Genomic DNA, 72,089 nt, shown 5'->3' on the forward strand with positions numbered 1-72,089 from the left:
TTTGACCGATTTGTATCCCTTTAATATGTTGAGGCTGTGTTCGGCCAGCTCGCGTGGGATTCTTGGCATGTCAGAGGGGTGCCAGGTGAATATATCCCAATTTTCGCGAAGAAAATCCCGTAGCGCAGCGTCGATCGTTGGGTCTAGCTATGCCCCAATAGATGTTGTCTTATTGGGGTCCATTGGATGGACCTAGAATTTGACTATTTCTTCCACTGTCTTGAAGGAGGTGGATTTGGGGCGTTTGTCTAAGATTACATCGTCTCTGTCCGCCATGGAGCGCAGTGCGGTTAATTCTTCGGCCGCGAGGGCTTCAGATAATGCCTCAAGGGCCAGGGATGCGGTTTTATCTTCGGTGTGGAGTGCTATGTCCGGATCACTGGAGACAATGATTATGCCGTTGGGCCCGGGCATCTTAAGATTCATGTACCTATAATGAGGTACGACTTGGAAGCATGTAAATGCCTCTCGCCCCAAGAGGGCGTGATATCCGCTTTGAAGGGGGCCACTTGGAAGGTTATTTCTTCTGACCGGTAATTCTCCGGCGTGCTGAATACCACGTCGAGTGTTATTTTTCCTGCACATCGTGCCTCCTGACTGGGAATGATTCCTCGGAAGGTCGTGCTGCTTTGCTCAATGCGGCTCCTGTCTATTTCCAATTTGCGGACTGTATCTTCGTAGATGAGGTTTAGTCCGCTGCCGCCGTCCATGAGAACCTTGGTGAGCTGAAAGCCGTCCATTATTGGACTGAGGACCAAGGCGGATGCTACCTCTTGAGCATGCGTTGGTTTTTCCTTGAAGAGGAAAGGGTGATGCAGCAAAGCAGCTTAAGTATTTCCCTCAGTTTTTGAGAACCAAGGTATCAAACCAGTAGGAGACCACGCACGAGTCACCTAGTACCTACACAAACAAATAAGAACCTCGCATCCAATGCGATAAAGGGGTTGTCAATCCCTTCACGGCCACTTGCAAGAGTGAGAACTGATAGAGATAATAATAATAATAAGATAAATATTTTTGGTATTTTTATGATATAAATTGAAAGTAAAGATTGCAAAATAAAATAGATTGGAAACTTGTATGATGAAAAATAGACCTGGGGGCATAGGTTTCACTAGTGGATTCTCTCAAGATAGCATAAGTATTACGGTGGGTAAACAAATTACTGTCAAGCAATTGATAGAATTGAGCATAGTTATGAGAATATCTAGGTATGATCATGTATATAGGCATCACGTGCGTGACAAGTAGACCGAATCCTGCCTACATCTACTACTATTACTCCACACATCGACCGCTATCCAGCATGCATCTAGAGTATTAAGTTCATAAGAACGGAGTAACGCTTTAAGCAAGATGACATGATGGAGAGGGATAAACTCATGCAATATGGTATAAACCCCATCTTTTTATCCTCGATGGCAACAATACAATACGTGTCGTTTCCCCTACTGTAACTGGGATCGAGCACCGCAAGATTGAACCCAAAGCTAAGCACTTTTCCCATTGCAAGAAAGATCAATCTAGTAGGCCAAACCAAACTGATAATTCAAAGAGACTTGCAAACATAACCAATCATACATAAAAGAATTCAGAGAAGATTCAAATATTGTTCATGGAGAATCTTGATCATAAACCCACAATTCATCGAATCTCGACAAACACACCGCAAAAAGAGTTACATTTAGTAGATCTTCAAGAGAATCGAGGAGAACTTTGTATTGAGATCCAAAGAGAGAGAAGAACCCATCTAGCTAATAACTATGGACCCGAAGGTCTGAGGTAAACTACTCACACATCATCGGAGAGGCTATGGTGTTGATGTAGAAGCCCTCCATGATCCATGCCCCCTCCGACGGAGCGCCAGAAAAGGCCCCCAGATGGGATCTCAAGGGTATAGAAGGTTGCGGCGGTGGAATTAGGTTTTCGTGGTGCCCTCTGATGTTTTCAGGGTATGTAGGTATATATAGGAGGAAGAAGTAGGTCGGTGGAGCCACAAGAGGCCCACGAGGGTGGAGGGCACGCCCCCTGCCTCGTGGCTTCCTCATTGGTTGCTTGACGTCCACTCCAAGTCCTCTGGATCACGTTTGTTCTTAAAATCACACTCCCGAAGGTTTCGTTCCGTTTGGACTCCGTTTGATATTATTTTTCTGCGAAACACTGAAATAGGCAAAAAACAACAATTTGGGCTGGGCCTCCGGTTAATAGGTTTGTCCCAAAAATAATATAAAAGTGTATAAATAAGCTCATTAAACATCCAAAACAGAATATATAATAGCATGGAACAATCAAAAATTATAGATATGTTGGAGACGTATCAGCGGCTGGTGCTCGGACTGTCCTGTATTTTGGTTCGTCACCGACATTGAAAGTTATAGACGTGTCATTACAAGGGTTTATTGCTGCTATTTGACAGACTTCGGCGAGTTTGCGGAGTGCCCTTTTGCGCCTATTGTTTGAGGAAAATGTCTCGAAGACCGTCAATACTTTGGGGTCGTCGTCTTCTTGGGTGTGTTGTTCTAGGGTATTCTTGGTGAGGATATCCTCGCCGCTCTTGGCCACTTGCCGGAGTATCCAACATGCTCTAAGGCTATGTGTTGGTATGTTATTTGGTGTTGCATGTATTTTGCATGGCCCATCAAGCCATCCTTCCAGAACGGTTCCACGCCTCATACTGCACTTATATTTCTTTACTATTGGACCGGACGTGTTACAAGGGCGCGCCCTCTTCGCCTGAATGAGGGACTGAGTGTGGACCGATGGTTCCCAACGGGCTGCCTGAGTTTTCCAGACGCTTTCCATTGCGCTATACTTCTGTACGATAGTTGCCAAGTCAGCGAACTGTAGTATGCAACGACGGTTGATGGCGTTGAGGATTCCTTTGTCCATGCAATTTGTTGCGGAATGCTGAGATCGCTTCCTCGTCACCACAATCTTTAATCTTGTCTTTGATAAGAAGGAATCTGGCCCAGAAGTGGTGGACCGTTTCCTGAGACTGTTGTTGTATGCTCATGAGAGCGCTTATATTTGGGTGGGTGGGTGGTTTTAAATCTGAACCCTGGCCCAATTTTGGATCCGGAGTCTAAAGGACTTCCGGACTTAACAGATCGGGCTCCGGGATATCCACTGATTTCTTAGGCCCGTCGTCCGATTCTATGTTCGGAGGGCAGGATGCATCTTCTCGCAGGTGGGTGTCCGGCTCTTCGAAGCCGGAGATCCGGACATAGTCTGTCCTTAGTATGGATGAAGAGTTGTCGTCTCGCTCCTCGACTATCGCTATCTGGTGGGTGATCGGTGGAGATTTGATTTCTCTCTCATCGGGTTTAAGCCCAATTCGATCGTAATCTGTGGCGACCCCTAGGGTGGAGATGTGATCTAGGAGCTCGTTTAAAGATGAAAGCTCCGCTGGATCCATCTGCTTGGAGTGTTCGGAGTCGATACGAAGGGGATTTTCGATGACCCGAGAGGTCATCGTCGGCTCAACAACCGAATGGGCGGTCATGGTGAAGCCGCCCAGCCGGAGGGTTTGGCCCGGGGCCAGTGCTCCTCTGGCGGTGATATTATCCTTGTGAACAAGGAGAGCCATCGATCCTGTCATCAACGTCACAGTGGAAATCTCAATGAAAGCACCAATGTCTGTGTCAAAACCAGCCGATCTCGGGTAGGGGGTCCCCAACTGTGCGTCTAGGATCGATGGTAACAGGAGACAGGGGACACAATGATTTACCCAGGTTCGGGCCCTCTCTATGGAGGTAATACCCTACGTCCTGCTTGATTGATCTTGATGAATATGAGTATTACAAGAGTTGATCTACCGCGAGATCGTAATGACTAAACCCTAAAAGTCTAGTCTGGCTATGATTATTCGGGGGTATCTACGGACCTAGCCCTTCGGTTTATATAAGCACAGGAGGGATCTAGGGTTACACAAGGCCAGTTACAAAGAAAGGAATATTCATATTTATTCACCAAGCTTGCCTCCCATGCCAAGGAGAGTCCCATCCGGACACGGGTAGAGTCTTTGGTCTTCATATCTTCAGAGCCCATCAGTCTGGCCCATATCCAACAGGTCAGACGCCCGAGGACCCCTTAGTCCAGGACTCCCTCAACAGGCTCTACGGCGTAGACTTCCCTTAGTGCGCGCTTGTGCTCCCTCTTTGGGATGTGTGTAACATATTTCATGTTCACTGTTTTCACCTCGGGGGGAACTTCTTCTGTCCCCCTGTGTTCGGAGGGCGGGGCTCATCATCGTCCTCGCTTTGAGGACCTTTCCCTTTGTGTTTGGTATTTATTTACCGGCCTATTTAAAAACCCATCAGTTTCTGTTGGAGTGGTTGGCAGGCTTGTCAGGGGTGCCATGAATCCAATAAGGCCTATCTAGTATTTTGTCCAAGTCGGATGGACCATATCTATTTCCTTTGAATAGCTTCTTCCGCTGACTGGGTTTCGAGCCACGAATCCGGCGTTTACCGCCGTATCCTTGATTTCTTCGTTATTGTTTTGATGCTTGTTTTTGTTACGTCGTGGCCTTCCGTTGCCATCCCTGGCCTCAGAGGTGCCGGGGTCGCTGGTGCTATTGCTTCTACAAGCCAATCAGTTGTCTTCTCCCATGCAAAAGCGGGTCATAAGTACAGTAAGAGATACTATAGTTTTTGGCTTTTCTTGACCGAGGTGTCGGGCGAGCCATTCGCCACAGATGATGTGCTTAAAGGCCTCTAAGGCTTCGGTGCCCGGACAGTAAACAATTTGGTTCTTTTTAATTAAAGCTGAGTCCAGAGTTTGCGGGCTGACTCTCTAGGTTGCTGGACTATGTGACTGAGGTCGTCAGCGTCCAGTGGCCGGACATATGTGCCTTGAAAGTTATCTTGCAAAGCATCATCCAAGTCCTCTCAACTACCAATGGAGTTCTCCGGGAGGCTATTCAGCCAGTGCTGTGCTAGTCCTTTTAGCTTTAGGGGAAGGTATTTGATGGCGTGGAGATCATCGCCACGGGCCATGTGAATGTGGAGAAGAAAATCTTCAATCCATACAGCAGGATCTGTAGTTCCATCGTATGCCTCAATGTTTAAGGGTTTAAACCCTTCTGGAAATTTTTGCTGCATTACATCATCAGTAAAGCACATGGGGTGTGCGACGCCTCTATATCGGGCCACATCACGACGGAGTTCGGATGATGTTCGTATTTGGTTTTTGGCCCGAACTTGGTTATGATTGTCTTGTGTCGGAGAAAGTCCCCTTGATCCGTAGATTCATCTGGTATGGTCGGCTCTATTGTCCAGGTCCTGATGTAAGTTATATGCGTAACCCGGTTCTGATGCCTCTTTGCCTCTACGGCGGGGTGACGCGGGCTGGTATTCAGCATAATTAGTCGTTTTGTCCCATCCACGTGGTGGTCCGTCTGGTTCATCTACATGGTGGTATCTCGATGGATTTGGCTCAAGGGCCTCATCGTCGAATTGTGGTCGTAGCTTGCATTTTGGGTAGCTCTTTGTTGGGCGCTCAAGGTCGTATTCTTCGGCCAGAACCTTGGTCTATCTGGCGTTGAGCGTATCTTGTTCGACTTGAAGTTGTTGTTGTTTCTTTTTCAGGCTCCTTGCAATGGCGATAAGCTATCGCTTGAAGCGTTCTTGTTCGAGGGGTTCCTCTCGCACGATGAAATCTTTGTTGCTGAGGCTAACGTCCTCCTTGGAGGCCAGTAGATAATTACTATCTTCTGAATCCTCATGATCAGCGAGTTCGTCGGGGTTGACTTGTCCCTCTTCCCACTCATCCTGCTCGGACGCAGGCTCGACGGGGTGGTCGGGGTCTTCAATGTCATCCGGGGTGTTGTTACCTTCGGTGCCAGTATTTCTATCCTTTTCACGATAAGATCGTGAGTGGCGCCGCTGACGTCGGTGTTTAGGTGGCGCCTCGACGGGCTTGTCCTTAATCGGATCTTGAGTGCCATCGTCGTCCTTCTTCTCGGGCGTATCCACCATGTACATGTTGTAGGTAGAAGTGGCCGTCCAACGCCTAGTGATGGGCGGGTCTTGGCCTTGTTCGGCTCTGGCATCGTCGTCCATACCATCTATGTCTTCGGAGGCGTCGTCTAGCATGTCGGTTAGGTCCTTGACAGTGGCTATTAAGTGGGTGGTGGGTGGGACACAAAATTCCCCGCTCTCAGCCCCTAGTTCGGGTTGGGCGTAGTTTGTAAGTGGCACTTCCATGATGGCGAGTGTTGGTTCTATATCTGGCATATCTCGTAGTAGGGGTCCTAAGCTAGGCGTCTTGCAGTGGTGGTAACATGGACATGGGATTTTACCCAGGTTCGGGCCCTCTTGATGGAGGTAAAACCCCACGTCTTGATTTTGATTGTATTCATATGGGATGTAGTACAGAGCACATGTATCTACCACGAGATTGATCTAATGAATATGAGATGTTCTATTGAGTAGCCTGGCCTCGGTTTATATAACACACCAGAGGCCTAGGGTTTAGAGGAGTCCTTCTCTTGGGCGCCAAGTCTTGTGGAATCCTCCTTGTATGCGGCATGGGCTGCCCAAAGTGGCCCATAAGTGAACCGCCATGGGGGTCCTCGGCCCGATCTAGCTGGTCGGGAGACGACATGGTGAGTACCCCCCCTAGTCCAGGACACCGTCAGTAGCCCCCTGGACCGGTCTTCAAGTTGGGGATTCTCCTAGATTCTTCCGAACTGTTCTTCATCTTCGGTCGTCGGTCTTGAAAACTGGTTCAACAGATCTTCACATCTTTGATCTTGAGGATCACCGAAGCGAATCCGAAGAGTCTACATGTCGGGTATCCAAGGAGCCCCTTTAAGTTTTCGGCCTTTAGCAATGCCTTGTTTTTTTACACCACACCTCGGGTTTGAAGTTGTTCCCATGTGCCGGTGTCCTCCTGCGTCCAAGCTCCAACGTTGGACTGCATCCGAGATATCTTTTTCAGCCGAGCACCAACGCCGGACCGCTTCCGAGCTCCAACGCCGGAATGTATCCGAGCTCCAATGTCGGACTGTATCCGAAGTGTCATAGATTACCTCGGTCTTGAAAAAGTTAAAAGGGTAGAACCAAGCTTAATGTCGGATATGCCCTCTATGGAGCCAGCCACTTACAACCAAACTTTATGCTGGACTACTTCCGAGGTATCTTTTGCAGTTGAGCACCAACATTGTACTGTATCCGGGCTCCAACGAGGGACTGTATCCGACGTGGTGCACCACCTCGGCCATAGGTTGATTTATATGAATTTAATTCTGATTTTTGCAATGTATTCTCTGACGAGATGTATAGCCAGTAGCCCTCAAGGTGCGTATTGGCCTAATATCCGGGTGCACCTGAAGGATAAAATCAAACCGCTGACCCCAGTAGCCCCTGAGACTCAAGTCGATTCATGAAATCGGCCTGAGGATCAATTCCAAGCTCGGCAGCATACTTCGGAATAGAAATGCGGTGTAATATATTAGAGGAAATAGTGATTGGCGAACGGTCCCTTGAGAGAGGATTTTGAGAAGTCGCTGTAATATATTAGCTTGATGCCAGATAAGTCCCAGAGGGTACCTGTAGTTGTCCGAAGACGCGTTTGCCCATAGTTTGGTCAAGTCGAACACTTAGCACTTTGAATTTTCTGTATTAAATAGGCAATGCAGTAGCCCCCAAGACATTGGTCGGGTGGCAACACCAGATCAGGGGATCAATGTTCCCCTTTAATATTAGTAAATGATAAGCCTGAAGCCCAATAGCCCCCGAGCCTTAATGTGGGCATGGGTGGCCAAATTAAGGATCGATATCCGGAGTAAAATCATAAATTATGTGTAATTATTCTACGTATCCACGTACTCTACATTATTAATGCTCGAATCTGCATTGTACAAAAATTTGTTGACTGACCATCGGCTTCAACCTCCTCGGCCAGTAGTCGAGGAGTGTTTGTCGCACTTTATAAAGCCTTTATGAGGGCAAAGATTTACAACAAACAAGGTAATCCGACCATATGGTTTTATAAATAAATTTATGCGGAGAGAATGTTATATTACTATGTAGTGTAAAAAATATCTTCCAAAGAAAATAGTCCCGCAATCGTTCCTTTCTTTTGGGTTGTCCTGCCGACCATGATCATGAAACCTCACCTCCGATCAATGCGGGAGAAAAATATTGAGGATTTAGTTTGGGGAAATTTCCTGAACTATGTGGTCTTTAGTGAACCTAAATTTTCACTTCCGCCGTTGCCGACCAATTCCTTTAAGATTGCTAGCTTTCGGCTTGACCCAGTTTGAGGTACTAACTCGGATGACCCGATAGTAACAATCACAGAGGTGCTCCCTTTACCGCCTAGCCGAACAATCAGGAATGTAGGGGTAAGCCCGGGAGCCACGCAACCTAGCTTGGCCAAAATCTTAAGTCAAATTGATGCATATTTATGGCTTTATAATGATAATTATAGAAGGCAACGCTTGTATACTGAATACAAACACTGATGATATATGTTTATTTTGACTCCGTTGCGATTGTTTATCAGTTGAAAGTGGCCCATCGTCGGCTTCTACCCCTTTGTAGATACTGCATGCTACCTCTTGAGCATGCGTTGGTTTTCCCTTGAAGAAGAAAGGGTGATGCAGCAAAGTAGCGTAAGTATTTCCCTCAGTTTTGAGAACCAAGGTATCAATCTAGTAGGAGACAACGCACAAGTCATCTAGTACCTGCACAAAAAATCAAGAACCTTGCGACCAACGCCATAAAGGGGTTGTCAATCCCTTCACGGTCACTCACAAAAGTGAGATCTGATAAAGATAGTAAAATAAATATTTTTGATATTTTTGTTGTATAGATTGGAAAGTAAAGATTGCAAAATAGTAAACGAGATGCGATGTAAATAAAAGAGATGCAATATAATAAGAAAGAGACCCGGGGGCCATAGGTTTCACTAGTGGCTTCTCTCAAGATAGCATGTATTACGGTGGGTGAAGAAATTACGGCCGAGCAATTGATAGAAAAGCGCATAGTTATGACAATATCTAAGGCAATGATCATGAATATAGGCATCACGTCCGTGTCAAGTAGATCGAAACGATTCTGCATCTACTACTATTACTCCACACATCAACCGCTATCCAGTATGCATCTAGAGTATTAAGTTCATAAGAACAGAGTAACACATTAAGCAAGATGACATGATACAGAGGGATAAACTCCAACAATATGATATAAACCCCATCTTTTTATCCTCGATGGAAACAATACAATATGTGTCTTGTTGCCCATATTGTCAGTGGGAAAGGACACCACAAGATTGAACCAAAAGCTAAGCACTTCTCCCATTGCAAGAAAGATCAATCTAGTAGGACAAACTAAACTGATAATTCGAAGAGACTTGCAAAGATATCAAAGCATGCATATAAGAATTCAGAGAAGAACCAAATAATATTCATAGATAATCTTGTTCATAATCCCACAATTCATCGGACCTCGGCAAACACACCGCAAAAGAGTATTACATCGAATAGATCTCCAAGAACATCGAGGAGAACTTTGTATTGAGAATCAAACAGAGACAAGAAGCCATCTAGCTAATAACTATGGACTCGATAGTTTGTGGTAAACTACTCACGCTTCATCGGAGAGGCTATGGTGTTGATGTAGAAGCCCTCCATGATCGATTCCCCCTCCGGCAGATCGCCGGAAGAGGCCCCAAGATGGGATCTCACGGGTACAGAAGGTTGCGGCAGTGAAAAGTGGTTTCGTGGCTCTCTGCAATCAATCTAGGGTATAAGAGTATATATAGGCGAAAGAAGTACGTCAGTGAAGCTACAAGGGTCCCACGAGGATGGGGGCACGCCTACCCCCCTGGGCACGCCCTCCTGCCTCGTGGTCGCCTTGTGGCATTCCAGACTTCAACTCCAAGTCTCCTGGTTTGCTTTCGGTCCAAGAAAGATCATCGTGAAGGTTTATTCCGTTTGGATTTTTTTTGGTATTCATTTTCTGCGAAACTCTAAAATAGGCAAAAAAACAGAAACTGGCACTGGGCCTCCAGTTAATAGGTTAGTCCCAAAAATAATATAAAAGAGGATATTAAAGCCCATTGAACATCCAAAACAGATAATATAATAGCATGGAACAATCAAAAATTATAGATATGTTGGAGACGTATCACTACGCAGGGTGTTTCTGCAGTAACAAAATAACACTTAGCCGACGTCTTGGTGCCCGGAGGTGGTTGTGTTAGCGGAAACAAGGTAATCAGATATGCGGGCTTTATAACTTTCACTTGGTCATAGGAGCTTTAAACCGGGGAAGCTAGCTACGAGCCCCCGGTTAGTGTTCGGCACCGACTGAAGTCTAGCCATTAACACTTCGGCCAATGTTATGAAAGGCCCATCGTTTAACACGGAGTAATCGGTATCGATCTATAGTTTGACATCGTCATCCGATTGCTGACCAGTTTACGCCCATTGTGATAGTCAGTTTTCGGCTTTCCCCACTGAGGTGCTTAACCATTCAAGCTGCAAGCACAGTCGCAGTGGTTCTCCCTTTGCACAGCTAGCCGAACAAAGCGAAACATAGAAGGCAAGCACAGGAGCCGGGCAACCCAACTATTGACCGAAGACACAATTTGAAACAGATGAATATATAGCAATATACGAGAGAGTTTTTGCCGAATCTCTAAAGGTGTCCGATGTTGCACTACGAGACTTATGCTGGAAACACACAAATAGTTTGAAAGTGACATAGGCTTGGAAAACCAAAAACTTTAGTAAAAACTTTACGCCCGAACTAAATCAAGTCATTTGGTGCCAATTCGAAAATTGGTCTTATTTTTGTGCTTCTGTCGTGCATTAATAAGACACATCCAATCTCAAGACATCAAGCGGGTCAGCCTACGGCTGCAACCTCCTCCCCCGAAGGTGGAGTACTGCTCATTCGGCCGGTTTAGCGAACTAAAATCGAGCGATATTAGAGAGAAAACAGGCTATCCGTCTATTGACCACACACTCGAGCCGAGAAAGGAGTGGTAGAAAAAGACTTTGCAACTACTAGGAAGAAAACAATTATTATAGAATGGCTCATACAAATTTAAGAGCCCCTAGTTAACTTGGGTAAAGGAAGTGTTTTTAACAAATAACATTTTTAACAAACTAATTTTTTTGTCTAACATAAATATAAAGTTTGGTCGAACCGAACGAGAATTAAAAAAACTAAGCATGAAAGCGACTTAGCTGGTTAATGAGCTCGGTGTTGATGCGCAGCCCGAGCTTACGGTGGGACGAGGTCCCAGCCTCGAAGTTGGTCCCGATGTGGCGGAGCAAAGAGCTCGGCATTCCGAAGTGGTGACATAGCACTGCCAATGTGGCAAGGTGGAACGCCCAATCCGACCGAGGCGACGGAGTAGGCCGGCAGTATGACGCCAAAGTCCCCTGCGTGGTTTAATGAAGTGATGACAAAGCCACCGGTCCAGCCGAGGTGGCGTGGTACGTTGGTATGCCGAGGTCACAGCGCTGCCCAACCCGAATCATTTACTTGTGCACAGAAAATAGTGCAATCCAAAGATAATAGTAATAATAATAAATTAAAAAAATCGTTGCATAATTAATAATTTATGCAAAGTGAGTAATAAAAGAAATATGGCCCGTGTGCCGAACACTCGATGAGGTACAACTCTCTCAGCGATGCCAAAGTCTCTGAGGCAACCAAACATGCCGGTATGGCAATTCGACCAACAAGGTGATCACGCGAGCCGATTTATGCCGATTGGGATAACGACGTCGGCTTGCTGACGTGACCGCGTGACGCAGTCGAAGTTGATTACCTACACATGTAAAATAGTGTAGTCCAAACAATAATAATATAAATATATCAAAAATCCTCGCATAATTAAAATTTACGCAAATTAATTTTTAAAGGGATGTGGCCTGGCGTCGAAGCAAATGTCGATGCGGGGCGTCGGCATGGCAAAGGCTGAATTCGTAGGGCGGTCCTAGTTCCCGATGCGGTGTTCGCCGAATTAGCGACGGGAAACTGACTGAACCATCAGGCAACCATCATTAATGCGACCAGCATTTGACAGTCCTATGTACGGAGGATGGAACAAACCAGAGTAATATTCCTCGGGAAAAATAAGCCCATGAAAGCAAAAAAAATTGGAATAATAGCACCTGGTTTATTTGTTGTAGCAATCCAAAGAGACACACGCGGGTGTTCATGGATTTGCATCGAGTAATAGTACTAGTGTCAGCACTAGCTTGATGTCGTGTGCGCATGCTTGGCTGGGACACGGCAAGGCGAAGCCCCCGGTCCAACTAACATGACGAAGCTGGTCGGCTAGTGACACTGAAGTCTTTAGAGTAGGTTGATGAAGAGATGGCGAACCTCCTGGTCCAGCCGAGGTGACAGAGCAGGTCGGTAAGGTGATGTTGCAGCCGCCGTGCTAGCCGAGGTGTTGAAGTGGTTCGGCGTGGCAGACATCGGTTTGAAGAAGCCATGGCTCGGCCATGCCGACACTGGTCATAACATGTGACGCGATCAATACCGGATTGATGAAGTGACCGAGCGGCGATGTCGGCGCGCCTGACCCATGCGATCCGTGGGGCGATGGTGTTGGTGATGATTTAGCCTTCGCGATGCCGAACTCTTGTTCGGCTTGCTGAGTTGATGATCCGATAAGGTTGGGCTCGGCTTGATGAAGCGACAATTTGTCTAGCACAGGCCGGCAGACGTGGAGCAAGGGTTGGTTTGACACCGGCGCGACGGTGAAGATAACCTCTGAAAAGGAGTAAAATTTGTGAGCATGTATTCAGAAACAAAACACAATACCCTAGAAAGAGATTCTTCCAAAAAGGTTGTCCAATATCCCATTCATGAAGAAAGATGAACTTAGGTCGGATTTGTATTCGCGCATCAAATAGATACGAAAAGTGATGCACTAATCGAAATGTTTCCGGTGTTTGAACGGTCGGATCGAGCTAAAATTTTGAGAGGTGTTAGATATCGAAATTCCACAGAATATGAATGGTTGGATATTACAAATAGCCTCTGAGCTAGGCTCTGGAGACCACGCCCTAAACTCGTCTAGATTCCAGTCCAGACTCGACATGCCTCAGGTTTGTCATAGATCGCCGAAGATTCCTCCATCGGAAGGCGACGAAATTTTGCAGGGTTGTTGTATCCTTAATTCCGTGCAATTGCATCAAAGGGTTCGTCAAATCGACTCTCGAGGAGACGGTGGCAGCAATAACAAGTCTGAAGTACATAAAAAACTGTGCGATCACACGAGGGCAATGTTGACGATGAGCCCCCAGGCTCCATGGACGACTTTTCCATTATCTCGGTTGAGATTGGAGCTGATGATGATGAAAGTATCTGTTTGATATTGACGATCTAACGTGGAGTGCGGTCCTCGGTCCAACCGAGGTGACCAGTCGAGCCGCCGACAAAGATGCCGACATCGACAATAAAGCTCGGCTCCGATGTGTAGATCGCGCTGGAGACGATCTGAATTCCCATCGCACCGTGGCGACCACCAGCAGGATCTCAGTGAAAGCACCAATGTCGGTTCTATATCCGGCATATCTCGTAGTAGGGGTCCTAAGCTAGGCATCTTGGAGTGATGGTAACATGGACACGGGATTTTACCCAGGTTCGGGCCCTCTTGATGGAGGTAAAACCCTATGTCCTACTTTTGATTGTATTCATATGGGGTGTAGTACAGAGTACATGTATCTACCACGAGATTGATCTAATGAATATGAGATGTCCTATTGACTAGCCTGGCCTCGGTTTATATAACACAATAGAGGCCTAGGGTTTAGAGGGGTCCTTGTCTTGGGCGCGAAGTCTTGTGGAATTCTCCTTGTATGCGGCATGGGCTGACCAAAGTGGCCCATAAGTGAACCTTCATGGGGGTCCTCGGCCTGATCCAGCTGGTCAGGAGACAACATGGTGAGTACCACCTAGTCCAGGACACCGTCAGCGAGAGATCCCATTAGTTCCAGTGCCTCGTTTAGGAGTGAAAGCTGGACATGTGACTAAGGATTTGTGGAGCTGGGTCCTGTAATCACCTCTTGATCGGGCTCGATAGATGTAAACCTCGAGAGTGCGGAGTTGACATCCAGAGATGAGTTCGGCTTCCCGATGACAGGGAGAGTCCTGTTGGACTCCGGGCCCGCCGACAGCATGGTCACCTCGGGGTCTCCGGCAGGTAACTCCGTAAAAGGGGAGAGTCCGGCGAGGTTTGTTCTCTTGTCTTTGGACAGAGTGGACCGCCCTGGATTTAAGGTCAGGGTGGGTACAAGAGTCGATCCCTGAGCGGAATGTGATGGTGGATCCGACGGGCTTCCTTCATGTAGATGAGGAGCTACGGCCGAGGCCGAGAATCCTTTGAAGATCAAGTCTCCTCAGATATCAGCGATGTAATTCAAGCTTCCGAACCTAATATGATGCCCAGGGGCATAGCTGTCGATCTGCTTGAGGTGACCAGTTGAATTGGCACATAGAGTGAAGCCGCCAAACACAAAGAGCTAACCAGGGAACAACAAGGTCGCCGATGACAAGTCGAGTCATCGATCCTACTGTTGACGACATGGTCGCCGATGACAAGTCAAGTCATCGATCCTACTGTTGACGACATAGTGGAACTCTCAATGAAATCACCATTGTCGGTGTCAAAACCGGCCGATCTCGGGTAGGAGGTCCCGAACTATGCGTTTGAGGATCGTGCGTAACAGGGGACAAGTGGGACACAATGTTTACCCAGGTTCGGGCCCAGTTAATGGAGGTAAAACCCTACGTCATGTTTGATTGTATTTGATGAGTATAGGGGTTACAAGAGTTGATCTACCTCGAGACCGTAATGGCTAAAACCTAGCTATCTAGCCTATGAGAATTCTGATAGCCTCTATGGACTAAACCCTCCGGTTTATATACACACCGGAGGGACCTAGGGTTGTGCAGAGTCGGTTTGTAAGGGAAGGAAATAACATATCTGGACACCAATCTTGCCATCCACGCATAGGGGAGTCCTACCCGGACACCAGGGGGAAGTCTTCTGCTTGCATCTTCACAGCCCATCAGTCCGGCCCATATCAAATAGCTCGGACACCCGAGGACCCCGTAATCCAGGACTCCCTCAGCGAGATCCTATCTGCAGTCCTTTTTCAGCACTCTGCCAGAGGGGGAATCAATCACGGAGGGGCTCTACATCAACCTTGCTGCCCTGACGTTGATGTGTGAGTAGTTTACCACAGACCTACGGGTCCATAGTTAGTAGCTAGATGGCTCCCTCTCTCTCTCTGATCTTTAATAAAATGTTCTCCTTGATGTTCTTGGTATTCGATGTAATCACTTTTTGTGGTGTCTTTGTTGGGAACCGATGAAATGTGAGTATATGATCATATTATCCATGAATATTATTTGAGTCCTCTCTGAACTCTTTTATGGATGATTATTATAGCTTTGTATTTCTCTCCCATCTATTGATTTTGTTTAGCCAACTAGATTGATTTTTCTTGCAATCGGACAGGTGCTTTGTGATGGGTTTGATCTTGCAGTGCTCAATCCCAGTGACAAAAAGGGACATATACTATCCAAAAATACCTTGCTGCGATTTTTTTAATTATTTTATTTTGTGTTTTATCTATCTATCTATCACTGCAAAATTTAATCTCGCAAGTAATCATCAAGGGATTGACAAACCCTTGTTTGTGTTGGGTGCAAGTATTTGTTATTTTGTGTTTAGGTACTACTAACAAGGTGTTGCGTGATTCTCCTACTGGACTGATAACCTTGGTTCTTAACTTAGGGAAATACTTATCTCTATTGTACTGCATCATCCCCTCCTCTTCCGGGAAATCCCAACGCAGCTCACAAGTAGAAAGACACAAAGTGTTAGGTATATCCCTAGTAATTTCTAGAGCATTGTCATGAATGGTATGCATATGGGGCACACAAGGGATGGACTCATGCGAACTACATTCAGGATCATGGCATGGCATATGGGATGACTTGCACAAATTTTGCAAAGGTAGTTTAGCAATATCATCGCAAGAGAAGCAAAATCCAATAACCATCATATTTTCATCTATGCCATAAGTGCAAATGGGATTTATTTTTATGGGGCATGCATAGGTACTATGTTGAGATTGTAATGATGCAATATGGGAGATCTCACTCATAGCATATGACAAGTTTAATGGATTATCAAACATGACGTGATCAAAAGAATTTTTACATGATATCCTATGGAGGATAACATCACAACTAGGAAATTCAACATGATCATCATATTCATCATAAATATGTGGCACATCTAAGCATGTAGAAGACATAGTATGTGGTGAATCCATAAGGTGACCATCATCATGCAAGCAATCGATGTGAAGATAGTGCACTACTGGGACAAGAGAAGCACCATCACCTATTTTACCTTTTTCATTCCACTCATGTGGTGTTCATGAGGTGGTGAAGACTAATTTGTGGTCATCGTCATCATAATGGAACCATGTGGGTGGTGCATCATCTTCCACTATGGCCATCAGTTTGTCCGTTGGAGGTATGGAATCGTCGAGGATTGGCAATTCATCTTCTAGGAGATCTAGCAACAAAGAAGAAAACATACTCGGAGTAGAGGTTAAGTCATTAGAAATCATAGTGGTCTCACGTGACCTCTCAACTACGTCACTCACTAAGTGTTGTGTCTCACTCACTCCCGCTAGGATGCTCTCACTCATATGGTTGGTGGAGTCACTCAAATGGCTCTCAATCTCACATAGGATGTGTGGCATGCTCTCGTGTGTGGGGATAGTGGTGGCCAAACTCATCCACTCATAGGAAATACACTCAATGTCACATATGGTGGAGTCACTCATATCACTCATGGGCTGGTGGCTCTCCTCACATGGAAATTGGGGCATCTCGTCATATGTGGGTGCCAAAGATATGTAGGTGCAAATGTCACCATGCTCAACCTCGTCTTCCATAACGCCTCCAAAGAGGAATGCCATAGGATGTGATAAATTAGCACTATCCTCAGAGACTAGAGAGACGGCCTCACGTGTGGTCTCATAGCTTGACTCGGAGTATGAGCCCCACTTGGGTGTCATCTTCATGTTGTCGAAGAGGTTCACGATTTTCGCCATGGTCAAAGGGGATGGCCCTTGTTCGATCGTCTTGTCGTCATCTTGTATGAGGCCCATATGATGTGGCACCTCATAGCTTGTGTCCATGATAGAAGGGAATTTCCCATGCTCGGTCATCTTTCTTGAGGGGCTTTCGAAAATGGAAGTTTCGCCCTCGCTTGTAGGTGGGCGCCTTGGACTTGATGATGTCTATGTAGGCCTACTTGTGGGAAGTAGGCGAGGATGTCGTACGCCCATTGGCAAAGATGCCTTGATAACACTTGGCGAAGATGCCGAAGTGGTGGTGGTAGTCGTAGCTTCCTCCTGGTGGTGATGTTTTCGTGCTTGAACTTGTAGTTGATGGCCCTCTTCGTTGTCATGCACATGTGGCTTGCAGGTGTCTTGGCGGTCATCACGAAGATGATGACGGTGCCGCGTGGTACTTGCATTGGATGGCCACTCCGAATATTCACGACTTGAGCATCTCCGCCTTGAAGATGATGAAGGGGAATAAGACTTGTAGTGGGCCAACATGTGTCAGATGTCATCCATGTGGGCGTCCAACTTGTTGTCGAGGTAGTCCCTTTTCCTTGCTTTGAAGTGTCGTATGTCGATGGCTAGTCGCTCTATGCGGTCGAAGAACGAAGATGATGTGCATTGCCTATCCATCACAAGACTTGAGCAAATGTGAGTAGGAAATGAGATAAACAATACCAAGCTACCTTTTCCCCAAATTTGAGGGTGTATCCCGTTTCACTCAATGTGAACTGAGAGAATAGTGGAATTGGTACTCGACTTGTTCACTCACACCTACAAAGTAAAGCTTATCGAGTGGCTTGGTTAGGAGAAGTGGGACAAAATTCAAGCAAATGTTAGTCCAATATATTGATAATGTTGAGTAAGATTCACAAATTTGCAAGTGAAACAAGTAGACTAATAGCAATGAATGGCACATGGAAACGCACACACTGATCAATAAGGGGGGTCGTGCAACCAAGAACTGAGCTCAAAATGAGGAATCCATGAAAAATGCTCTTATTGCACAACACTAGAGAGACGCTAGCATGATTTCTCAATAGGAAGATACAAACTTGTTCATAGCCTATGAGAGACAGCACGTATCGACTTGCCATCCCAAGTATGCTATGTATGTATGGTTCCCAATGTTATACTCACAATGATCTAGGATGATCAATGATGGCACATTGTTATGCAATGTAGTATGATGCTATGGCTCTTGCTTACAAGCTCTTTAGTATCTCCTCTTTTGCTTACAAGCTTTCTTTTGGTATGATATGATATGGCCACTATCCGAAATGCTCAAACCAACAAAGGAATTGTGTATATGTGGGAACAATGTTTGACACAAGAGATGATACGATGGATATACACTACTACAGGATGCTGCTAACGCGACACTACGATTGGAGACCCTTCGACGAAACTGTGTGCGATGCAATGATACGTCTCCAACGTATCTATAATTTTTGATTGTTCCATGCTATTATATTATCCATCTAGGATGTTTTATATGCATCTACATGCTACTTTATATGATTTTTGGCACTAACCTATTAACCTAGTGCCCAGTGCCAGTTTCTATTTTTTTTCCTTGTTTTCAGTTTTACAGAAAAGGAATACTAAACGGAGTCCAATTGACGTGCCAATTTTTGATGATTTTTTATGGACCAAAAGAAGCCCTCGGAGTAAAAGAGTTGGGCCAGAAGAGTCCCGGGCTGTCCACGAGGGTGGGGGCACGCCCTACCCCTCAGGCGCGCCGCCCTATCTTGTGGACGACTCGGGGATCCCCTGACTTGTTCCCGGCGCCAAAAATTCCTATAAATACAGAAACCTCCAGAAAATAACCTAGATCATGAGTTCCTCCGCCGCAAGCCTCTGTAGCCACCGAAAACCAATCTAGACCCGTTCCAGCACCCTACCAGAGGGGGAAATCCCTCTCCGGTGGCCATATTCATCATCCCGACGCTCTCCATGATGAGGAGGGAGTAGTTCACCCTCGGGGCTGAGGGCATGTACCAGTAGCGATGTGTTTGATCTCTCTCTCCCGTGTTCTTGATTCGACACGATCTTGATGTATCGCAAGCTTTGCTATTATAGTTGGATATTATGATGTTTCTCCCCCTCTATTCTCTTGTAATGGATTGAGTTTTCCCTTTGAAGTTATCTTATCAGATTGAGTCTTTAAGGATGTGAGAACACTTGATGTATGTCTTGCATGTGCTTATCTGTGGCGACAATGGGATATTCACGTGATCCACTTGATGTATGTTTTGGTGATCAACTTGCGAGTTCCGTGACCTCGTGAACTTATGCATAGGGGTTGGCATACGTTTCCGTCTTGACTCTCCGATAGAAACTTTGGGGCACTCTTTGAAGTTCTTTGTGTTGGCTGAATAGATGAATCTGAGATTGTATGATGAATATTGTATAATCATACCCACGGATACTTGAGGTGACATTGGAGTATCTAGGTGACATTAGGGTTTTGGTTGATTTGTGTATTAAAGTGTTATTCTAGTACGAACTCTAGGATAGATTGAACGGAAATAATATCTTCGTGTTATTTTACTAAGGACTCTTGAATAGATCGATTAGAAAGAATGACTTTGAGGTGGTTTCATACCCTACAATATCTCTTCGTTTGTTCTCCGCTATTAGTGACTTTGGAGTTACTCTTTGTTGCATGTTGAGGGATAGTTATATGATCCAATTATGTTATTATTGTTGAGAGAACTTGCACTAGTGAAAGTATGAACCCTAGGCCTTGTTTCCTAGCATTGCAATACCGTTTTCGCTCACTTCTATAATTAGTTACCTTGCTGTTTTTATATTTTCAGATTAAAAAACTTATATCTACCATCCATATTGCACTTGTATCACCATCTCTTCGCCGAACTAGTGCACATATACAATTTACCATTGTATTGGGTGTGTTGGGGACACAAGAGACTCTTTGTTATTTGGTTCCAGGGTTGTTTGAGAGAGACCATCTTCATCCTACGCCTCCCACAGATTGATAAACCTTAGGTCATCCACTTGAGGTAAATTTTCTGCTGTCCTAGAAACCTCTACACTTGGAGGCCCAACAACGTCTACAAGAATAAGGTTGTGTAGTAGACATCAAGCGCTTTTCTGGCGCCGTTGCCGGGGAGATTAGCGCTTGAAGGTATATCTTTAGATCTTGCAATCGAATCTTTTTGTTTCTTGTTTTATCACTAGTTTAGTCTATAAAAGAAAACTACAAAAAAATGGAATTGAGGGTGCCTCATATGCTTCATCTTTTTAATGTCTTTCATGAAAATAAGGATTCCGATAATTGTGCCAAAATGCTACAAGAAGAATGCATTAAAATGTTTGGCACTAAATCTTTGAATGATGAACATGATTGCAATGTTGTTAGTAGGAACTCTTTGAATATCCATAGTACTAATGATGATTGCACTAGTCATGATGAAAATGTCTCTTATAAGCATCTCAATTTTTGTGGAGTGCATAGAGTTTGCAAGTATACACCAAATAGGGAAGATAGATTTTGCAAGAGGCATGAATATTTAGAAACTAAATGGTGGCAGGAAAGGCTGGATGTTTGTGCTGAAAATTTAAATTTTCTTAGCCATCCTTGTGAACTTTGCAATGAACGTGGTCACTTAAATGTCCAATGCAAAAAAATTCATGATCGAATCGTGTCCAAAAATTGTGATGACTTGATTTCCCTTGCACATCATAATGAACTTAGTTTGCTTGTGGGTTACGAAGAAATGAAATGTATAACTAAGGATCTTCCAGAATTTGTCCTTGATAAAGTTCTTGATTTTGATCTAGAGGAAATTTATATGTATTGTGCGGTGAATTGCATTGAAAATCCTTATATTGCCAATTACATAAAGACAAGAAAACAAATAGAAGATGAAGAGATTACTAATGAAAGGTAAGAGACTTCCCAATATGCTCCTATTATTTCTTATGATGAATCAGGTAACGAGGAGGAGCCTTCTATTCAAACAATCTCATTAATAAGGAGCTCCAAAAAGAGGATTAAACCCACACATAATGTGAAGAAGAAAAAGAAAAGATGGAGAAGCAGAGGTAAAAAGGTATCCCTCCCAAATGATGTTTCTCCTATTACTCATTGTGATGATGATAATTGCTATACTATTGGTGCTATCCATACTATTAATGATGAGAGTGATTATTCTTATGATATGAAAAGGCCCAAGCTTGGGGATGCTATGTTTGATGAGAATGACATGTTTCAGAATTTATTTTCTGCCATTAATGTTTGTCCCAAGCTTGGGGGTGCTATGTTTAATGAAGATGATATTTTTAGTCCCACAAGTTTTGATGAGCAAATTTATTATGATGATAGCATGCCTCCTATTTATGATGATTATATTGATGATAGTGGGTTTGGAAGAGTGTCAACTTTAGGAAGTAATGATCCCACTATTTTGTAGGATGTTGAATCTTATTGTGATAATTATAAAAGTGGATTTGGAGAGGTCATGACTTTATTTAGTAATGATTCCACTATCTTTGAAGAGGTTTCAATTGATTATGATGAGAACAAAGTTGCTACTTATGATGATTATTGTGATGATACTTATGTTATAAAAAGTAGTGATGATTATATTTACAAAACTTGTCATGATTATGATTACCCTTTTTCTGAACATTACTCTTTTAATGTGGAAACAATTAATAGTATTCGAGTTTCTTATGATACTCCCACTATTCCGAATGAGAAGAATTTTTCTTATGTGGAGAGTAATAAAAATTCTATGCTTGAAGATCATGAAAAGAATGCTTTATGTGATGGTTATATTGTTGAATTAATTCATGATGCTACTGAAATTTATTATGAGGGAGGAATATATGCTTGTAAGAATTGCAATAATATCAAGTTTCCTCTCTATGTGCTTAAAGTTTTAAAGTTATGCTTGTTTTGCCTTCCTATGCTAGTTGATTACTGTTCCCATAAATTGTTTGCTCACAAAATCCCTATGAATAGGAAGTGGGTTAGACTTAAATGTGCTATTCATATTCTTCATCATGCTCTCTTTATGTTTCAATTCTTATCTTTTATGTGAGCATCATTGAAATTATCATGCCTAGCTAGGGGTGTTAAACGATAGCGCTTGTTGGGAGGCAACCCAATTTTATTTTTGTTCTTTGCCTTTTGCTCCTATTTAGTAATAAATAATCTATCTAGCCTATGGTTATATGTGTTTTTATGTTTTAATTAGTGTTTGTGCCAAGAAAAGCCTTTAGGATCTTCTTGAGTGATTGTTGTTTGATCTTGCTGGAAAAAACAGAAAGTATGCACTCACGAGAATAATTTTCGTTTTTTACTAGGGAGCGATAAAATACCAATTCCAACTGCAGTAGATCAATATACAAATTTTCTCGGTCTTCCTAATTTTTCATAATTTTTGGAGGTACAGAAGTATTCGAAACCTCCAGATTGCTACAGACTGTTCTGTTTTTGACAGATTCTGTTTTCTATGTGTTGTTTGCTTATTTTGATGAATCTATGAGTAGTAATGGAGGGAATGAACCATAGAGAAATTGGAATACAATAGATACTACACCAATATGAATTTAGAATGAGTTCACAACAGTAACCTAAGTGGTGGTTTATTTTCTTATACTAACGGAGCTTACGAGTTTTCTGTTGTGAAGTTTTCATGTTTTGGGTAAAGATTCGATGGACTACAAAATAAGGAGTGGCAAGAGCCTAATATTGGGGATGCCCAAGGTACCCCAAGGTAATATTCAAGGACAACCAAGAGCCTAAGCTTGGGGATGCCCCCGAAGGCATCCCCTCTTCCGTCTTCGTTCATCAATAACTTTACTTGAGGCTATGTTTTTATTCACCACATGATATGTGTTTTGCTTGGAGCGTCATTTTATTTTATTTTGTTTTGCTTGATGTTTGAATAATATACCAAGATATGAAATGACTAAATATTATAGAGTCTTCACATAGTTGCATAATTATTCAACTACTCATTGATCTTCATTTATATCTTTTGGAGTAGTTTGTCGTTTCCTCTAGTGCTTCACTGATATCTTTTTAGAGCACGGCGGTGGTTTTATTTTGAAGAAATAGATGAACTCTCATGCTTCACTTATATTATTTTCAGAGTCTCTAAACAACATGGTAGTTTGCTCTGGTTATGAATGTAGTCCTAATATGATGGGCATCCAAGAGGTATATAATAAAAACTTTATAATAGAGTGTTGTCGGTGTACTAGAGTAGGGGTACCCTAGTACCCCGAACTCATGCACGGGCAGTTGCAGCGCCCCGCGGCAAGGCTTGCCGGGTGACCGCCAAGACCCTCCGTGGTTCCCTTGGAGACCATTCAAGAACAAAGTACTCAAACCAAGGCCCCGGCAAGAGGAGCTTGCCGGGAAGGCCAACCCAGGCCCCGGCAAGAGGATCTTGCCGGGAAGAGACAAGACCCCGGCAAGAGGAGCTTGCCGGGAAGGCCACTCAAGGCATACCAAGAAAGCTTGCCGCGACGCGCTCTGCGTCCCGGCAAGGCCTGGTGAGCAACAAGCTCCCAAACACGACAAGACGACGACCGCGGCAAGGAGCTTGCCGCGGGAAACCCCCACTTCGTGCCCGCGCTCCAGCACACCTGCTAACGTGTCGCTCTAGGACTCTCCCAAGCACACGTGGTAGGAGGCCACGCAGCTAGGGGTGTGCGGTGGCAAGCGGAGATGAAGAGAAGGCCATCGTGGAAAATGGTGGCGCTCCTAACGGTCACTTTTTGCACTGTTTAGGCAACTCAGACGGGCATTCAATGACCTTGTCCCCTGCCGTTAGAGTTAGGTAGGGTGCACTGTGTCCACAGTAGCGGTAGCTGCACCTACCGCATCCTTTTCCATTTTTACCCTTCTAGTCTACGTTGCTACCTGTCGGTGACCCCTTGAAAGTATAAAAGGAGGCCCAAGCGCAACGTAGAAGGGGTTCGGCTCATTCGAAACACCAGGAACACTCTCACGCTCGGTCTGGCAGCGTCCATCGCTCCTGAGCAAGAATTCAATACACACAAACAAGCAGCAGTAGGGTTTTACGCATCCGTGCGGCCCGAAGCTGGGTAAAAACCGCTCGCGTGTACCGCCTTGATCCGCTCTTTGTGCGGCCTCCGCCCCCCTCCGAACCGAAAGGGGCCCGGTCCCCATAGGTGTTGGTGGATCAGCTTCCCCGACAAGTGCATTAAATACTATGAGAAGTTTCATACTTGATAATTGTTTTGAGATATAAATATGGTTATATTAGAGTCGTGCTAGTTGAGTAATTGTGAAATTGATAAATACTTGTGTTGAGGTTGGCAAGTCCCGTAGTATGCACGTATGGTAACCGTTGTGCGACAACTTTGAAGCATGAGGTGTTCTTTGATTGTTTTCCTTATGAGTGGCGGTCGGGGACGAGCGATGGTCTTTTCCTACCAATCTACCCCCCTAGGAGCATGCGCGTAGTGCTTTGGGTTTGATGACATGTAGATTTTTGCAATAAGTATGTGAGTTCTTTATGACTAATGTTGAGTCCATGGATTATACGCACTCTCACCCTTCCATCATTGCTAGCCTCTTCGGTACATTGAATTGCCCTTTCTCACCTCAAGAGTTGGTGCAAACTTCCCCGGTGCATCCAAACCCCGTGATATGATACACTCTATCACACATAAGCCTCCTTATATCTTCCTCAAAACATCCACCATACCTACCTATTATGGCATTTCCATAGCCATTCTGAGATATATTGCCACGCAACTTTCCACCATTCCGTTTATTATGACACGCTTCATCATTGTCATATTGCCTTGCATGATCATGTAGTTGACATCGTATTTGTGGCAAGGCCACCATTCATTTTTCATACATGTCACTCTAGAATCATTGCATATCCCGGTACACCGTCGCAGGAATTCACATAGAGTCATATTTTGTTTTAAGTATCGAGTTGTAATTCTTGAGATATAAGTAAATAAAAGTGTGTGATCATCATTATTAGAGCATTGTCCCACGTGAGGAAAGGATGATGGAGACTATGATTCCCTTATAAGTCGGGATGAGATTCCGGACGAGAAAAAAAAGAGGCCATAAAAAAAGAGAAGGCCCAAACAAAACAAAAACAAAACAATGAGAGAAAAAAGAGAGAAGGGGCAATGCTACTATCCTTTTACCACACTTGTGCTTCAAAGTAGCACCATGATATTCATGATATAGAGTCTCCTATATTGTCACTTTCATATACTAGTGGGAATTTCTCATTATAGAACTTGGCTTGTATATTCCATTGACGGCTTCCTCAAAATGCCCTAGGTCTTCGTGAGCAAGCAAGTTGGATGCACACCCACTTAGTTTCTTTTGTTGAGGTTTCATACATTTATAGCTCTAGTGCATCCGTTGCATGGCAATCCCTACTCCTCGCATTGACATCAATTGATGGGCATCTCCATAGCCCGTTGATTAGCCGCGTTGATGTGAGACTTTCTCCTTTTTTTGTCTTCTCCACACAACCTCCATCATCATATTCTATTTCACCCATAGTGCTATGTCCATGGCTCGCGCTCATATATTGCGTGAAAGTTGAAAAAGTTTGAGAATACTAATGTATGAAACAATTGCTAGGCTTGTCATCGGGGTTGTGCATGATGGGAGCATTTTGTGTGACAAAAATGAAGCATGGCCGAACTATATGATTTTGTAGGGATGAGCTTTATTTGGCTATGTTATTTTGAGAGGACATAATTGCTTGGTTAGTATGCTTGAAGTATTATTATTGTTATGTCAATATTAAACTTTTGTATTGAATCTTATGGATCTGAATATTCTTGCCACAATAGAGACGATTACGTTGATGAATATGTTAGGTAGCATTCCACATCAAAAGAATTGTTTTTATCATTTACCTACTCGAGGACGAGCAGGAATTAAGCTTGGGGATGCTTGATACGTCTCCAACGTATCTATAATTTTTGATTGTTCCATGCTACTATATTATCCATCTAGGATGTTTTATATGCATTTATATGCTATTTTATATGATTTTTGGGACTAACCTATTAACCTAGTGCCCAGTGTCAGTTTCTATTTTTCCCCCTTGTTTTTGAGTTTTACAGAAAAGGAATACCAAACGAAGTCCAATTGACGTGCCAATTTTTGATGATTTTTTATGGACCAAAAGAAGCCCCCGAAGTAAAAGAGTGCGGCCAGAAGAGTCCCGGGCCATCCACAAGGGTGGGGGCGCGCCCTACCCCACCCCACCCCCCCCGCCGGGCACGCCGCCCTATCTCGTGGATAACTCGGGGACCCCCCTGACATGTTCCCAACACCAAAAATTCCTATAAATACAAAAACCTCGAGAAAATAACCTAGATCGGGAATTCCGCCGCCGCAAGCCTCCGTGGCCACCGAAAACCAATCTAGACATGTTCCGGCACCCTGCCGGAGGAGGGGAATCCCTCTCCGGTGGCCATATTCATCATCCCGGTGCTCTCCATGATGAGGAGGGAGTAGTTCACCCTCGGGGCTAAGGGTATGTACCAGTAGCTATGTGTTTGATCTCTCTCTCTCTCTCTCTCTCTCTCTCGTGTTCTTGATTCGACATGATCTTGATGTATCACGGGCTTTTCTATTATAGTTGGATCTTATGATGTTTATCCCCCTCTACTCTCTTGTAATGGATTGAGTTTTCCCTTCGAAGTTATCTTATCGAATTGAGTCTTTAAGGATTTGAGAACACTTGATGTATGTCTTACATGTGCATATCTATGGTGACAATGGGATATTCACATGATCTACTTGATGAATATTTTGGTGATCAACTTGCGAGTTCTGTGACCTCATGAACTTATGCATAGGGTTTGGCACACATTTTCGTCTTGACTCTTCGGTGGAATCTTTGGGGCACTCTTTGAAGTTCTTTGTGTTGGTTGAATAGATGAATCTGAGATTTTGTGATGCATATCGTATATTCATACCCATGGATACTTGAGGTGACATTAGAGTATCTAGGTGACATTAGGGTTTTGGTTGATTTGTGTCTTAAGGTGTGATTCTAGTACGAACTCTAGGATAGATCGAACAGAAAGAATAGCTTCGTGTTATTTTACTACGGACTCTTGAACACATCGATCAGAAAGAATAACTTGGAGGTGGTTTCATACCCTACAATAATCTCTTCGTTTGTTCTCCGCTATTAGTGACTTTGGAGTGACTCTTTGTTGCATGTTGAGGGATAGTTATATGATCCAATTATGTTATTATTGTTGAGAGAACTTTCACTAGTGAAAGTATGAACCCTAGGCCTTGTTTCCTAGCATTGCAATGCCGTTTTCGCTCTCTTTTATCATTAGTTACCTTGCTGTTTTTATATTTTCAGATTACAAAAACTTATATCTACCATCCATATTGCACTTGTATCACCATCTCTTCGCCGAGCTAGTGCACCTATACAATTTACCATTGTATTGGGTGTGTTGGAGACACAAGAGACTCTTTGTTATTTGGTTGCAGGGTTGTTTGAGAGAGACCATCTTCATCCTACACCTCCCACGGATTGATAAACCTTAGGTCATCCACTTGAGGAAAAATTTCGACTGTCCTACAAACCTCTGCACTTGGAGGCCCAACAACGTCTACAAGAAGAGGGTTGTGTAGTAGACATCATGCAATAATCGCAAACAGTGGTGTAAAAAAACCGTCAAAAAGGTGCAAAACTTTTGCGATGATGGATGGATCAAACACGGTTTTGATTTTAGTTGCGTGTGTGATTCAGGGCATACGGTTCAGTTCAATTAACCATTTTCGATGAGGAGGAACAAAAGAAATAGGCAGCCAAATGAAGGTGTTCGCGATGTACAGCATACTGTTCACTCTGATGAACTGTTTGTGATTATCCAACACAAAAGAAACGGTCAGCCATATCAAGGTTTGTGCGATGTACAACATATAGTTCACTCGGATGAACTGTTTGTGATTAGGCAACACGAAAGAAACGGTCAGCCAGATCAAGGTGTGTGCGATGTACGACATGCGATTCACCCAGATGAAGTGTTTGCGTTGAGACAAGAGAACAAAACGGTTCAATATAACAAATACCATAAATATTGCAAGGTTCAAATTCAAAGATTACAATGCCCAAATTCAAACATTGCAAGCTGCGTTGTTTCTGAAAAGGGATCAGCCGCTGACAAGTAATGTATGGGTTTAACACAATAACTTCCAATTGCTTTGCCATATGCTCTTCCAATACGAAGTTTGGCATTTTTGGAGGCACTTGTTGGAAATATGCCCTAGAGGCAATAATAAATTAGTTATTATTATATTTCCTTGTTCATGATAATCATTTATTATCCATGCTGGAATTGTATTGATAGGAAACTCAGATACATGTGTGGATACATAGACAACACCATGTCCCTAGTAAGCCTCTAGTTGACTAGCTCGTTGATCAATAGATGGTTACGGTTTCCTGACCATGGACATTGGATGTCATTGATAATGGGATCACATCATTAGGAGAATGATGTGATGGACAAAGACCCAATCCTAAGCCTAGCACAAGATCATGTAGTTCGTATGCTGAAGCTTTTCTAATGTCAAGTATCATTTCCTTAGACTATGAGATTGTGCAACTCCCAGATATCGTAGGAGTGCTTTGGGTGTGCCAAATGTCACAACGTAACTGGGTGGCTATAAAAGTACATTACAGGTATCTCCGAAAGTGTCTGTTGGGTTGGCACGAATCGAGACTGGGATTTGTCACTCCGTGTAAACGGAGAGATATCTCTAGGCCCACTCGGTAGGACATCATCATAATGTGCACAATGTGATCAAGGAGTTGATCACGGGATGATGTGTTACGAAACGAGTAAAGAGACTTGCCGGTAACGAGATTGAACAAGGTATCGGGATACCGACGATCGAATCTCGGGCAAGTATCATACCGATAGACAAAGGGAATTGCATACGGGATTGATTAAGTCCTTGACATCGTGGTTCATCCGATGAGATCATCATGTAACATGTGGGAGCCAACATGGATATCCAGATCCCGCTGTTGGTTATTGACCGGAGAACGTCTCGGTCATGTCTGCTTGTCTCCCGAACCCATAGGGTCTACACACTTAAGGTTCGGTGACGCTAGGGTTGTAGGGATATGTATATGCAGTAACCTGAATGTTGTTCCGAGTCCCGGATGAGATCCCGGACGTCACGAGGAGTTCCGGAATGGTCCGGAGGTAAAGAATTATATATAGGAAGTGCTATTTCGGGCATCGGGACAAGTTTCGGGGTCACCGGTATTGTACCGGGACCACCGGAAGGGTCCCGGGGGTCCACCGGGTGGGGCCACCTGCCCCGGGGGGCCACATGGGCTGTAGGGGGTGCGCCTTGGCCTATATGGGCCAAGGGCACCAACCCCAAGAGGCCCATGCGCCTAGGGTTCAAGGAAGGGAAGAGTCCCAAAGGGGGAAGGCACCTCCTAGGTGCCTTGGGGAGGAGGGATTCCTCCCTTGGCCGCACCCCCCTAGGAGATTGGATCTCCTAGGGCCGGCGCCCCCCCCTGGACTCCCTATATATAGTGGGGGAAGGAGGGCCTCTCAACCCACGCCTTGGTGCCTCCCTCTCCCTCTCCAACACCTCCTCCTCCTCCTCCATAGAGCTTGGCGAAGCCCTGCCGGAGTACTGCAGCTCCATCACCACCACGCCGTCGTGCTGCTACTGGAGCCATATTCCTCAACCTCTCCTCCCCCCTTGCTGGATCAAGAAGGAGGAGACGTCACTGCTCCGTACGTGTGTTGAACGCGGAGGTGCCGTCCGTTCGGCGCTAGGATCTCCGGTGATTTGGATCACGTCGAGTACGCCTTCATCAACCCCGTTCTCTTGAACGCTTCCGCGCGCGATCTACAAGGGTATGTAGATCCACTCCTCCCTCGTTGCTAGATGACTCCATAGATTGATCTTGGTGACACGTAGGAAAATTTTGAATTTATGCTACGTTCCCCAACAACACTTCCATTCCACAGTACCTGTCGGCTCTGATAATCATACCGTTGATCTTTCCTAATTAAATGCATGTTCAATCTCAGTACCCTCAGCACCCTTGCTCTGGCAAGAAAGAACCTGGCGAGTGTAATCTCTAGTGGGGTCCCTCGGTAGGAGTTCAAACTAATATTTGAGAGATGCAGATCCAGGATTTCGATGTGATTGTCGTTATAAACATCTTCCACCGGGCCTAATATGCACTACAAAATAAGAGAACCTGTTAGTGCCTACATGCAGTTTTGAACACTGCTCCACGCCCATTTGGTTTGCAGGATTTGTAAAATGTACCAACGTGCCATCTTTGATCTGGCATGATTAACATGGGCATTTTATTACAATCTAGAAACATGTAGCCTTCTTCACAAGAGGTTGGATTGGATGAAAAATTCCTAAGAAAACTAGTACAGATGAATCCAAAGGAGAAATACTTATGGACGATTGTAGCCATATGAATGAAGCAACCAATATGGGGTGGTGGTGTATGCCCTTAAATCCTCCAAAATTCCTTCAAAAATCGTAGTACATTGTCATTGTAAACTTGAGAAAAGGTGCAAAAAATTGAACTCCCTTATGGTTAACATTTAACAGGAAAGGAACATCATCTCGATATACAGCTTCTTCAAGCACGGAAAGCATCTCAGGCAACTGAAAACTTGGTCTAGGTTGGGGACGACAGATTCCTGTGCCAAGACCTTCACTGTGCCTAGAGTCTGAGTGAAGCTTCGCTGGATGACAGACGAACATACATCTTCAAAACTAGAAATAACATTGAAATCAAGAAGGAGAGGTGTATAAGGTGACTACTGTACCTGAATTTTGTAGTATTTGACAGACGAGTAGCCCACCACTTTCAATTTTGGCGCAGAAATGACATTGCTTCTTGTTGGACCTTGTTGATCAACTACAAGTAATCTCTCAAGTGAAGGTGTGTCCTGGATGACCATATTGTGGTCCACCTTTTGTGATCTCTCATTGCAGCACCAGCAACACACATAAATAGTCCGGAGAGTCCTAGAGGTGATGTGCAAGGTACTCGACCAATTCATCGCCTGAAGACGAAGGAACTTGAGTGCAGTATAGCCGCGGAGCAGGCGCTCCATGTCATCCTTTCATATGCGGACGGCGACGAGCTCGAGGTGCTTCAGTCATGGTAGAAAAAGAGCGGGTGCGTCATTAAGGGGGGATGGCTGTTCATGAACTTGGCAAGGCGCGGCATGGGCGTGAAGCAGAGCGCGGACGTTGGCAGCAAGCGCATATGCCCTTCATTATAACTTAGCTTATCGAGCTGATCTATGGCGCGGGATTGGAACCACTCGTCAAGCTTGGCTCGTTCCTTGCCATTAGAACGGAACTTGCCCGCAATAAGGCCTTTGATTGGTCCATCGTGACTGCCGAGGATCAGGGAGAACGCATCCAAACTTTGGCAATAGCCATGGCAGAGCTTGTGGGCATCGAGGAGGTCGACAGGTGTGCAGAGCCATAGGGTGTGCCACCATCGGGAAAGGGCGGCTGTCGTCACCGGATATTTGATTCGGAGGAGGGATATGATGGCTATCAACATATCATCGGGGAGGTTTTTGATGAAGTCTAGGCCTGCTGGAGTCGCTTGCGGTTCTTTCTTGACCTGCCTCCGCTTGTTGGCAGCCTCGTTCTCCACCTCGTCGGCGCAGACGGAAACCTCTGTCTCCATATTCACGCCGTGCTCCGATGCTTCAGCAGCCCCGGCATCGCCACTCCCTCCGATGGGGTGCTTTGGTGGCATCCTCATACACTGACGGATTTGAGGACTCAGAGCGGCGTCGAGGATGCGGGCAGAGAGAGAGAGGAATTGTGTGTGTGGCGAGGATGGGGGGTGCGGCCGCTCGGCGATGCCATTAATATAGACTAGTGGGAGCGAGGCGGGCAGCGGTCCAAGGTTGTCTCGCTTCCCGGTGAGAACGACTGCTTAATTTCTAGTATGAATGAAATCTATGCTTAATCCCGGTGAGAACTATTAATTTTTAGCTGCATATTTTGACAAATCACAGTGTCTCTTGGGCTTAGCACCAAATTCTGGCTTTAATTTGCATACCATAATCTGAACCGTTTGCGTTGAAGAGATGCATAGATCCAGTGTTAAACAGCTTGTACGCTTCCCGGTGAGCCTGCGCACCAGACTGCGCTCGCACGCCTCCTGTTCAGTCAAGAAGCTATCCACACGGCACCTACTATAGCCATTAGAACCAAGACATGTGGCGTCACATGAATGGTTAACCGAACGCACATGGTTTGAATTATACAAATGTTTGAGATATTAAAGTGGCAGCTATTTTTTCAAAATGCCTTTGTTAGCTATTATTATTCGAGTGCGCCTTCTGACAAAATGGACACAAAAAATACCACAGCATGTCAGGTGCCCTTCCATGATAGCATGCCAAGTTTCATGAATTTCAGACGAGTTTTCGATTTACTACATTTTTAAAACAAAGTATCTCAATGTTTTGCCAGCAATCGACGGTGCCCTGGTGTTTGAAATTCATTCCCATTTCTTGCATGCACCCGAGGACACAGATTTGATTTTTCAAGCAATTTATATGCACTGGAGCATGTGCATGTAGTTCAAATTTGAATTATGCACATAAATGCATTGAAAACTCAGATAATGCATAATAATGTCCAAACGAACCCCGAAAAATCACAAACATTCACACAACACTACTGATGTTCTATGTTGACATGGGAAAATTTGAAAGCAATAAGAGTCAATGGATATCATTTCGTCCCCAAAGGTGGGGCATTCCCTACCGAAAACCATCATGCTTGTTGTGAGAAGCTCCGGTTTGTGAGAAGCATATACCCAAACCTGCCCCAAATGGGACACAATTTTAACCACGGCATGTTGATGCCGCTCGATGCTAGCATGCCAAGTTTCATGAATTTCAGACGACTTTTGGATTTACTAGAATTTAAAAACCAGGCATCTCAATGTTTTGCCAGCAAGCAACGGTGCCCTGGTTTTTGAAATTCATTCCTATTTCTTGCATGGGACCTAAGCATGCACCCAAGGATACAGATTTGATTTTTCAACCAATTTATATGCACTGGAGCATGTGCATGTAGTTCAAATTTGAATTATGCACATAAATGCATTGAAAACTCAGATAATGCATAATAATGTCCAAACGAACCCCGAAAAAATCACAAACATTCACACAACACTACTGTTGTTCTATGTTGACACGATAAAAAATTTGAAAGCAATAAGAGTCAATGTATATCATTTCGTCCCCAAAGGTGGGGCATTCCCTACCGAAAACCATCATGCTTGCTGTGAGAAGCTCCAGTTTGTGAGAAGCATATACCCAAACCTGCCCCAAATGGGACACAATTTTTACCACGACATGTTGATGCCGCTGCATGATAGCATGCCAAGTTTCATGAATTTCAGACGACTTTTGGATTTACTAGAATTTAAAAACCAGGCATCTCAATGTTTTGCCGGCAAGCAACGGTGCCCTGGTTTTTGAAATTCATTCCTATTTCTTGCATGGGACCTAAGCATGCACCCAAGGACACAAATTTGATTTTTCAACCAATTTATATGCACTGGAGCATGCGCATGTAGTTCAAATTTGAATTATGCACATAAATGCATTTCAAACTCAGATAATGCATAAAAATGTCGAAACGAACGCAATAAAATCACAAAAATTCACACAACACTCCTGTTGTTCTATGTTGACACAAGAAAAAAATTTGAAAGCAATAAGAGGCAATGGATATCGTTTCATCCCCAAAGGTGGGGCGTTCCCTACCGAAAACCATCATGCTTGTTGTGAGAAGCATATACCCAAACTTGCCCCAAATGGGACACAAATTCTACCACGGCAAGTTGATGCCGCTCCATGATAGCATGCCAAGTTTCATGAATTTCAGACGAGTTTTGGATTTACTAGAATTTAAAAACCAGGCATCTCAATGTTTTGCCGGCAATCAACAGTGCCCTGGTGTTTGAAATTCATTCCCATTTCCTGCATGGGACCTAAGCATGCACCCAAAGACACATATTTGATTTTTCAACCAATTTATATGCACTGGAGCATGTGCATGTAGTTCAAATTTGAATTATGCACATAAATGCGTAGAAAACTCAGATAATGCATAATAATGTCCAAACGAACCCCGAAAAATCACAAGCATTCACACAACACTACTATTGTTCTATGTTGACACGAGAAAAAAATTGAAAGCAATAAGAGGCAATGGATATCGTTTCGTTCCCAATGGTGGGGCGTTCCCTAACGAAAACTATCATGCTTGTTGTGAGAAGCTCCGGTTTGTGAGAAGCATATACCCAAACCTGCCCAAATGGGACAAAATTTTTACCACGACATGTTGATGCCGCTCCTTGATAGCATGCTAAGTTTCATGAATTCCAGACGAGTTTTGGATTTACTAGAATTTAAAAACCAGGCATCTCAATGTTTTGCCAGCAATCAAAAGTGCCTGGGTGTTTGAAATTCATTCTCATTTCTTTCATGGGACCTAAGCATGCACCCAAGGACATAGATTTGATTTTTCAACCAATTTATATGCAGTGGAGCATGCGCATGTAGTTCGAATTTGAATTATGCACATAAATGCATTGAAAACTCGGATAATGCATAAAAATGTCCAAACAAACCCCAAAAAATCACAAAAATTCACACAGCACTCATGTTGTTCTATGTTGACATGAGGAAAAAATTTGAAAGCAATAACAGGCAATGGATATCGTTTCGTCCCCAAAGGTGGGGCGTTCCCTACCGAAAACCATCATGCTTGTTGTGAGAAGCTCCAGTTTGTGAGAAGCATATACCCAAACCTGCCCCATATGGGACAAAATGTGTACCACGGCATGTTGATGCCGCTCCATGATAGCATGCCAAGTTTCATGAATTTCAGACGAGTTTTCGATTTACTAGAATTTAAAAACCAGGCATCTCAATGTTTGTGGCCGAGTGACGGTGGCAGGGTGTTTGACATTCATTCCCATTTCTTGCATGGGACCTAAGCATGCACCCAAGGAGAAAGATTTGATTTTCAACCAATTTATATGCACTGGAGCATGTGCATGTAGTTCAAATTTGAATTATGCACATAAATGCATTGAGAACTCACTTAATGCATAAAAATGTCCAAACGAACCCTGAATAATTCCAAATTTTTTGACGACACACCTATAGTTGCATGTTCACTGCAGATAAAAGTTATAGCAATTGAAACACCGTCCATGGTCGTTGTGACCCCATTATGTAATTCAAATCAAGACGAAAAATCAAGTTGATCCCACACATTTTATTATAACTAATCGTGTGAGATGCAGCACAAAATATCTTTGGACCGTGTCTGAATAAGGGACCGTGTCTGATGACACTTTACGCGCCTGTTTTTTGGCTGAAGCGATTCCAAATTTTTGGCTTCCGCGGAAATATCTACCTCCCTGCCCCCCTTACCAAAATCCACATTTCCCCTATTTCGGCCTTCCTTTCCAAGTTGAAACCTTCACTCCTTGCTTGCAGCGCCGCTGCCACCTCGCCGGCGACCCTCCTTCACGCTGCTCGGCCTCGCCTATCTAGGCAGGTAATCCACACCCGACACTCGACCCCCATCCTCCTCCTCCTTCCACATCCCACATGCCCTGACCGCCGGCGCGAGCATGAAACCTTCCACCCAAATCACCGACCCCTCCACCAAATAAGCGCCGGCCTAAGCCATGTTGCACGCAGTATAGCCAGGACCTCAAGGAGCATTTGGCAGTGGAGAAGCAAATCGCGGCCGCACGCGTGGATGAAGGCATGGTGCACCTTCCATTCGTGCCGACACCCAGATCTTGGAGGAGCACCTCGCCGTCGAGGCCACCGTTGACACCTCGCACGCCGACGCCGCGACGCGGTTGGCTGCTTTAAACAACACTTCGTGGCATTTTCTTGAGGCCACTGTCGATGCCTTCGATGAAGACTATGAGGTGTTTCCTTAGCGTGCACGTGCTTACCTCATCTCGAGAGCTAGTAGGTTGGTGCCCGGAGCGGCTTAGGCAACTCACCACTACAATGAGGGCACCCACGATGCGGAGGCCTCGCCCTCTTCCATGTCCAAGGAGCCAATCGTCATCGATATCTCCGACAATGAGGAGTAGCTTGTCTTATTAGCTCACTATGAGGACCCAAGTTCAGTTTGCTAGCTACTGCCTTTACTTAACAAATTCTAATGAATTGTGTTGTCTACTTTTACCATGCAATCTTCTGCTATAGTGTATATGTTCTATATGTCCTGCAATGTGGTGTTCAATTAACTGCTTAGTTCAATTCTGCAAATGTGATGTTCAATTATTCAGGGTGAAATATTTCCAAGTTGTTAAGCATCCTTGGTTTGGTTAACTGTCAGGTCTTCTATTAGGAGTATGTTATATTGGTCAATTGGTGTTTAGTTAACTGCTTAGTTCATTTGTTGTGGCTTGGTTCACTTGTTGTGGTGTTTAGTTCACTTCTTGGTTCAATTCTGCAATGCGATGTTCAAATGTTGTTGCCGCATTCTTTTATTGTATACCATCTAAGGAATAAATTGAATTTGGCTGTACTAAATACATGAGAAACAAATACAATTGCTATATTTCCAAGTTGTTAAGCATGCTTGGTTTCGTTAACTATCTGATCTTCTATTAGGAGTTTTTTTATATTATGCAATGTGCTGCTCAGTTAACATTTGGTTCATTTGTTGTGGTGTTTAGTTAACTGCTTGGTTCAATTCTGCAATGTGATGTTCAATTGATGTGGCTGCATTCTCTTATTGTATACTGAAGGAAATATGCCCTAGAGGCAATAATAAAGTTATTATTTATTTCCTTATATCATGATAAATGTTTATTCATGCTAGAATTGTATTAACCGGAAACATGATACATGTGTGAATACATAGACAAACAGATTGTCACTAGTATGCCTCTACCTGACTAGCTCGTTGATCAAAGATGGTTATGTTTCCTAACCATAGACATGAGTTGTCATTTGATAAACGGGACCGCATCATTAGGAGAATGATGTGATTGACTTGACCCATTTCGTCGGCTGAGCACTTGATCGTTTTAGTTTACTGCTATTGCTCTCTTCATGACTTATACATGTTCCTATGACTATGAGATTATGTAACTCCCGATTACCGGAGGAACATTTTGTGTGCTACCAAATGCCACAACGTAACTGAGTGATTATAAAGGTGCAATACAGGTGTCTCCGATGGTACTTGTTGATTTGATAGATCAAGATTAGGATTTGTCACTCTGGTTGTCGGTGAGGTATCTCTGGGCCCACTTGGTAATACACATCACTATAAGGGAGGGAGTCCTGGATTAGGGGGTATCCGGACAGACGGATTATATCCTTTGGCCGGACTGTTGGACTACAAAGATACAAGATTGAAGACTTCGTCCCATGTCCGGATGGGACTCTCCTTGGCGTGGAAGGCAAGTTTGGCAATACGGATATGTAGATCTCCTTCCTTGTAACCGACTCTGTGTAACCCTAGCCCCCTCCAGTGTCTATATAAACTGTAGGGTTTGGTCCGTAGGATAACATACAATCATACCATAGGCTAGCTTCTAGGGTTTAGTGTAACGCCCTTGATGCGGCTATATCTCCTACGTGTCGGAGCACGACTTAGAGGCATAACCGCATTGAAAGCAATGTCGCAAGTAAGGTAATCTTCACAACATCCCAAGTAATATAGATAATAAAGGGAAAGGTAACATAGTTGGCTTACACTCGCCACTTCACACAAAGTACATAAATAGCATTACATCAACCAATACAATCATGGTCCAACTACGGTACCAAAATAAAAGATCAACCCAACATGCGATACGGTCCTGATCGCCCCAACTGGGCACCACTACTGATCATCAGGGAAAGACACATAGTAATGGCGTGAGTCTTCGTCGAACCCCCACTTGAGCTCAAGCGCATCATCTGGAACGGAGTCATCGGGCCCTGCATCTAGTTTGGAAGTAATCTGTGAGCCACGGGGACTCAGCAATCTCGCACCCTCGCGATCAAGACTATTTAAGCTTATAGGTAAGACAAGGAAATATGTGGAGCTGCAGCAAGCGACTAGCATATATGATGGCTAACCTGTTCGCAAAAGAGAGTGAGAAGAGAAGGCAAAGCACAAACGAAGAACTAGAGAGCAACCTACAACAAACATTACTCCAACACCGTGTTCACTTCCCGGACTCCGCCGAGAAGAGACCATCACGGTAACACACACAGTTGATTCATTTTAATTAAGTTAAGGTTCAAGTTATCTAAAACCGGACATTAACAAATTCCCATCTGCCCATAACCGCGGGCACGGCTTTCGAAAGTTCAAATCCCTGCAGGGGAGTCCCAACTTAGCCCATGACAAGCTCTCACGGTCAATGAAGGATATACCTTCTCCCGAGACATTCCGATCAGACTCGGCATCCCGGTTCTACAAGACACTTCGACAAGTTAAAACAAATCCAGCAACACCGCCCGAATGTGCCGACAAATCCCGATTGGAGCTGCACATATCTCATTCTCAGGGCACACTCAGATGAGACTAGCTATGAGTAAAACCAAACCTCAAGTTGCCCCGAGGTGGCCCCGCAGGCAGCTCAGTCGGACCAACACTCAGAGGAGCACTGGCCCAGGGGGGTTTAAATAAGATGACCCATGGGCTTCGGAAACCCAAGGGAAAAAGAGGCTACGTGGAAAATGGTAAAACCAAGGTTGGGCATTGCTGGAGGATTTTTATTCAAGGCGAACTATCAAGGGGTTCCCATTATCACCCAACCGCGTAAGGAACACAAAATCCGGGAACATAACACCGATATGACGGAAACTAGGGCGGCAAGAGAGGAACAAAACACTAGGCAAGAGGCCGAGCCTTCCACCCTTTACCAAGTATATAGATGCATTAAGATAACAAGATAATATAGTGATATCCCAACAAGAAAAATAATGTTCCAACAAGGAACGATCTCCAATCTTCACCTGCAACTAGCAATGCTATAAGAGGCTGAGCAAAACGGTAACATAGACAATAAACGGTTTGCTAGGACATGGTGGGTTAGAGGTTTGACATGGAAATTTGGGAGGCATGATAAGCAAGTGGTAGGCATCGTAGCATAGGCATAGCAAAAGAGCGAGCATCTAGCAAAGCAAAGATAGAAGTGATTTCGAGGGTATGATTATCTTGCCTGCAAAGTTGTCAGAGTTGACTGGATCCTCAAAAGCAAACTCAACGGGCTCCTCGTTAGCGAACTCGTCTCCCGGCTCTACCCAAACAAGACAAACAAGCAAAAGGAACACAATCAACCACGTGCAAATGCTCGAACAACATGATGCAAACATGGTATGCTATGCGGGATGCAATATGTGATGCATATGCAAGATTTGACAAGGAATGAATGAACCTGGCATCAACTTGGAATTCCAAGTGTGCCACTGGAAAGATGAGGTGATTTCGGTTGAAATCGATATAAATAACGCTGGAACCGGATGCATGGTTTGGAAATGGCAAGCAAAACAAATATGGCACCGGTCTGCGATAAACAACAAGTAGCCATCTAAATACAACAAGTTAAATAAACTACAGCACTCAAACATGGCAACAAAATACGTGGCAGGGATCCACTCATGATGCTTGATAAAAGATGAACACTGAGCTACGGCCAATTCATCCATTAACAGGTTCAAACAAGCATGGCAAAAATGCAAACGATAACAGGTTTCAAACTTGGTGAAATTAACACAAGCCTGGAATTTCAGATCAGGTAGCACACTTTGGAGCAAGAAAACTATATGCTACAGGAACTTAACATGGAAAAGCAAGGCATGACATGAAGCTACTCAAAGATCTTAACAAAAGTCCCTTAGTGACCTTGAGCCAAAAGGGATCAGAAAATACAATTGCAAGCATGTGACCATGGCAAAAACATAATTAGATCTCAGACTTAGTGAAAAACTGGAGCATGCAAATCAGATATCAAGTAGGCATATTTACGAGCTCGATGCACTCACTACAGAGCAAGGCATGACAATCCAAGCATACACCCATCAATAATACACATTATATCAGCTAGAAATGACAAGAACAACAACATAGCATGCACGGATCAACTACAACATCCTCGGCAAAATCACTAACAAGTAGACAATCTGCCCAGATTCACGAAATAGCAAAAGTAGAGCTCGATTGACTCAAGCTAGGGTGCTCCATAATTGCAAACAAAGACACGGATTGATAGATCACCACAATATTAACAAATCATCCTTACTGATCATCCTCAAAAGAGGCACGGATCACTAGGAAACAACATGAACATATGGCATATTGATAAAAACAGATCAAGGACTTAGTGGAATTTCTAAGTCCCTGAAATCAGCATTAACGAATGCACCACTTTGCCAGCTTGTGCTAGTCACCACACATATCACAAAAATACATGGATAGCACCTCTATAAAGATGGCAAAGCATATAACAAAACTAATGTAGAACTTAGGAGCATATCATGCACACATTAATCATGGCAAAAATGACAAATAGCTATTTGGTGCAGCAGATCTGACAATTATCTCAAATAGCTCTCTTCCAACAACATTTCGGGCGTCAATATGAGCTCAAATGAAAATGATTCAATGAGATGAAACGATGTGCTTTTTGAGACGAACATTTTGATATGCTACACGCCCAAAACCGAGCTATGGATGCGGAGATATAGCATGATGAACATTGCAAAATAATTAGGGTTAGGGACGAAAAAGTCAACCCCGAGATTTCGGATCTCAGATCCAGATCGGGATCTCGCCGGAGTTACTTTAGCGCACGGTCGACCAGGATCACCGGGGAGGTCAGCGCCGGAGTTGAAGGTCGCTGGAGTTGGGGAGGAGGCCGGAGCCGGGGCCTAGGGGCGGCAAGGTGAGGGCGAGGCGGGCCGCGGCGCCCGGGGACGTAGGGCGGCGGCCGGTGAGGAGATCCGGCGCAGGGGCGCGTCGGGCGGCGGCGGAAGAAGCTTCGGGCGGCGGCGCTCCCCGGCGCGCGGGGCGACGAACGGCAGGAGGAGCCGGCCCGGATCGCGGGAGGAGAGGGCCCGCCTTGGGCCCGGGCGGGCCAGCGGAGCGGTGGCGGTGAAGTGGGGCTCGGGGCCACGTGGCAAGCCCCGGTTGGCCGGAGGCAGCAGCGGACACTGTCCGGCGCGGGCCGGACACGTCCGGTGCGCGGAGGATCCGACTTTTAGGGTTTCGGGGGGAAGAAGAACCGAAATTTCGGGAGGGGTGATATTTATAGGCATAGAGGGAGCTAGGAGTGTCCAAATGAGGTGCGGTTTTCGGCCACGCGATCGTGATTGAATGCTCTAGATGATGGAGAGGGTTTTGGTGGGTTTTGGGCCAAATTGGAGGGGTGTTGGGCTGCAACACACACGAGGCCTTCTCGGTCCCTCGGTTAACCGTTGGAGCATCAAACGAAGTCCAAATGGTACGAAACTTGGCAGACGGTCTACCCGTAGTAAACCAAGGCCGCTTGGCAAGTCTCGGTCCAATCTGAAAATGTCTAACCCCCACACACGAAAAGAAGGTAGAAATGACCACCGGAGGAGATAGGAGCGCCGGAATGCAAAACGGACAACGGGAAAATGCTCGGATGCATGAGACGAACACGTATGCAAATGCAATGCACATGATGACATGATATGAGAAGCATGACAAAGACAACAACACACGGAGACAAAAACCCGAACCCGAGAAAATAAAATAACTTAGCGCCGGAAACGGCAAGAGTTGGAGTACATATTAGGTAAATTACAACCGGGGTGTTACAACACTCCACCACTACGAAAGGATCTCATCCCGAGATCTAGGACTGGAAGAACGCTGGGTACTCAGAACGGAGGTGATCCTCGCGTTCCCAGGTGGCTTCACAGTCGGAATGGTGTGACCACTTGACTTTGAGGAATTTGATTGACTTATTGCAAGTCTTGCGTTCAGTCTCTTCAAGAATAGCAACGGGGTGCTCACGATAAGAGAGATCTTCTTGGAGCTCAATGTCTTCGAAGTTGATGGTGCGGTCAGGAGTCTTGAAGCACTTGTGGAGCTGAGAGACATGGAACACGTCGTGCACATTTGCAAAGTTTGAAGGAAGCTCGAGTTGATAGGCGAGATCGTCTCTCTTGCTGACGATTTTGAAAGGACCCACGTATCTAGGAGCAAGTTTCCCTTTGATACCGAAGCGACGAGTACCTTTCATTGGAGAGACGCGGAGGTAAACATGATCTCCGATCTCGAAAGCCAAATCACGGTGCTTACTATCATAGTAGCTCTTCTAGTGCGATTGCGCTGCTTTGAGGTTATCTTGAATGACTTTGCACATCTCCTCTGCCTCTGTGATTAAGTCATTTCCGAGAAGTTGACGCTCACCGGTTTCAGACCAGTTGAGTGGAGTATGGCACTTCCTGCCATACAGGATTTCGAATGGGGCCTTGCCTGAACTTGCTTGAAAACTGTTGTTGTAGGAGAGTTCGGCATGTGGAAGACAATCTTCCCACTTCATGCGGAAGGAGATCACACAAGCCCTGAGCATATCTTCAAGAATCTGATTGACACGCTCGACTTGACCGCTAGTTTGAGGATGGAAAGATGTGCTGAAGCGGATGTTGGTGCCCATGGCCTTCTGAAAAGACTCCCAAAACTTGGAGGTAAAGATGCTGCCACGGTCTGAAGAGATCACCTGTGGAATACCGTGCAGAGAGAAAATCCGAGATGTATACAGCTCCGCCAATTGAGCTGCAGTGATAGACTATTTGATAGGCAGAAAGTGAGCCACTTTAGTGAGTTTGTCGATTACAACGAATATAGCATCATTGCCACGCTTGGACTTTGGAAACCCAGTCACGAAGTCTATCTCCATGTGGTCAAACTTCCATTCTGGAATGGCAAGAGGTTGTAGGAGACCAGCTGGCCTTTGGTGTTCTGCCTTCACTCTTCTGTAGACATCACATTCATTCACGAACTTAGCAATCTCGCGCTTCATTCGAGTCCACCAATAAGCCTGCTTGAGGTCCTGATACATCTTCGTACTCCCAGGGTGGATGGAGAGGAGTGAATTGTGAGCCTCGTTCATGATAACTTTACGAAGATCACCTTTGGGCACAACAATACGATCCTCGAAGAAGAGAGTATCATTGTCATCAAGGCAGTAGCACTTGTACTTGGGTTGACTCTTGGCAATCCCAATCTTCACCTTCTTCACCATAGCATCAAGAAGCTGAGCCTCGCGAATCTGGTCTTCCAAGTAGGAGAGACTTGAAGGTTGGCGAGGAAACCTTGAGGAACAACTTGCAGATTGAGTTTGCGGAAAGCTTCACAAAGCTCGGGTTGGGAAGGCTTGAGAATCAGACTGTTGCAGTAAGCCTTCCTGCTCAATGCGTCAGCAATCACATTGGCCTTGCCTGGAGTATACTCGATACTCGGATTATACTCTTGAATCATTTCGACCCAGCGAGTCTGTCTGAGGTTGAGATTAGGCTGAGTGAAGATGTACTTGAGACTCTTGTGGTCAGTGAAGATGTCCACTTTTCTTCCCAATAAGAGATGTCTCCAAGTCAAAAGAGCATGCACAACTGCCGCCAACTCGAGGTCATGAGTGGGGTAGTTCTTCTCGTTGGGCTTCAACTGGCGAGAGGTATAAGCCACAACTTTCTTCTCTTGCATCAACACTGCACTAAGACCTTGAAGAGAGGCATCGCAGAAGACCTCAAACGGTTTGGATTCATCAGGAGGAGTCAGAACTGGAGCAGTGACCAATTTCTCTTTCGAAGTGTTGAAAGCGATGTCACATTCCGGAGACCAAACATACTTGACGTGCTTCTGGAGAAGGTTTGAAAGAGGCTTCGCGATCTTTGAAAAGTTCTCAACGAACCTTCGACAGTAGCTTGCGAGACCGAGGAAGCTACAGAGTTGCTTCACGTTCTGAGGTGGTTCCCAATTCACAATTGCAGACACCTTCTCAGGATTCACCGCAAGGTCCTTGGCAGAGATGATATGCCCAAGATAAAGAACCTCATCGAGCCAAAACTCGCACTTTGAGAACTTGGCGTAGAACTGATGTTCCCTGAGCTTATCGAGCACCAAACACAAGTGCTTGGCATGATCTTCCTTGTTCTTTGAAAAGACCAGAATGTCATCGAGATAGACCAAAACGAAGTCATTTGTGTAGGCATTGAAGATGAAGTTCATCATGCGAGAGAAAGTCGGAGGAGCGTTGACGAGGCCAAAAGACATGACAGTGTATTCATATGAACCATAGCTTGTTCTGAAAGCCGTCTTGGGAATATCTTGCTCACGGATTCGAATCTGGTGATAACCCATACGGAGATCAAGCTTGGAGAATACTTGGGCACCTTTGAGTTGTTCGAACAGCTCGTTGATGTTGGGAAGTGGGTACTTGTTCTTGATAGTCTTCTTGTTCAATGGACGGTAGTCAACACAAAGTCGGTTCGCTCCATCCTTCTTCTTCACAAAAAGTACTCCACAACCCCACGGAGAAGAACTAGGTCAGATGAGACCTATTCGCTCTTGAATATCGAGTTGCTTCTTCAGCTCCTTCAACTCTTCAGGTCCGAGCTTGTAAGGACGTTTGCACACCGGTTCCGTGCCAGGCTCAAGTTCGATGACGAATTCAACTGGCCGATGCGGAGGCATTCCTGGAAGCTCTTCTGGAAAGACGTCTTGATACTCGCAAACGACTGGAATTTGGGAGATGGCATCCAGTTCACCCTTCTCATTGAGAGAAAATAGACGGATTGTATTATCCCGAGCGGCAAAGACAATTACATCCTCAGACGAATGAGTCAATTGAATCTGCCTGGCTCCACAATCAAGCTGAGCCTTGTTCTTAGAAAGCCAATGCATTCCGAGAATAAGATCAATATCCGAGTTGCCAAGGACCATTGGGGAAGAAAGAAACTTGTAGTCGCCCAAGGTGATAGTAACATCTGGAACCTCCAGACTTGCACTCAAACGTTTGCCAGGAGAAACGATATCCATTTGTTTGCCCAAATGAGAAGAAACGAATTCATGCTTGGCAAAAAATGGCTTTGACATGAAACAATGCGATGCACCAGTGTTAAAAAGAACTTTTGCAGGAACATCGTTAACAGGAAGGTTACCCATGATGACATCTGGCGAGTTCTCTGCCTGAGCTGCGTTCAACAAGTTGACCTTGGCGTGCTTGGGGTTATGCTTGACCATAGTTGTACTTGCCGATCTCACAGGAGGAGGAGGAGGGAGATGCCTCTGATTGAAGCACTTGTTGGCATAGTGACCCTTCTGTTGGCACTTGTTGCACGTGACCTCTGAAAGCGGACGGTGATATAGTGTACTCGATCTTAGAGCTTGAGACGAAGTCTTGTTCTGAAAGCCAGGGTTGGGTGGGTGGGAAGATCCACTGCCACCTTTGCTCTTCTGTTGATACGGCTGACGGAACGGAGGAGGAGGAAGCCAATACTTCTGCTGCTTGGCCACTTGAGTAGAGGAAGAAGGAGTAGCATCTCTGACTCGCTTCTTGGACGCATCACACTTCAATTGAGCAGCCTCTTGCTTCAATGCCATGTTGTAGAACTCATCGTACCTCAAGGGCTCAAAGAGAACAAGAGCTAGCTGGATTTCTTCTTTGAGACCACCCCTGAACTGGTATATCATGCTCTTCTCATCAAGGACATCCTGCTTAGCAAATTGGGCGAGCTTCTGAAACAACTTGTTGTAGTCATAGACAGACAAAGAGCCTTGCTTCAGGTTGCGGAATTCCTCACGCTTGCTTTCAACCACGCTTTGAGGAATATGATGAGCTTTGAAGTCTTGACGAAATTCATCCCAGGTAATCACACGGCCTCCTCTGGAATCTTCGTACTTCTGAAACCATTCTGCAGCTTGGTCTTTGAGTTGGAATGAAGCGAACTTGACAAAGTCCTCAGGCCTGACGTTACTGCACTCGAAATGCTTGCACAAATCCACGAGCCAATCGTCAGCATCAGTTGCCTCAACACAATTGCTGAAGGTTTTTGGCTGGTTCGCAAGGAACTGGTTGAGTGTAGCAAAGTGATTCTGATTGTTGCCTTGGTTGCCTTGGTTCGCTTGGTTCGCTTGGTTGCGCTCTTGAAGAATTTGCATGATCAACTGCGTGTTTGCATTGGTAGCGGCCATCACAGCTTGCCATGCCTCCGGAGGAGGTGGTGGTGGTGGCGGGTCAGGATTCAGAGTCGTGCGTGTTGGAGGAGCCATCCTGAAGAGGTTGACATCCATTAGCACATTGATAGGCAAATATTGAAGCTGAATCCAACGGATAGAAATTGCAACATATAGTCTTCACATCCGAACAAAATGAACGAATGCATTCCAATTGAAATGGTCACATATCCATAAATTGAGAAGCCACTTAGAATTTAGGTAGAGGAATAAATCAACAAGGTACGGAGCAAGAACGAATACTTGGTAAAGATCACCTAATCTCAAACCAAATATACGTGGAAGAAGAACTAGAGCTACAAGAATTCCCACCTATGAAACTCCCGAACCTTTCTGGTTATGCAATCAGGTGTTGGGGATACAGGGGAAGCATAATATCCCACCCAAATCTAGCAAATCCTACATCCAGCTGTATCCATCCTTCAACACATAACCGAGAAAAACTTCGGAAATCGTCTACCTCAACCTTCGAAAAGCATCCGTTATACAAGTTATGGCAATACTCCCGAACTCCCGCCCCAGTACTGGGTGGTGTCGAGGTTATCTCACCAACAACTGCATAAAAGAGATTTTCGATGTCGGCGAACTAAACTCAGGTATTCCAGAACTGCAACGATAAAATTGTGACAACAACACCTCGGAGCTCAACTCCCCGGGACACTGCCACCACCCCTAAATGACAGGAGGCACCAAGAACAATGTTCTCGTCACAAATCGATCGGAACGATTCCAAGATACCCGCGTGATCCTAATTTTTTTTGTGAAATTTGAGAAGAGAAGAGTCAAAACTCTACGTCAGGATGCCTTACCAGAGCGATGAAGGGACTGGGGAGTAAAAAGAATTCCTAAACTCTCCGATATATAATTCCTAAATGACTCAAAACATTTTTCTAGACTCAGCTCGTCCGCTAATCCGATCAAGCAATGGGGCTCCTAAGGTCGGGGAAGGCTCTGATTACCAACTTATAATGCCCTCGATGCGGCTATATCTCCTACGTGTTGGAGCACGACTTGGAGGCATAACCGCATTGAAAGCAATGTCGCAAGTAAGGTAATCTTCACAACATCCCATGTAATATAGATAATAAAGGGAAAGGTAACATAGTTGGCTTACACTCGCCACTTCACACAAAGTACATAAATAGCATTACATCAACCAATACAATCATGGTCCGACTACGGTACCAAAATAAAAGATCAACCCAACATGCGACACGGTCCCGATCGCCCCAACTGGGCACCACTACTGATCATCAGGGAAAGACACATAGTAACGACGTGAGTCTTCGTTGAACTCCCACTTGAGCTCAAGCACATCATCTGGAACGGAGTCATCAGGCCCTGCATCTGGTTTGGAAGTATTCTGTGAGCCACGGGGACTCAGCAATCTCACACCCTCGCGATCAAGACTATTTAAGCTTATAGGTAAGACAAGGTAATATGTGGAGCTGCAGCAAGCGACTAGCATATATGGTGGCTAACCTGTTCGCAAAAGAGAGCGAGAAGAGAAGGCAAAGCACGAACGAAGAACTAGAGAGCAACCTACGACAAACATTACTCCAACACCGTGTTCACTTCCCGGACACCACCGAGAAGAGACCATCACGGTAACCCACACAGTTGATTCATTTTAATTAAGTTAAGGTTCAAGTTATCGACAACCGAACATTAACAAATTCCCATCTGCCCATAGCCGCGGGCACGGCTTTCGAAAGTTCAAATCCCTACAGGGGAGTCCCAACTTAGCCCATGACAAGCTCTCACGGTCAACGAAGTATATACCTTCTCCCGAGACATTCCGATCAGACTCGGCATCCCGGTTCTACAAGACACTTCGACAAGTTAAAACAAATCCAGCAACACCGCCCAAATGTGCCGACAAATCCCGATAGGAGCTGCACATATCTCGTTCTCAGGGCACACTCAGATGAGACTAGCTACGAGTAAAACCAAACCTCAAGTTGCCCCGAGGTGGCCCCGCAGGCAGCTCAGTTGGACCAACACTCAGAGGAGCACTGGCCCAGGGGGGTTTAAATAAGATGACCCTTGGGCTCCGGAAACCCAAGGGAAAAAGAGGCTAGGTGGCAAATGGTAAAACCAAGGTTGGGCATTGCTGGAGGAGCTTTATTCAAGGCGAACTGTCAAGGGGTTCCCATTATCACCCAACCGTGTAAGGAACGCAAAATCCGGGAACATAACACCGATATGACGGAAACTAGGGCGGCAAGAGTGGAACAAAACACTAGGCAAGAGGCCGAGCCTTCCACCCTTTACCAAGTATATAGATGCATTAAGATAACAAGATAATATAGTGATATCCCAATAAGAAAAATAATGTTCCAACAAGGAACGGTTTCCAATCTTCACCTGCAACTAGCAACGCTATAAGAGGGGCTGAGGAAAGCGGTAACATAGCCAATCAACGGTTTGCTAGGACATGGTGGGTTAGAGATTTGACATGGCAATTTGGGAGGCATGATAAGCAAGTGGTAGGCATCGTAGCATAGGCATAGCAAAAGAGCGAGCATCTAGCAAAGCAAAGATAGAAGTGATTTCGAGGGTATGATCATCTTGCCTGCAAAGTCGTCAGAGTTGACTGGATCCTCGAAAGCAAACTCAACGGGCTCCTCATTAGCGAACTCGTCTCCCGGCTCTACCCAAACAATACAAACAAGCAAAAGGAACATAATCAACCACGTGCAAATGCTCGAACAACATGATGCAAACATGGTATGCTATGCGGGATGCGATATGTGATGCACATGCAAGATTTGACAAGGAATGAATGAACCTCGCCTCAACTTGGAAATCCAAGTGTGCCACTGGAAGGGTGAGGTAATTTTGGTTGAAATCGATATAAAGAACGCCGGAATCGGATGCACGGTTTGGAAATGGCAAGCAAAACAAATATGGCACCGGTCTGCGATAAACAGCAAGTAGCCATCTAAATGCAACAAGTTAAATATACTACAGCACTCAAACATGGCAACAAAATATATGGCAGGGATCCACTCATGATGCTTGACAAAAGATGAACACTGAGCTACGGCTAATTCATCCATTAACAGGTTCAAACAAGCATAGCAAAAATGCAAACGATAACAGGTTTCAGACTTGGTGAAATTAACACAAGCCTGGAATTTCAGATCAGGTAGCACACTTTGGAGCAAGAAAACTATATGCTACGGGAACTTAACATGGAAAAGCAAGGCATGATATGAAGCTACTCAAAGAGCTTAACAAAAATCCCTTAGAGACCTTGAGCCAAAAGGGATCAAAAAATACAATTGAAATCATGTGAACATGGCAAAAACATAATCAGATCTCAGACTTAGTGAAGACCTGGAGCATGCAAATCAGATATCAAGTAGGCATGTTTACGAGATCGATGCACTCACTACAGAGCAAGGCATGACAATCCAAGCATACACCCATCAAGAATACACATTATATCAGCTAGACATGGCAAGAACAACAACATAGCATGCACGGATCAACTACAACATCCTAGGCAAAATCGCTAACAAGTAGACAATCTGCCCAGATTCACGAAATAGCAAAAGTAGAGCTCGATTGACTCAAGCTAGGGTGCTCCATAATTGAAAACAAAGACACGGATGGATATAGCACCACAATATTAACAAATCATCCTTACTGATCATCCTCAAAAGAGGCACGGATCACTAGGAAACAACATGAACATATGGCATATTGATAAAAACTGATCAAGGACTTAATGGAATTTCTAAGTCCCTGAAATCAGCATTAACGAATGCACCACTTTGCAAGCTTGTGCTAGTCACCACACATATCACAAAAATACATGGATAGCACCTCTGTAAAGATGGCAAAGCATATAACAAAACACATGTAGAGCTCAGGAGCATATTATGCACACAATAATCATGGCAAAAATGACAAATAGCTATTTGGTGCAGCAGATCTGACAACTAACTCAAATAGAACTCTTCCGACAGCATTTCGGGCATCAAGATGGGCTCAAATGAAAATGATGCAATGAGATGAAACGATGTGCTCTCTGAGACGAACATTTTGATGTGCTGCACGCCCAAAACGGAGCTATGGACGCGGAGATATAGCATGATGAACATTGCAAAATAATTAGGGTTAGGGACGAAAAAGTCAACCCCGAGATTTCGGATCTCAAATCCAGATTGGGATCTCGCCGGAGTTACTGTAGCGCACGGTCGATGAGGATCGCCGAGGAGGTCGGCGCCGGAGTTGAAGGTCGCCGGAGTTGGGGAGGAGGCCGGGGCCGGGGCCTAGGGGCGGCGAGGTGAGGGCGAGGCGCGCCGCGGCGCCCGACGACGTGGGGCGGCGGCCGGCGAGGAGATCCGGCGCAGGGGCGCGTCGGGCGGCGGCGGAAGAAGCTTCGGGCGGCGGCGCTCCCCGGCGCGCGGGGCGACGAACGGCAGGAGGAGCCGGCCCGAATCGCGGGAGGAGAGGGGCCGCCTTGGGCCCGGGCGGGCCGGCGGCGCGGTGGCGGCGAAGTGGGGCTCAGGGCCACGTGGCAAGCCCCGGTTGGCCGGAGGCGGCGGCGGACACTGTCCGGCGCGGGCCGGACACGTCCGGTGTGCGGAGGATCCGACTTTTAGGGTTTCGGGGGGAAGAAGAACCGAAATTTCGGGAGGGGTGATATTTATAGGCATAGAGGGAGCTAGGAGTGTCCAAATGAGGTGCGGTTTTCGGCCACGCGATCGTGATCGAACGCTCTAGATGATGGAGAGGGTTTTGGTGGGTTTTGGGCCAAATTGGAGGCGTGTTGGGCTGCAACACACACGAGACCTTCTCGGTCCCTCGGTTAACCGTTGGAGCATCAAACGAAGTCCAAATGGTACGAAACTTGACAGGCGGTCTACCCATAGTAAACCAAGGCCGCTTGGCAAGTCTCAGTCCAATCTGGAAATGTTTAACCCCCACACACGAAAAGAAGGTAGAAATGACCACCGGAGGAGATAGGAGCGCCGGAATGCAAAACGGACAATGGGGAAAATGCTCGGATGCATGAGATGAACACGTATGCAAATGCAATGCACATGATGACATGATATGAGATGCATGACAAAGACAACAACACACGGAGACAAAAACCCGAACCCGAGAAAATAAAATAACTTAGCGCCGGAAACGGCAAGAGTTGGAGTACATATTAGGTAAATTACAACCGGGGTGTTACATTTAGCCTCTCTGATCTCGTGGTAGATCAACTCTTGTACTACTCATATTATCAAGAATAATCAAGCAGGACGTAGGGTTTTACCCCCATCAAGAGGGCCCGAACCTAGGTAAAACATCGTGTCCCCTGCCTCCTGTTACCATCCACCTTAGACGCACAGTTCGAGACCCCCTACCCGAGATCCGCCGGTTTTGACACCTTCATTGGTGCTTTCATTGAGAGTTCCTCTGTGTCGTCACTGTTAGGCTTGATAGCTCCTTCGATCATTGATAACGATGCAGTCTAGGGTGAGACTTTTCTCCCCGGATAGATCTTTGTATTCGGCGGCTTCACACTGTGGGCCAACTCGCTTGGCCATCTGGAGCAGATCGAGAGTTACGCCCATGGCCACCAGGTCAGACTTGATCTTCGACGGATTCGAGCCCCTGCCGAGTGCGCCGCATGGTCACGATGAGCATGATTTAGCTCTACCATCGGATAGTGTTCAGGAGACCGCACCGGCAACCGCTCCGACCCTCAATGTGGAGCCAATTGCGCCATCCATGGACGGGTGGATAGACCCCGCCACGAAGGCCGTATTCTCGGCGGCGATTGAGCAGAGTATCGACCTTACCCTTCATGGGAGCCATGACACCGAACTACCGGATTCTTCTCCGGCCACGGACTCCGAACCGCCTGCGCCCGTGCCTATCGAATCCGACTGGGCGCCAATCATGGAGTTCACCTCCGCGGATATCTTTCAGCACTCGCCCTTCGGCGACATATTGAACTCATTAAGGTCTCTCTCCCTGTCAGGAGAGTCCTAGCCGAACTATGTTCGGCAGGATTGGGATGCGGATGACAAAGAAATTCACCGCCCACCCACCACCCACTTAGTAGCCACTGTCGACAATTTGACCAACTTGCTCGACTTCGACTCTGAAGACATCGACGGTATGGACGACGATGCAGTATACGAAGAGGAACCACTGCCCACAGGGCACTGGACAGCCACCTCATCATACGATATATACATGGTGGACACACCCAAAGAAGGCAATGGCGACGAGACAGCGGAGGATGACCCCTCCAAGAAGCAACCCAAGCGCCGACGTCAGCGGTGCCGCTCTAAGTCTCACCAAAGCAAAAGCGGTGACACCGGCACAGGAGATAATAGCACTTCGGATAGTGCCGAAGACGACAACAATCCCCTCCAGCAAGATTTAGAGCAGGAGGATGGAGAAGCCAGCCCTCCCGAGAGAGCGGCAGATGGAGAGGCGGAGGATGATAATTACATGCCTCCCTCCAAAGACGAGGTAAGCCTCGACGATGACGAATTTGTCGGGCCGGAGGATCCCGCCGAGCAAGAGCGCTTCAAGCGCCGACTTATAGCCACGGCAAATAGCCTTAAGAAAAAGCAGTAGTTGCTTCAAGCTGATCAAGATTTGCTAGCTGACAGATGGACTGAAGTCCTTGCGGCCGAGGAATATGAAATCGAACGCCCCTCCAAGAGTTACCCAAACGCAGGTTGCTACCCCGACTGGAGGAGGAAGCATTAAAACCTACATCTCCAGCATATGACGTGGCTGATCGGCCACCTCGTGGCCGCGATAGAGAGGCATTTCAGCCAAAAACTCAGCCCGCACCCTGACGCCACTCAAATAAAAATGACAAGGCACGGGGAAACATGCTAGACCTGCGAGACGTATTGGAGGACAAAGCAAAACATGCAAGATCGATCTACGGATCACAAGGGCGCGCCACTATGCGAGACGATAACCATCACGCCGGACACAGTAAAAGTAAATCCGGCCGGGCCGAACACAGCGGACAAGACTCATTCGAGCTGCGTCGTGACATAGCCCACTACAGAGGCGCCACACACCCCATATTCTTCACATATGAAGTAATGGATCACCAAATCCCAGAGGGTTTCAAAACTGTAAATATCGAATCATACGATGGCACAACAGATCCTGCGGTATGGATCAAGGACTTCCTCCTGCACATCCACATGGCCCGCGGTGACGATCTACACACCATCAAATACCTCCCACTCAAGCTCAAAGGACCAGCTCGGCATTGGCTCAACAGCCTGCCAGCAGAATCCATTGGCTATTGGGAAGATCTGGAAGCCACATTCCTCGACAACTTCCAGGGCACTTACGTGCAACCACCAGATGCCGATGACTTGAGCCACATAATTCAGCAGCCAGAGGAATCAGCCAGACAATTCTGGACACGGTTCCTGACAAAGAAAAATCAAATCATCGACTGTCCGGATGCAGAGGCCCTAGCAGCTTTTAAGCACAACATCCGCGACGAGTGGCTCGCCCGGCACCTTGGCCAGGAAAAGCCGAAATCTATGGCAGCCCTCACGACACTCATGACCCGCTTTTGCGTGGGAGAAGACAGCTGGCTGGCTCGCAGCAATAACATATCAAAGAACCACGGTACTTCAGATACCAAGGATAGCAATGGCAGCTCACGTTGCAACAAACATACGCGTCGCGTCAATAGCGACAATACCGAGGATACAGTAGTCAATGCCGGATTCAGAGGCTCTAAACACGGTCAGCGGAAAAAGCCATTCAAAAGAAGCACTTCGAGCCCATCCTGTTTGGACCGTATACTCGATCGCTCGTGCCATACACATGGCACCCCCGACAAGCCAGCCAACCACACCAACAGGGAATGTTGGGTGTTCAAGCAGGCCGACAAGTTAAACACCGAAAACAAAGATAAAGGGCTACATAGCAATGACGAGGAGGAGCCCCGGCAGCCGAACACCGGAGGGCAGAAGAGGTTCCCCCCACAAGTGCGGACGGTGAACATGATATACGCAACCCACATCCCCAAGAGGGAGCGGAAGCGTGCGCTAAGGGATGTATATGCGTTGGAGCCAGTCGCCCCAAAGTTCAACCCATGGTCCTCCTGTCCGATCACCTTTGATCGCAGGGACCATCCCACTAGTATCCATCATGGCGGATTCACCGCACTGGTCCTAGACCCAATCATCGATGGATTTCACCTCACTCGAGTCCTTATGAACGGCGGCAGCAGCCTGAACCTGCTTTATCAGGACATAGTGCGCAAAATGGGTATAGACCCCTCAAGGATCAAACCCACAAAAACGACCTTCAAAGGCGTCATACCAGGTGTAGAGGCCCATTGCACAGGCTCAGTCACACTGGAAATGGTCTTCGGATCCCCGGATAACTTCCGAAGCGAGGAGTTAATCTTCGATATAGTCCCATTCCGCAGTGGCTATCATGCACTGCTCGGGCGAACCGTATTTGCGAGATTCAACACGGTACTGCACTATGCATATCTCAAGCTCTAGATGCCAGGACCCCGGGGGGTCATCACAGTCAATGGAAACACAGAGCGCTCTCTCCGCACGGAGGAGCACACTGCGGCCCTCGCAGCAGAAGCGCAAAGCAGTCTCTTAAGGCAATCCACCAGTTCGGCGATTAAAGACCCAGACACCTTCAAGTGCGCCCGGAGTAATCGGCAACAAGACCGCCTGGCACGTTCCGAGCTCGCATAGCAATGCGGCTCCCACCCCAGTCCTAGCCAAACGGCAAAATCCGTGCCACGCGTACATAATTACGCATTGAAAATACCATGGGCATAGATGGGGGCACGACTACGGCACGTCCCAAAACGCGGCTCAACCGCACTAGGGGCTTCCCGCCTTATTATTTTTTCTCTCTTTCAGGACATTACTCTCTGGAAACCCCGTCCGGCAGTACGATTGTCGGACACACGATACAACAACCAAGGAGGCAGAAAGCTACGTCGCATCATGGAATTCCTAGGTGGTCTCTGATAACGAGTGAAATACATGCTTTACATACCATTCCTCAGCTTGCCCTTGGAGGGGACATGTAAAATAGTCCTACTTTTTGCTTATCGCACTACTTGTATCATTCTGCTTCGATGCACCTTTTTGAATAAACAATGCATAGCACTAGACTATTATCGCATTCTCTATTGTTCTTTTTTATATTATATATATGTTCATTCATTACAGCACCCGTACACTCTGGTACGGCCCTTATGCCAGGGGCTTAAGCGTATCCCCTAATACGACGTGAGAAATCCGAACACTTTCGACAGTGCGGCACCCCGAACTTATAGCATTATATGCATCAGCTCTGAATCATGTCTTGGGTCAATAGTTGGGTTTGCCCGACTCCCATGTTTTGGTACCTTACGTTCCGCTATATTGGCTAAGGTAGCACTGGGAGAACTACTGCGATTGTGCCCCGGTTCATCTGGGCTAAGCACCTCAGTAGAGAAAGCTAAAATTGACTGTCATGATAAGGCGAGAGTTAGTCGCTTTTCGAGAGGTCTCGAGTCCCTAAAGACTTATGCCGCTTAGAGCGAGGAGTCGGCTTTGTCTGGCTTAAGGCGTGTATAATGCCCCGAATTCGGCCTTTCGAATACTAGGGGCTTCACCAAAATTTAAAATTGTAGACTTCTATGGCTAAGTGAGAGTGATAAAGCATTACAGTCCGATTGCCTTGTTCGTTGTGCTGAGCACCTCCCTCGAAGGACCCAACAATGGGAAAAAGAGTGCTTAGATTTATCCCGAAGACCCCAGCACTCATGGCATGAGGGCAGAACCCGACGACTGGCCATCTCTCAGATTTAACAAACAGCCGCACAGAAGGTAATATTTTAAATTCAAACAAGCATTGCATAGCGCATATGAACAAGTTTTCATAAAACGGGATCACACGAGCAAGTTCATTCAAAAATTACATCCTTCACACACTCGTCCGCCACAAGACGGGCACCCTTCAGGACACCCTCATAATATATCTCAGGGTGGCGATGCTCCTTGCCCTGTGGTGACCCCTCCTTCACCAGCTTCTCGGCGTCCGTCTTGGCCCAGTGCACCTTCGCACGGGCAAAGGCCCGGCGTGCACCTTCGATGCAGACGGACCGCTTTATGACCTCCAGCCATGGGCAGGCATCCACAAGCCGCCTCACCAGGCCGAAGTGGCTGTTGGGAAGGGAGTCGCCAGGCCACATCCGGACTATAAGGCCCCTCATGGCCTGTTCGGCCACCTTGTGCAGCTCGACCAATTGCTTCAGCTGGTCGCTCATAGGCATCGGATGTTCGGTCCCAGTATACTGAGACCAGAACAACTTCTCCGTCGAGCTTCCCTCCTCGTCCTGGTAATATTTCGCGGCATCCGACACGATGTGGGGCAAATCTGTGAATGCTCCTGGAGAGCTCCGAACTCGGGTAAGTAACAAGTAATTTACTTTCACATGCTTACTTTGCATATTAAATGCCTTACCCGCCGCTATCTTCCTCATCGCCTCAATTTCCTGGAGGGCCTTTTGGGCTTCAGCCTTGGCATGCTTTGTGCTCTCGAGGGCCGCGGCAAGCTCGGACTCTCGCGTCTTCGAGTCAAGCTCCAAAGCATCGTGCTTCTTCACGAGAGCCTGGAGCTCTTGCTGCACCTCGCCCACCCGTGCCTCTTGTTTTTCCCGCTCGGTGCGCTCCATGGCCGCTTTGTTTTCGGCCTCGGACAGCACTTGCTTCAGGGTCGCCACTTCGGTCGTGGCCCCTAGCACATCCATGATGATCCTATCATTTCGCAACTTCATCTTATATATATATATATATATATATATATATATATATATATATATATATATGGACAAGTCATTACTTAACTTTGTTCTCCTCGAGCTGCCTCTTGGCAAGGCTGAGCTCTTTCTCGGACCACTCGAGGTTCTGCTTCAGTGCGGCGACCTCCGCAGTCAGTGCGGCAGAGGTCAGCAGCGAAGCCTGCATACGCATATAGACATACTTATATTAGACTCCTGCAGATATTATTTGATCCTCTATTCGGCTTTTCTTTGTGAACACCAAACAGAGCATCAGGGGCTACTATCTATGCGGTAATATTTTTCCTATATTTTAAATACTTACCTCAAATCCTGATAGAAAGCTGGCACAGGCTTCAGTCAGTCCGCTCTTGGCAGACTGGACCTTGTTGATCACCACACTCATAATAGTGCGGTGCTCTTCGTGGATGGAAGCGCCGCGAAGTGCTCCCAGTAGGTCGTCCGGTGCCTCTGGATGGACAGAGGTCAGCGGCACGGACGGCTTGCCCCTCTTGGAAGGGGACCGCCTGTCCGAGTCCGGAACCACTGGAGGTTTCGGCATGGTATTCGGCTGAGGGCCGAACTTGGAGCCCCTGGGAGCCTTGCTCCCTTTGCTTCTGGAGTCCGGAAGGTCGCCTTGAGAATCCTCCTCGACTATCTCCCCCCGGTTCGGTGCCCCTTGAGACAATACCTCGACATTGTCCGTAGGGCGAGGAGAGGAGGCGGATGGAAATGGATCGCTATCCATATCCGACGAGTCCAAGGAACCGTCCGATGAGGATACGTCGATACGGGCTCGGGGCGGACTGCATAATCATATTCGATGTTAGGAGAAGCAGTGCAACAAGAGTATGATATGAGTTACTCTGGTATCCGAATATTTATGACTTCGCCAGGGGCTTGGCCCTGAGTAACCACTCGTCTTCGCCGTCGGCGGCGGCGGTGGAACAGTCTGGAAGGAGAGTCCTTCCCTTCTTGGACACTTCGGCCTCCCCGGTTGGGGCGGCCTTCCTTTTCTTGTCTCCCCCGGCTGGGAGGGGAGAGTCTTCATCTTCCTCCTCCTCGTTTTCATGGGAGGAGTGCGTCTCGGAGTTATCAAACGATGAGTCTGATACCACCTAGCACCGGGAACTCTTTCGGGTTCCCGTGGCCTTCTTCTTGGTCTTCTTTGGCACCTCATAAGGAGCCGGAGTCCGCATCTCCGTCAGGAGAGCGTCCACAGGGTCTTCGGGCAGAGGGGCCGGACAGTTAATCTGCTCCGATGTCTCCACCCAGTCCTTAAAAAGGCATGGGAGCTCAGACCCCGCACATGGTTAAGCTATGGGAAATAAATATCCTACCAGATGTACAGAACTTACCGGATTCGCAGGGCGCTTCACGCTTAGCCCGCGGTCCTCGGTAAGAGAAGGAGGGACCTCGGCGCACTTGAACATCACCTTCCAGACGTCCTTATGCGTCGTGTCAAAGAGCTCGCGTAGAGTTTGGTGCTGGGCCGGGTCGAACTCCCATAAGATGAGATCACATTGTTGACACAGGAGGATCCGGCGGAAGAGCATGACCTGGACTATGTTGACAAACTTAAGTTTATTGCTTATCATGTTCCAGATACACTTCTGGAGTCCGTCCAGCTCCACCGATGAACCCCAGGATAGGCCCTTCTCCTTCCAGGAAGTGAGCTGCGTGGGGATTCCGGATTGAAACTCGGGGGCCGCCACCCAGTTGGTGTCGCGCGGCTCGGTGATGTAGAACCACCCCGATTGCCACCCCTTTATGGTCTCCACGAAGGAGCCCTCGAGCCACATAATGTTGGGCATTTTGCCCACCATGGCTCCGCCGCATTCCGCTTGTTGGCCGCCTACTACCTTCGGCTTGATATTGAAGGTCTTCAGCCACAGGCCGAAGTGGGGCCGGATGCAGAGGAAAGCCTCGCACACGACGATGAACACCAAGATGTTGAGGATGAAATTCGGGGCCAGATCATGAAAGTCCAGCCCATAATAGAACATAAGTCCATGGACGAATGGATGGAGGGGAAACCCCAGTCCGCGGATGAAGTGGGGGAGGAAAACCACCCTTTCATGAGGTTCCGGCGTAGGGACGATCTGCCCCGTGGCTGCCAGCCGGTGCGCGTTATCCGCGGCTAAGTATCCGGCCCCACGTAGTTTTTTGATGTGTCCCTCCGTGATGGAGGAGACCATCCACTTGCCTCCCGCTCCAGACATGTTTGGAGAGAGTTGAGGAGAAGGATGTGGACTTGGGCGCTGGGGCTCGAGTGCGCAAGTATGGATGAGCAAGGAGGAAGAAGGCGTGGGTAGAAAAAGGTGAAACCTTATCCCTTTATAAGGGCGGACAAAACTATGCGCCCCCACTAGCCTGGTAAAACTCGCTTATCCCCAAGCGTCGTAATTGATGGAGCGGTTGGGTTACCCACGTCCGTATTGATGGGAATCCCGTAATAAGGGGACACGATCTCTGCTTCGACAAGACGTGCCAAGGAAACCGCCTCGCGAAACACGCTGAGATAGGTTATGAAAAACGATTCGAATAAAGACCTGGCTGGGGTGTGATGTCACACTATGGGGTACGTCAGCAGATTAGACATGTGTAAATATTATTACCTCTACGGTGGTATGTGGAACTTATTTTGCAGAGCCGGACACGATCCTCGTGTTCAAGATCTTCTATGAAGTATTCGGATGAGGAACCCGCCTTGCAATGCCAAAGACAATCTGCGCGCCAGACTTATCGTCATTGAAGCCTGGTTCAGGGGCTACCGATGGAGTCCTGGATTAGGGGGTATCTGGACAGCCGGATTATATCCTTTGGCCGGACTGTTGGACTATGAAGATACAAGATTGAAGACTTCGTCCCGTGTCTGGATGGGACTCTCCTTGGTGTGGATGGCAAGCTTGGCAATATGGATATATAGATATCCTTCCTTGTAACCGACTCTATGTAACCCTAGCCCCCTCCGGTGTCTATATAAACGTGAGGGTTTAGTCCATAGGACAACATACAATCATACCATAGGCTAGCTTCTAGGGTTTAGCCTCTTTGATCTCGTGGTAGATCAACTCTTGTACTACTCATATTATCAAGAATAATCAAGCAGGACATAGGGTTTTACCTCCATCAAGAGGGCCCAAACCTGGGTAAAACATCGTGTCCCCTGCCTCCTGTTACCATCCGCCTTAGACGCACAGTTTGGGACCCCCTACCCAAGATCCGCCGGTTTTGACACCGACAATAAGCCTTGCAAGCATTGTAACTAATGAGTTAGTTGCGGGATGATGCATTACAGAACGAGTAAAGGGACTTGCCGGTAACGAGATTGAACTAGGTATTGAGATACCGACGATCGAATCTCAGACAAGTAACATACCGATGACAAAGGGAACAACATATGCTGTTATGCGGTTTGACCGATAAAGATCTTCATAGAATATGTGAGAGCCATTATGAACATCCAGGTTCCGCTATTGGTTATTGACCAGAGACGTGTCTCGATCATGTCTACATAGTTCTCGAACCCGTAGGGTCCGCACGCTTAAAGTTCGGTGACGATCGGTATTATGAGTTTTTGTGTTTTGATGTACCTAAGGTAGTTCGGAGCCCCGGATATGATCACGGACATGATGAGGAGTCTCGAAATGGTCGATACATAAAGATCGATATATTGGACGACTATATTCGGACACCGGAAGTGTTCCGGGTGATTTCAGAGAAAATCGGAGTGCCGGAGTGTTACCGGAACCCCCCGGGAGAAATAATGGGCCTTATGGGCCTTGGTGGAGAGAGAGAGGCTGGCCTAGGGCAGGCTGCGCGCCCCTCCCCCTCTGGTCCGAATTGGACTAGGAGGGGGGCGGCGCCCCCCTTTCCTTTCCCCCTCCTAGTAGGAGTAGGAAAGAGGGGAGTCCTACTCCTACTAGGAGGAGGACTCCTCCTCCTGGCGCGCCATAGAGGGTCGGCTGGCCTCCCCCCTTGCCCCTTTATATACGGGGGCAGGGGGCACCTCTAGACACACAATTTTATCATTGATCCCTTAGCCGTGTGCGATGCCCCCTCCACCATAATCCACCTCGATGATATCGTAGCGGTGCTTACGCGAAGCCCTGCGTCGGTAGCAACATCATCACCGTCAACACACCATCGTGCTGACGGAACTCTCCCATGAAGCTCTGCTGGATCGGAGTTCGTGGGACGTCATCGAGCTGAACGTGTGGTGAACTCGGAGGTGCCATGCGTTCGGTACTTGGATCTGTCGGATCGTGAAGACGTTCGACTACATCAACCGCGTTCTCATAACGCTTCTGCTTACGGTCTACGAGGGTACGTGGACGATACTCTTCCCTCCCGTTGCTATGCATCACCATGATCTCGCGTGTGCGTAGGAATTTTTTGAAATTACTATGTTCCCCAACATATACCATGTGAGGAATAAATCGAATTTGGCTGTACTAAATACATGAGAAACAAATACAATTGCTATATTTCCAAGTTGTTAAGCATGCTTGGTTTGGTTAACTATCTGATCTTCTATTAGGAGTATGTTATATTGTGCAATGTGGTGCTAAGTTAATGTTTGGTTCATTTGTTGTGGTGTTTAGTTAACTGCTTGGTTCAATTTTGCAATGCGATATTCAATTGTTGTGGCTGCATTCTGTTATTGTATACCATGTGAGGAATAAATCGAATTGGGATGCACTTAATTCATGAGAAACATATACAAGTGCTATATTTCCTAGTTCTTAATCATGCTTGGTTTGGATAAATGGGTTTTCCATGTGGCTTGAATTAATCTGATGAATCTGCAATGTGCGTATTTATCATCAACATATTTTGCTGATAGCATGCGAACCCTTACTTAACCTGATTACTAACTACCTTATATGTGTTGCAGGGAAACAATGGGAAGCACTGAGGTTTACAAGATGGTACTAACTATTATAACTTGCCTTTTTGTATTCCTTTGCCCCATTTCCAATATAGAGAAGATATTTATGCACACCCTTGTTTTCAGGCTTCATTGATGATTACCTCTCAAACCACCTCTGTGGTCAGGAGGCGAGGAAAGTTTTCATACAATACCCATGATTCAATATTGAAGTGTTCCTGAAGAGGTCGAAGGATGGATGGTCAATCATCCACAGGCACTGGCCTAAAGTTGCAAAGACCTTCAACATGAATGAAGGCTCAATATTTGCCTTCCGCTTCAGCTGTTTTCCAGATGAGATGCATCTCTTTATGTACCGTCTATGATGCTAATTTTGAAAGGTTCTAGATGTTGCATGTGAAACTTGCTGCTGGTGCAATTGTGTAATGGGGTAGCTGAGTGCTGAAGCTATATCATGTTGTACTCCGATGTATTTTGATTATGAAATCCTGCTTCCTTAATATGGAAATGGAATATATTATGTGCTTAATATGAATTTCAATTAAATTTGTAAATGGATTAATAATAATAGGGAAATTAGCCCGCTAATTGGCCAATTAGCTTGCTATTGGGTTTTCCTAATGCAAACGGTTAATGAGTAACCACCGTGGGCGATGACCTCAGGCAACGAACACAGTTTCTAGGAATAATCCGTGTTGGATCAATGAACAATCACACATGACATTCTCTTCAAAACTGTTTGCATTACGCCACCTTGCACAAATGTTTTCCTTGTAGTGACTATGCGGGATGTATATACGAACGGAAACATTTAGTGGTGACTGACTATGTGGGATGTACTTACGACCGGAAATGATTTCGCCTGTATAATTGTATTTTTAGCACTATTGTACGTATTTCTGTATTTGATTGCTCGTCGGTCACACACGACCTCATTTTGGCGAGCGTGTGTTCCAAGAGGGCATATCCCCAATGGTTTCTAGGTTGTGTGGGAAGGACCCCCTATTGCCCACACTTACTTGGAGACGGTTCCGAATACCATCGTGGAAAGGGGTTAAAAACCATTTGTTTAGGACCGACGCATACCAGTGATATGCATGCTATGATAGCTATGCGGAACAAGTATCACTAATATGAACAAGTAGCATCGCCCGACAATACTCAAATGGCTAGTCTCGATAGGAAAGTAATGCAAAGATGGCTTGGGGGTTAACAATGTAATGGCAAGGCATTGTACAATGGTGTCGTCGAAGTTACCGTTCTTGCTTATGGTTTCGGTGCCAAAAGGTGAAGTGGTCGTTGTCGATGTCGAATCCATGGCAATGATGAGCAGCGGTGTTCTTGATGTCGAATCATTCCTAATTAGCCGAAACACCGTAGGACATGGAAAAACGGCAAACTCAAAATCTCAAACGTCAAATGTCAAATGGTGGTAGCAGAAATGCGGTGGTGGTTTCGGAGATGGCAATGCGGAAGTGGTCGTGATGGTTGATGAAGAAGCAACCATCCCTAAGTAGCCGAAACACCTTAGGAGACTCAAGTCACAACTCAAGCAACCACAAATGCTATATGGATCAAAATGGGTTAGGTTGCGGAAAACTATGGTAGTTTTGCGGATGATATGGTGGAGGGCCTAGGGAAAGATGCCAAAATGTCAAAATTTAGATGGATTCAAATGATGTTGGGACCTATCTTGGTGGATGGGTGATGTCAATAGCTACTCAACGAACTAAAGAACGTTGAAACCGGACTACGGATGCGAGAGTTATGGCGAATACAGCGAAGTGCTGGCGGCTGAAACTAGGGGGCAGTTGCACGGGTTAGGAGGCTGTGGATATGGGGTCCCATGCGCATGGTACAGGGTCATGGGCACGGGGTGTCCAGTGACTTCTCGGGGGGGTGTGCCCACTGGGTCAGGGGCCCGTGGGCATAGGGGTGGCGGAAATTTTGCGATTTTGGGGCTCATATTTGAGTGGGGAAAGAAAAATTGGTGGTGGATTCCGTGGTGGGGAGGTGGGGAAAGCCAAGGTCTACTTGCAAAACCACAAAATCATGGATCAAACACAAGGAAATCTCACAAGAACAAAAAAATCACAAAAAATGGCGGGCTATTTTTGGTGGGATTTTTGAATTGGGACAAAATCAAGAAAAATTAGGATAGAAAACAAAGAGGGGAGACTCCAAGTTCGTGAGAATCTAAGCTCTGATCCAAGATGTTGTAGGGTGGAGACCCTAAGTGGCAATCTTTCATGAATTGGAGGCGAATCCACGAAGAACACAAAGAACACGGGGAAGAATACAAAGAAATCACAAGAGGAACACTCAAGAACAAGCCCAATTACACATCCACTAGACTCAAATCCACACAAGATCCACAAAGGTACATGAACAACAAGAGGAACAAGGATACATGGTAAGGTCCATCCCAAATCCAAGAGGAGTTGAGGTCTTGATGATCTAGATAGATCCTTCCCTAGTAGGGCTCTTGATATCCACTAGGGATCTTCTCCTAGCAGGTCTTAATCTCCATGGGAGAGGGTAGATAGGAGCAAAGTTCTCAAGATCATATCATGTACTTTTCTCACACTAACAAATGGTCTAGGTACAAAATATACAGGCAGCTAGAGGTGAGGTGTAGGATCGGAAGTATGTCTAGAGGGGGTGATTAGACTACTTGACCAAATAAAAATTTAGCCTTTTCCCAATTTTAATTCTTGGCAGATTTTAGCAACTTAGCACAAGTCAAGCAATCAACCTACACATGAAATTCTAAGAGTATAGCAGCGGAAAGTAAAACAATTGCATATGAAGGTAATGGGAGGAGTTTGGAGTGTGCAAACGCAATTGGAGACATGGAGATTTTTGGTGTGGTTCCGATAGGTGGTGCTATCATACATCCACGTTGATGGAGACTTCAACCCATGAAGGGTAATGGTTGTGCGAGTCCATGGAGGGCTCCACCCACGAAGGGTCCATGAAGAACCAACCTTGTCTATCCCACCATGGCCATCGCCCACAAAGGACTTGCCTCACTCAGGTAGATCTTCACGAAGTAGGCGATCTCCTTGCCCTTACAAACTACTTGGTTCCACTCCACAATCTTGACGAAGGCTCCCAAGTGACACCTAACCAATCTAGGAGACACCACTCTCCAAGAGGTAACAAATGGTGTGTTGATGATGAACTCCTTGCTCTTGTGCTTCTAATGATAGTCTCCCCAACACTCAACTCTCTCTCATAGGATTTGGATTTGGTGGAAAGATGATTTGAGTGGAAAGCAACTTGGGGAAGGCTAGAGATCAAGATTTATGTGGTTGGAGTGGAATATCTTGACCTCAACACAAGTGTAGGTGGTTCTCTCTCAGAAAATTTATGTTGGAAGTGTAGGCATGTTCTGATGGCTCTCTCCTTAAATGAAGAGTGGGTGGAGGGGTATAAATAGCCTCCACACAAAATCTAACTACTACACACAAATCACCAAACTCGGTGGGACCGAATCATGAAACTCGGTAGGACCGATTTAGTTCAAAATGTGAACGTTAGGATTCTCGGTGGGACCAACATGTCAACTCGGTGGGACCTATGTTGTTAGGGTTAGGGCATAACGTAATCTCGGTGAGACCGATTACACAAACTCGGTGAGACCGATTTTGGTAATGGACTAACAGAGAGTTGGTCAGGCAAACTCAGTGGGACCAATTCGCTCATCTCGGTTGGACCGAAGTGTTACGAAAAGGAAACAAAGAGTTTACATTGCAATCTCGGTGGGACCGATCGCTCATCTCGGTTTGACCGAAATGTTATGAAGGGAAACAGAGAGATTACAATCACATCTCGGTGAGACCGAGATCCCTATCGGTGAGACCGAAAAGACTAGGGTTTCTGGCAGTGGCTATGTCAACTTAACTCGGTTGCGCCAGATAGAAAATTTCAGTGGGGCCGAGTTTGACTTTTGGTTTGGGACATATGTGGATGTGAGAAAGTAGTTGAGGGTTTTGGAGCATATCACTAAGCACTTTGATCAAGCAAGCCATTAGGCAACACCTCATCCCCTCTTAATAGTATTGGCTTTTCCTATGGACTCAACGTGATCTTGGATCACTTAAAAGGAAAAGATGTAGAGTCCTGAGCTTTGAGCTTTGAGCCAATTCTTTGTCCTTAGCATTTTGATGGGTCCACTTTTCTCATCCATGCCAGGCCAATCATTGAGATTTCCTGAAATGTTTATCTTGAAATAGCATTATCTCAATGAACTATATGTTGTTAGGAATTACCAAAACCACCCAGGGATAGTTGCACTTTCAATATCCCCTTTTTTGGTAATTGATGACAACATATAGATCAAAGCTTCGACAAATGATAAATAAGATTGAAAAGACATCGTCGCTTTGAGAAGTATGTGATAAGCAAGAGCTCCCCCTAAATTTGTGCATTATTTAAAATTAGCTTTTGAATGCAAATGCACAATCGATTAGGATCATGGGTTACTCTTCCATGTCACATACATCTTGGTGGAGCGCTCAAAATGATAGAGATTAAAAGCATGCACTCATCACCAAGCAAGTGAATGATCATATAAGGAATGTAAAGGATAGCATCATTCAACCAAACATTAAAGTAGCATATGATCAACCACGTGATCAACAAGTATCTCACAAGGACATAAAGTATCTCACACAAGCACTCAATAAAGAAGTTCAACCGAAATAGCAAGAGAGATAAAAAGAACAACACTCTCTTTCGAAGCCTATGATCTATGCATTTTTCTCTCCCTTTGGCAACAAGTTACCAAAAATTTCAAAAATGCATAGTTCTAAATGACTCTCAGGCTTGATCTTCGGGAGGTGGTGTAGAGAGAACTCCAAGGATGAAGGCTTCTGATGAAGTAGTTGGAGCTGATGGAGTGGGTGCTGGAGGTGGCACTGGAGTGTGGATGCGGGTGCTGACACTGAAGCTCGAGTATCTGTCATAGGCACTGTAGCAGACCTTGGACCCCGTGGCACTCTCTTGAAAGAATCAGTAGTGGACTTTCCCTTCTTCTCCTTTGCTTCCTCCTGTAGCTGCTCAACTGCACTTTGGATATCAGTTACCTTGACATCTAGATCATAGAACTTATGCTCAACAATCCTCTCCAACCTCTCCTGGTTCTGAGTCAGGGTGGCCAAGCCCTTCTCAATCCTCAGTGTAGCTTGAATCAGATATCCAAGATGATCTTGCTTAGTCTTCAAGAAGGCCTGAGATGCCTCTCCAGCAGCTGGCATCCTTGCAGCTTTCGCTGCCCTTGCCTTCTCTCTCTTATCATGTGCTTGAGCTGAAGATGGTTCATTTTCATCCATCACCACGGTGTTGTCTTTAAAATCAGGGTATATGGGCAGGTGCTCCTTATCCAAAAGATATGTGCCTGTACCCATCTTTGAGTTGATGAGCTCCTGAATTTGTGGGGCATACCCACAACTTCTCTTCTGGTCAGCAGCAGTCCTGTTGATTATCTCAACAATCAAACTCATGACCTTGAACTTCTGTGGGACATCAAATATGTGCAGCAAGTTTATAGCATGTCCTCTGATCATCTTGTGATCACCTGACTTGGGTAGAAGTGTGTACCTCAGAATCCAATTTATGGTAGGCAGACCAGACAACAAGTAGTGGACAGATCCAAACTTGTGTGTATCCAAAACAGCATCTGGGATCTCTTTATACATGTTGGCCATTGTGTTGTGGTCTTTCTTCTTCTCAGCATATACATCCAAGTCATCCTCACTTTATTTTGGGGCATTGATCAACTGAGCCCATTCTTCAACAGATGACTGGTACCAGGTACCCTCAGACATCCAAACGATCTTCCCATCTGGATAGAAATGGGCAGTGGAGTCGAACTGCATGATCAGCTCATCATTCCACTTGGTGAGCTTTTGTGCAACGAATTCATCAACTCCACATGCCTTAAAATTGTCATACACTCCAGGATAGTGATCTTCATTCTTCTGGATGTACTCCCAGTCTACCCATTTCATGTCACACACAATGGGCTTCTTGTCAAGCAACACTGTCTCATAGAAGTCCTGATGTTCCTTAGTGTGAAACCTGTAGTCCACAACAGTTCTTCTCATTATAGCATATGGATCAGACTCTCTTCATAGTCTCAATCCTGCATCCTTCCTGATTTTCATGTTTTCTGCAACTGGATGTGCATCATTATGGTGAGGGATCTTGGGTTTCAGCTTCCTTAGCACTTGAGTTTCATCTTCTTCAGCAGCTTCAGACACTAGGGACTTGTTCTTTTCTTCTGCAGAAATGTTTATAGTGCTTCTATTGGGCTTCTGAGCTGGAGCAGCTGCCTTGGGAGCAGCTTTGGGCTTAGATGGAGTAGCCCCTGATCTGATTGCATCGCCCATGAGATTTTGAGCTTTGGGTGCTGGTGCAATATCCTCTTCCTCTTCATCATCATCTCTCATAATTGATGATCTTCCAAGCACTCTGGAAGTGGTCTTCTTGACCATTTCCTTCCTTTTCTTGCCTTCTCCAACTGCCTCTTCAGATGGCTTGGAGGTTTCAGCAATGGATGCTCTGGCCTTAGACATGGGGACTCTCTTTGCTGGTGCCTTCTTATGCATCCCTGGCTTGACTGTAGCAGTTGAGTCATACTCCTTTTTCAGCACCTTTTTCTTGGAGCTGACTTCCTCCTCAACAGCCACATAATCCTCATCCTCAGAATCTGAGGTCTTCTTCTTTCTTGTTCTGGTGGCTGCCTTTGGCAAGTTACTTGGTGTGCTCGTGCTGCCATCATCAGATGAACTGGAGGGACTAGTGCCCTCACTCAGTTGAACCTGCTCCTCAGACTTGTTCTGGTTATCACTTTGGTCAGACATTGTGCAGGCAAACTGTCAGCAGATCCTGTGAATGTATTATAGATGAGTTAGAGTAGATGAGCATCACAAAGTACAGGAGTTTTGCAAAACAATTGACTTAAAAACTTAGGTTTAGTTCTTCACAGAAAGCATTTCGGATCTACCGATTTGTAAACTCGGTGATACCGAAGCAGTTTTTGGAACCTAAACTAGTGAACTCGGTCAGACTGAGTCACAGTACGGTGGCACCGAGATTGCTAGGGTTTCACAGAGAATTGAACTCGGTCACACCGATTTGCAATTTTCGGTCAGACCGAAAACGCGTGTGCAATGGCCTAAGCCAAATCGGTGAGACCGATTTCTACAACCCGGCCGGTCCGAGATGAATTCGGCGGAGACCTAACCCTAAATTTTCAAATCAAAACCAATCTACGGGATGTTTTCGCTTGATAGGATGATTTCATTCGTGGCAAGAATCATGGCAAAGCAATGTGCTAAGAATCAGAGTTATGGATTAGTACAAAGATCAAGTTCATACCCTACTTCGGCGGCGAACTTGATACGGCGGCAACGACGGGGCAGATATCTGTTGACGGCGGCGGAGACCAGCCGCGGGAGGTCGCTGGCGACGAGAGGATGATCCGGAGACCCGAAGTGGCAGAGTAGGTTATGCCGGGTGAAGGGATTTCGGAAAAATTTCCAAATTTTGGCCCGTCGGTATATATAACCTGACTCTGTCGGTGTGACCAAGTGGAACAACTCGGTGGCACCAAGATGTAAAACTGCAGGCAGTTACTACAACTCAGTGTGACCGAAAGGTTCTAATCGGTTGCACCGAGATTGAAAACCTAGATCAACTAAGTGATCTCGGTAGGACCAAAAAGGATGAATCGGCCAGACTGAGATACACAAAGAGGTTTTGGAAGTTCAAGTTTATGACGAATCGGGAACTCCGAGTGCTCCTCACACAGAGTGGTTCGAATCTGACTTGTTCAAACTTTGTGATGTAGCATGAATAGAGTTTGAGACGAGAAAAGCATAGATAGCTAGAGAGAGTTCTTGGGCATTCTTTTCCATCCATTTTGCAAAAGAGAAAAATGCCAAACAATCAAGGGAACAAATGGATGTCCTTGAATGGGTAAAGTATGCAGCCAATATGCTCACACAAAAAGATGGAAAAAGAAATATATGACAAAGCATGCACAAGCACTCTAGCATCTATCAAGCAATTGGCGATGACTAGGTCATCTATATATGAGTATATTGACTTAGGAGTGAAATGAGAACATTTGATCGTAGGTCATACTCATCGTTTAAGCGCAAGTGGGGATGCCACTTTTACATAAAGCATTGTTGTGTTCACACCATTAGAGTTGCTTTAACTCAATTGATTAGAGTAAAGCTCCCCCTAGATGTGATATCCCCCCTGAGAGGGATCAACTAACCTTGGGTTTTGTCAATGATGACTTCATGTAGGTGTTTAAGATGTGGATGCTCAAGGTTGATGTAGATCGCTCGGAGCAATCCTTTGGAGTGAGTTGCGCTTTCAATACCTACATGGGTTAGTCCCACAAGGAACAAAAAAGGATATCCATAGACACAAAGTGATGTGTACACAATATGATGTCCATGGAAGCATTAGGTTACCTTGTCCATTGTATTACCAACAAGAGGGTTTGTGACTCCTTGAACTAGTACAAGATATGGAAGTTGTTTGCACTTGTCCTCGCCAAAATGATATGAGTGAAGTATGTTGGCGGAGTCACCCTCAAGAATTCTCTAGTTCTTCTTGTTCGGGATCCACACCATCTTGATGGGAATCCTTGGAGTTGTAGTCGTACTTGATGGAGTAGAACTTGATGTGGTCTTGGGATGACCAAGGCTTTGGGTGCTTCTTCAAATGCATCAATCTCCTCTTGAAGCTTGTCCTTGCCTTTTTGCTTGTGGTCTTGTGGTGGAAGATCATCTTGAGATTGTGTTCCTTTGGAAGAAGTAGGATCATACTTCTCTTGTTTAGGAACAAACTTCGTCTTGGGGTATTGATCTTCTTCCCACTCAACTCCATTGGCATTGAACTTTCGTTCAAAAAAATACCTTGATTCTTCCGATGTCTTCCTTGCTTGCATACAATTTCCTAAAATTGCTTACTTCCGGCAAGGCTCTTGTAAACACCTTTCTCTATAATTCCCTTCAATAAGCTATTTTCTTGCTCAAGTGTAACTTGGCTAAGAGAATCATTAGTGGAATCAAGAGAGCTACTACAAGCAACAACATTGGATTTAGCATGATTGTTGTTACTACTGGATGAAGAATCTTTCTTGTTCTTGTTACTAGATTTAACTTATGGCATGTAAGTAGACAAGAGTAAACGCTTTACAATGTAAGAAGAACTTTTCTTGCGAAGATCATCATTGATTGCCTTTAAAAACTCATGTTCTTGCTCAAGATTGAGCTTTTCAAAGCGTAGCTTGTCATGAGTCTTTAAAAGTTCTTGATGATCTTCCAAGGTAGTTTCATGAGCTAACTTAAGAGTGTTTAGCTCTTTAGTTAGACGCTCAATCTCCTTCTTACCATCTTCATTCGTTTTGTCTTGATTATCATGATTAATAGAAAGCTCATCATAGTTTTCATAACTAGAGTTGTCAACAAGTAAATCATCATCTCCTAGCAAATCATCTTCATCACTATTGAAATCGACATACTCGGGGTGTGTTACCTTTGGACCTTTAGCCATGAAGCATCTCCCAATTCCTTAATTTGGTGAGTCAAATATGTCGAAGGATTTGGTTGTCACAAGTGCTAGTCCGGCAACACCTTCATCTTGAGTATATTCGGAGTCGGATTGATAACTTCTTTCGGAGTGATCGTCGGAGTCGGAACCGGATACCCATTCACCAACATGAGCTTGATGTCTTCTTTTTGTGTAGCTCCTTGATGACTTGTCCTTGCTTTCCAAGTCCTTGCTTCTCCGAGAGGGTCTTCATTCATAATGATCATCTCTACTCCTTCTTTCTCGTGATGGTGATTCTTCTCTTCTACTTCTTATTTTGTAGGGAGAATCTTCTCTTCCTTTGTATGGAGCC

The sequence above is a fragment of the Triticum dicoccoides genome, chromosome 4A, assembly GCF_002162155.2.
Source record: "Triticum dicoccoides isolate Atlit2015 ecotype Zavitan chromosome 4A, WEW_v2.0, whole genome shotgun sequence".
NCBI lineage: Eukaryota > Viridiplantae > Streptophyta > Magnoliopsida > Poales > Poaceae > Triticum > Triticum dicoccoides.